The 62076-nt window shown below is 39.2% G+C and overlaps 1 protein-coding gene across 3 annotated transcripts; it reads right to left on the reverse strand.

Moving 5' to 3' along the window:
* Nucleotides 1–27375: 27375 nt before the first annotated feature.
* FAM199X (family with sequence similarity 199, X-linked) lies at nucleotides 27376–56749 on the reverse strand. Of its 3 annotated transcripts, none has more exons than XM_033200941.1 (6): nucleotides 56209–56749; nucleotides 47340–47559; nucleotides 37019–37168; nucleotides 36609–36770; nucleotides 35043–35180; nucleotides 27376–33611 (listed from the first exon to the last, which is right to left on the reverse strand). In XM_033200941.1, the coding sequence occupies exons 1-6, from the start codon at nucleotides 56403–56405 to the stop codon at nucleotides 33447–33449; spliced, it is 1032 nt and encodes a 343-aa protein (XP_033056832.1). In that variant the 5' UTR covers nucleotides 56406–56749; the 3' UTR covers nucleotides 27376–33446. The 3 variants fall into 3 exon arrangements, with proteins under 3 accessions (XP_033056832.1, XP_033056831.1, XP_033056833.1); XM_033200940.1 differs by having other exon boundaries at nucleotides 34914–35180; nucleotides 56209–56746; XM_033200942.1 differs by lacking the exon at nucleotides 56209–56749 and adding an exon at nucleotides 52040–53375 and having other exon boundaries at nucleotides 34914–35180.
* Between the last annotated feature and the right edge of the window lie 5327 nt (nucleotides 56750–62076).

Consider the following 62076-nt stretch of genomic DNA (forward strand, 5'->3'; position numbering starts at 1 on the left):
GCCATCAGAGAAATGCAAATCAAAACCACAATGAGATACCATCACACCAGTTAGAATGGCAATCATTAAGAAGTCAGGAAACAACAGGTGTTGGAGAGGATGTGGAGAAATAGGAACACTTTTACACTGTTGGTGGGATTGTAAACTAGTTCAACCATTATGGAAAACAGTATGGCAATTCCTCAAGGATCTAGAACTAGATGTACCATATGACCCAGCCATCCCACTACTGGGTATATACCCAAAGGATTATAAATTACTCTACTACAAAGACACATGCACACGTATGTTATTGCGGCACTATTCACAATAGCAAAGACTTGGAATCAACCCAAATGTCCATCAGTGACAGACTGGATTAAGAAAATGTGGCATATATACACCATGGAATACTATGCAGCCATAAAAAAGGATGAGTTTGCGTCCTTTGTAGGGACATGGATGCAGCTGGAAACCATCATTCTTAGCAAACTATCACAAGAAGAGAAAACCAAACACCGCATGTTCTCACTCATAGGTGGGAACTGAACAATGAGATCACTTGGACTCGGGAAGGGGAACATCACACACTGGGGCCTATCATGGGGAGGGGGGAGGAGGGAGGGATTGCATTGGGGAGTTATACATGATATAAATGATGAATTGATGGGTGCTGACGAGTTGATGGGTGCAGCACACCAACATGGCATAAGTATACATATGTAACAAACCTGCACGTTATGCACATGTACCCTAGAACTTAAAGTATAATAAAAAATAAAAAAATAAAAAAAAAAAGAACAGCCTCAGGCAAGGCGGAAGTTGAGGTAGTTGAAGCTAGAGTCTCAATTTTCTCTTTGAAGGCGGTAACATTCTCTGCCTATGCCCAGTCTTCAGTCTATCACTCTGATATTGTTCATAGATATTGCAGATCTAAGAAGGAAAAGAAAGCTAAGCACTTGACTTTGAATAAGTAATGTACAAACCAATCATTTATTAGAATTGTTTGAATTCACTAAGCAACACTGTGCCAAGCACTACACATGACATGACGTACACCTCAAAGTCTTAAATTGTGAAGCAGTAGTTCTCAAACTTTGATACGCATTCAATCACCTGCTAGCTTATTAAAATGCATGTGCCTAGGCCCCACTCCCAAAGAATCTAATTCAATGTATCTGGAGCAGAACATGGGAATCAGAGAATCGATGTTTCAAAAAAGCGTCATTCAAACCCTGATACTGATGCAGGTGGTTCCTAGACCCTGTTTGGAGAAATACTGGAGTAAGGGCTCCATCACAACTGTGACAATCACAACTATGGCAACCTAATTTTGGTAGAAGGGTACTGGATGACAAGCTGTTTTCCAGTGCTCAAACTGCCAAATTATCTGTTGAAATCGTTACAGGCCACAGAGACACTCTTTTTCACACTTTCTCTACCCTGCCTCCATGATACAATCTGATTCAAGGCTTCTACCCTTTTCTCTAACTGCCCGTTGGGCAATTTTGACAAGGACTGGCTCTATATTGACATGTGTGGAATTTCCAGAGGAAGGGGCATTTTGTGGTCCACCCTGCTGAAATCATATTTGTTTAATCTTCTCCACCTTCTTGGCCTATTCCTTCTCTGCTTAGCCTCTGAGGGAGTCTGACAGAGCTGTGCCTACCGTGGGGATCATTTCCCTTTTTCAGCAGAGCTGTATATGTAGAAAACCATGTGTCATGTGAACCTGAAAAACCCAGTCCTTCAAGATGCATCCCAAGTGGCTAATTAGGCCTAAATTTAAAATAGAGCCAAGTGGCCATTTGCTGACTAGAGGTCACACATTTACTCTGAGTTCCTCCAAAAACTCACCTCTGTTTAACTTTGGGACTTCCAGAGTTTACCTGAACCAACCAATGAGAGCTCACCTGAACCAACCAATCGGAACTCATCTGCCTTGACTAATCAGGGCTCAGCCATTGGAACTAAGAGAGTTTGAATCCTTTATTTGCAATAAATGGGCGTGATTAGGAACCTAGGTGGGAACTTATGCTATAAAACTTGAACCCTCCTTTTGTTCTCTGGAATGCATCTTCATTTTACACCAAAGGCTGCATCTCCCTGGCTTGCAAACTGTTCACTGCAAGAGAGTCTCTTTCCTCCAAATTCCTTTTCTTAGAACTTTTGTTCACACACAAATATATGTGTATTTAGAACCATTTACATCAAAACTGATTGTATGCAGTGAAAAGATACACTTGTAAACTGGCCAAAATTACAACTGTTTCTGTCCATATTGATTTGCTTTGTAAACTCAAAGTGCAGTTGAAAGAGCACCATGATGTCTGACAAGCTCTGAAAAGCGGCACTTGCTGTACGTAATTTAAATGGAGCACTATCATGGTTTACGGAATTTTTCTGTTTATAATCAGTAAGAAGCAAAGGCCTGAAAGTTTTAAGCTGATGCTTATCACTTTTTTTTCCATAACTCCTTGTGGTTATGTATTTTTTTTACTTTGTATCTTAGTCATTGAAGTTTCTTGGGCAGCAAAGTATCTTTACTGATCTTTAAATATTTTACATGTTCTCCCTGCCCACTCCCACTTCACCAAATTTTCACCTATAAATTGGTTGCAATAGAACATTTTGTTTGGAGACAATTGATCACAGGCACAAGAAGGGAAATGTAGCTAGCAAAGACACATCTTGAGAACAAAATAGGGTTGGTGTGTAATTTCAGATGGCAAGTTTATTATGCCTTACTGACATCTACTCCTATCAACACAGGTTTTAGAATAGTGGCCTCATGCTGGGGTTGGGAGACACTTATGGATCATCTACTGCTATCTCCCCTTTTCAAGATGGGCAAATTTAGGCCAAAGAGGGAAGTGATGTCCCTAGCTCCCAGAGAGTCAAGCTTTGCCTTCCTTCTTTCCTCCCTTTCTCCCTCCCTCTATCCTTCACATGCCTTGGGGCTAACCTGGAGTTTAAGGTTAACCATGTTATGTCTAGAACCCAGAAGACTGGGCTAGGTGCGGTGGCTCATGCCTGTAATCCTAGCACTTCGGGAGGCTGAGGCGGGTGGATCACCTGAGGTCAGGAGTTCGAGACTAGCCTGCCCAACATGGTGAAATCCCGCCTCTACTAAAAATGCAAAAAATTAGCCGGGCGTGGTGCTGGATGTCTGTAATCCCAGCTACTCGGGAGCCTGAGGCGGGAGAATCATTTGAACCCAGGAGACGGAGGTTACAGTGAGCCCAGATTGCGCCACTGCCCTCCAGCCTGGGCAACAAGAGCAAAACTCTGTGTCAAAAAAAAAAAAAAAAAAAAGAACCAAAAGAACCCAGAAGACCCTGACCCTCTTGACCTGCTTTGTCAGTCTCCAATCTGTGGAAACACCACTGTTTTGCATTTACTGAATTGTACCTGAGTTCCTCTCTGGGGCCTGCCCAATCTACTGCCAAATCTAGTGATTCTTCTTTGGCAGGACTTTCCAAATCACTCCATGCTTTCCTAATTTCTGCAGCCAACAGTCAAATTCAGGCACTCATTTCCTCTCCTCTGAGTTATTGGTACAGCTTTCTAACTATTCTCTACCACCAGTTTCTTTGTCCCCAGTCCCATCTCCACTACGACCCACCATAGAGCTGGAAGACTAACATCCCTAAAGTCAAGTCATCTTATGACTCTCTTGCTTGAAACCTGTCAATGGCTCCCTATAATGGAAAACAAAAGTCCAAACTCCTTAATCTGATATTCACGGCCTGCTAGGAATTGCTCTTCACTTATTTATACAGCCTCATCTTCAACTGTTCTTGATGTATCATATGCCCCAAACTTGACTTCTAGCATATTTCCAAATGTACCCCATATATTCCCTTATTCTTACCTTCACGATTAATCTAATACTCAGCTTAAAGATTCCCCTGCCACATAACATATTAGAAATTCTCTCTCCTTCCTCCTTCCTAGCACTTAATTATAATATCATTTTGGAGAGAAATATTTGATTCTTACATTCTTCCCACTCAGACTGTAAGTTTCTTGCCAGCATGAATAATCTGCTTAATCTCTGATTCAAGCAAAAGTCATGGTTACCATGCTGCCACTGGAGCAGCTGTGCAATGGAAAAATAATGCGAGTCAGATACGTAATTTTAAGTTTTCTAATAGCCTCATTTTAAAAATAAAAGATTCATGGAAAATTAAATGTAGTCCTATATTTTGACTTATATTAAACTATCATCTCGACATGTAATAATATTAAAATATTATTCAGATATTTTATATTCTTTTTTATATTCTATTTAATATTCTGTTTATATAGAATATTTTATATTCTATTTTATATTCTTTGAAACCAGGTGTATTTTTCAAGTGGACAGCACATATTAACTTGGACTAGCCAAATTTCAAGTGCTCGATAACCCCATGTGGCTGGTGGCTACCACATTAGACAGTGAAGATCGGGAGTCTTTCTGCCAGGGCTCAAATCCTAGCTCTGTAACTTACAGCTGTGTGATCTGGACTAATTGCTTAACCCCTCTGTGCCTTACAGTGAATATCTTTAAAATGGCAACAATAATAGTACTTACCTCATAGGGTTACAGTGAAGATTAAATGAGAAAATGTGGCCATGTGCAGTGGCTCACACCTGTAATCCTAACATTTTGGGAGGCCTGGACAAGAAGATCGCTTGAGCCCAGGAGTTTGAGACCAGCCTGGGCAACATAGGGGCACCCTGTCTCTATAAAAATTTTAAAAATTAGCTGGGTGTGGTGGCACACGCCTGTAGTCCCAGCTATTCAGGTGGCTGAGGTGGGAGGATCGCTTGAGCCTGGAGTTCAAGGCTGCAGTGAGCCGTGATGCACTCCATCACGACAGAGGGATGACACTTGCCAAAAAAAAAGAAAAAGAAAAAGAAAAAGATGGTGGAGAGAGGGGGGAGAGAGAAAATGGGAGCTGAGAGCTTTGCATGTGGTTAGCACACAAGAAATTGTAGCCACTATTTTTAATATGATTATTTTTGAAAGTACCAAAAGGTCTAGATACATCTATGGTCGGCAACTACTTCATGTTTATTGAATTAAAATGAGTTCTGCTGAGTTCCCCAAATCACGGAGGGATTAAAGTGATATTTATGAAAAATTAGCCTAAAAGTGTGAGGCTTATTAAAGTACAAAATCACAATGAAATATATTTGCCTTTTCAATGTACTGAATTCCCTTTGCAGCCTCTCAGGTTCTCTCCATGTCTCTGTGGTCCCAGGGGAAAGGATTTGCTACCACTCAGATCACTGGTTCTCAACCTTGACTGCATATTGGAATCATCTGGGAAGTCTTTAAAGCTACTGCTGCCCAGATCTACTCCCTCACCATTCTGATTTAATTGGTCTCGATGAGACTGGGACATTGTTAGTTTTTTTGTTTTGTTTTGTTTTTTGAGACAGAGTCTCACTCTGTCGCCCAGGCTAGGGTGCAGTGGCACAATCTTGGCTCACTGCCTCCACCTCCTGGGTTTAAGCAATTCTCCTGCACAGCCTCCTGAGTAGCTGAGACTACAGGCATGCACCACCACACCCGGCTAATTTTTGTATTTTTTGGTAGAGACGGGATTTCATCATGTTGGCCAGGGTAGTCTTGAACTCCTGACCTCCAGTGATCCACCCACCTCGGTCTCCCAAAGTGCTGGGATTATAGGTGTGAGCCACCACGCCCAGCTGGACATTGTTAGTTTTAAAAGCTCCCCAGACAATTTCTCTCTCTCTCCTCTCTCTCTCTCTCTCTCTCTCTCTCTCTCTCTCTCTCTCTCTCTCTCTCTCTGTCTCTCTGTCTGTCTCTCTTTCTCCTCCCCCTACTGGTATTTTTAATTGATGTATAATACTTGTACATGTTTATAGGGTGCAGTATGATATTTTCATATATGTATATAATGTATAATGATCAAGTCAGGCTAATTAGTATATCCATCACCTCAACATTATTATTTCTTTGTGTTGGGAGCATTCAAAGTCCACTCCGCAGCTATTTGAAAATATATGAAAATATATAAAATAAAATATAAGTTGTTTTAAATTATAGTTGAACTACACAGTGCTTTAGGACACTAGAATGTATTCCTCTTATCTAGCTGTAATTTTGTATCTGTCAACCAACCTCTTACCCCCTTTCCCCGCTACCCTTCCCAGCATTCAGTGACAACTACTCTACTCTCTGCTTCTATGATATCAACTTCTTAAACTTCCACATATAAGTGATGACATGTGGTATTTATTTTTCAGTGCCTAGCTTATTTCACTTAACATAATGGCCTCCAGTTCCATCTATGTTGCTGCAAATGACATGATTTTATTCTATTTTATGAATGAGTAGTATTCTATTGTGTATTTATACCATATTTTCTTCCCTTAGTCAAGATTACATTTCTTGGCTTTTTTTTTTTTTTTTTTTTTTGAGACAGAGTCTCGCTCTGTCGCCCAGGTTGGAGTGCAGTGGCCGGATCTCAGCTCACTGCAAGCTCCATCTCCCGGGTTTACGCCATTCCCCTGCCTCAGCCTCCCGAGTAGCTGGGACTACAGGCACCCGCCACCTCGCTCGGCTCATTTTTTGTATTTTTAGTAGAGACGGGGTTTCACCGTGTTAGCCAGGATGGTCTCGATCTCCTGACCTCGTGATCCGCCCGTCTTGGCCTCCCAAAGTGCTGGGATTACAGGCTTGAGCCACCGCGCCCGGCCTATTTCTTGGCTATTGTGAATAATGCTGCAATAAACATGGGGGTGCAGATATCGCTTTGACATACTGATTTCCTCTCCTTTGGACACATACCCAGTAGTGGGATTGCTGGATCATACGATATTTCTATTTTTAGTTTTCTGAGGAATATTCATACTGTTTTCTACAATGGTTGCACTAATTTCCATTCCCATCAACAGTGTATAAGAATTTCCCTTTCTCAGGCTGGGCATGGTGGCTCATGCCTGTAATCCTAGCACTTTGGGAGGGCAAGATGGGGGGATCACTTGAGGCCAGGAATTTGTGACCAGCCTGGCCAACATGGCGAAACCTCATTTCTACTGAAAGTACAAAAATTTGCCAGGTGTGGTGGTACGCACCTGTAGTCCCAGCTACTCGGGAGGCTGAGGCAGGAGAATCACTTGAACCAGGAGGTCGAGATTGCAGTGAGCCAATATCTTGCCATTGCACTCCAGCCTGGGCAACACAGTGAGATTCCGTCAAGAAAGAAAGAAAGAGAGAAAGAGAGGAAGGAAGGAAGGAAGGAAGGAAGGGAGGGAAGGAAGGAAGGAAGGAAGGAAGGAAGGAAGGAAGGAAGAAAGGGAAAAAAAGGAATCTCCCTTTCTCTGTGTACATGCCAGCATTTGTTATTTTGTCTATTTTTGTCTTTTTAAAAATAACTGTATTTTAGATTCAGGGGTACATGTGCAGGTTTGGTACCCTGGTATATTACATGATGCTGAGATTTGGGGTGTGAATAATCCCGAAACCCAGGTGGTGAACATAGTACCCACAGTTAGTTTTTCAACCCTGTATCCCTCTCTCCTCCTTCTACTAGTCCCCAGTGTCTATTGTTGCCATCTTTTTGTCCATGAGTACCCAATGTTTAGCTCCCACTTATACGTGAGGACACTTGGTATTTGGTTTTCTGTTCTTGCATTAATTCACTTAGGTCATTCTAACTGGAATGAGATATCTAATTATGGTTTTGATTTACATTTCCCTGATGAATACGGATGTCGAGCATTTTTTCATTTATCTGGTGGCCATTTGTATGTCTTCAGACATGTCTGTTCAGCTCACTTGCCCATTTTAATTGAATTATTTGTTTTTTGTTATTGACTTCATTGTATATTCTGATTATCAATCCCCTGTTGGCTGCATAGTTTGCAAATATTTCCTCCTATTCTGCAAGTTGTCACTGTCACTTCACTCTGTTGATTGTTTCCTTTGCTGTGCAGAGCTTTTTAGTTTGGTATAGCTCCATTTGTCTGTCTGCTTTTGTTGCCTGTGCTTTTTTTTTTAATGGAGTTTTGCTCTTGTTGCCCAGGCTGGAGTGCAATGGTGCGATCTCAGCTCACTGCAACCTCCGCCTCCCAGGTTCAAGCGATTCTCCTGCCTCAGCCTCCCGAGTAACAGATTACAGGCACACGCCACCACGCCCAGCTAATTTTTGTATTTTTGGTAGAGACGGGGTTTCACCATGTTGGCCAGGCTGGTCTCAAACTCCTGATCTCAAGTGATCTGCCCGCCTCAGCCTCCCAAAATGTTGGATTACAGGTGTGAGCCACTGCACCCAGCCTAGGACCATCCTGTTTCTGGGAAGTGGGTGCCCCTGTAAAGTGCTCTATGGATATGACTGTGCTTCCATGAATCCAGCTGGACCTTGGCAAGGCCACAAGGTTTACTTAGCCAATCCAATGGAAGTGGCTGGTGGCTGGCCAGATCTATCTGGTGGCCTTAGAGGTTCTCCCTTCTTTTCTCTCTGTGGATATTAAGTAAATTTAGTGTGATCAATGACAGTGTTTGGATGAGAAATATATATTTTTAAAATCATGAATGGTTTTGCCTACAGGAAGAATAATTACATTGTAACCTGAAAAGCAAGGTAATAGGCAGCCATCCTTATGTGTTCAACAAGAATCTACAAAGTGCCTGTTTTGTATGCAGTGCTGTGTTCTGTGCTGTCTCTCTGCCCTAGCAGGTCCCTTTGCCAGGAATGGATGACTGCCTCCTAATCTTGTCTTTCAAATCAAAGCTTAAATTTTCCCTCCTCAGTATTCCCCAGTCTTAAGTGACCCACTCTCCATCACATTATCTGATTTTATCTTCTTCATATTGCTTTTGAGTATCTGAAATTATCGTATTTGTTTTCTTTTTGTCTCACTCTTTTCCTCCCTCCCTCACCCTCTCTTCCGCACTCCCTAGAATGGAAGTTCCAGGAAAGAAAACTGGTCTTATCTGCCTTGCTCATTTCTATATCCCCAACGAGTAGCCACTCAATAAATATTCATGAATAAATGAATGAGACACTTGGAAGATAGGAATCTCCAGTCAGGTCTTAAAACGACATAGCCATGGGTCAGAAGAGAAATCGGCTTTCCAGATAAGGAGAATAGGGTAGAAGACTTAATGACCTCCATTTTCTGAGGGCCTGAGGGGAGCAGCCAGTGCACAGCCCAGGGGTTAGGTTAGGGAGCAATAAGTGCTGTCATCAGAGGCACAGTTCCCATGGAGGGGACTGTAAAGCATGGAAAACCACAGATGCTAAGATGAGGATGTACATGATCCAAAAAGTAGTTAAAAAAAATCAAGGGGGCCTGGTGTAGTGGCTCATGCCTGTAATCCCAGTACTTTGGGAGGCCAAGGTGGGTGGGTCACTTGAGGTCAGGAGTTCAAGACCAGCCTGGCCAACATGATGAAACCCCATCTCCACTAAAAATAAAATAAAATAAAATAAAACAAAATAAAATAAAATAAAATAAAAAGGTGGGTGTGGTGGCGGGCGCCTGTGGTCCCAGCTACTAGGGAGACTGAGGCAGGAGAATCACTTGAACCTGGGAGGCGGAGGTTGCAGTGAGCCGAGATTGTGCCACTGCACTCCAGCCTGGGAGACAGAGACAGACTTAAAAAAAAAAAAGAGAGAGAAAGAGAGAGAGAAACAATGGCTTATTGAGTAGGAAAATAATGAGAAAAACTGTATTTAGAGTTTATCCTAAAAGAACAACAAGAGTAAAATCCATTCATGTTCCTGAAGCACACTTGTTCCTCAAGTAAAACCTTGGAGAACACAACATAAAACAGTTAAGTGCCTTACTCCTTTCATTCTTCTCTTTCCCCTTCTGTAAAGCAGGAACAGAAACATCATTAACAATAATGATATGCTAACAGTTCTATTGTGAGGCACTAATTCATACAACATCATTGTGAGGTAGGTGGTGTTATTAGCTCTATTTTGCAGATCAAGTAACAGAGCCTCAGGGAGGAGGTTACATAAATCAAACCCAAATCTAGTCCAGAGTTTTATTAACCACCATCTATAACATGGAAGTTTCAAAGATAAAATCCCACTTGTAAATTTATTGGGAGAAGATGCCACCTTAAAAGAGACAAAGTACATAATGTTAGAATAGGAGATTTCCGGACACTAAAACCTGAGATGAAAACACTGTAGTCGTGCTCTGCTCTGCCAGAAGGCAATCTAAGTGTATATGCAGCCCTGTGATGTGGTGTTAAGAGTGAAGGCTTTGAAAATGAGATCAACCTGAATTTGAGTCATGGCTCAACTAGTTTCTCGGAGTGTGATCTCGAACCTCTCTGAGCCTCAGCTGCCTCATCTATAAAATGAAGATGATACTAATACTGAGGTCATTAAGATATAGTGAAGATTAAATAAGCTAACATATGTAATCTGCCACTGTAGAGAACAGAATCAACAGCTTTAGAATCAGACAAATCTAGATAAAATCCTAGCTCAACAGTTCAGTAGCCATGTGACCTTGGGCAGGATGCTTTACCTTTCTGAGTACTGATTTCCTTATATGTAAAATGATAAAAATAATACTCACAACTCATTCTTCCAACAAACATACATATATATAATATATGTAAAAATACATAATACACATGTAAAATATATATTATATATATATATAATTTAGAGACAGGATCTCTGTCTGTCACTCAGGCTGGGATGCAGCCTGATCATAGGTTACTGCAGCCTTGAACTCTTGGACTCAAGTGATCCTGCCACCTCAGTCACCCGAAGTGCTGGGATTATAGGCATAAGCCACTGCACCTGGCCCAACAAATATTTTTTCAATGCCTGTGATCCTAGGCAAAAATACCTTCTAAATGCCTCTGTTGCTTTTCTAGGTTTTTGTTCACAACATTTGGTTTTCTCTTGTACATAGTTAATTTTGAGTGAGTGATGAACACTATATATGACAATGCAAAAGATCATTTGAGGCCTAGAATGAAAGTGCCCTGCTCAGAGAGCATTCTTGCAAGTGACTAGAGTCCCTAGCAATCTGAAATTATCTTGATCCATTTCAATGACTGAGATTATCAGAAACTGGTCTTTAAATCCTGCAAGGGTCAATCTATTTCTGGTTTCCCATTATTCCTAGAGTTACAGCGTTTTGAAGTCCCAACCAAGAGTTGACTAGGGGGTGGAGTTGCCAGGCCCTACTGTCCTTGCTGAGCTCTGGACTGCAGATTTTGTACCCCCTTTCCCCTTGAAGCTATCATAGCACAGCTTGAATTCTCATTTAGATGTTTCTTCTGGAATCAAGAGAGGCCTTAGAGGAAAAGTTGTCCAAATGCCAGACTCACTTCTATGAGTTTCTGCCTTTTCTTAGACTTTTGAATCTCGATCCCCATGATTCTTCATTGCTTTGATACACTTACACACACACACACACACACACACACACACACACTTTTCATAATTGTCTTCAATGAGAGGGTTGCCTAAATCCCTAGTCCACCAATACCAGAGTGCAAATGTTGCTAGAAACGTTTTTAAAACATTACCTCCTGTAATACTCACAAATGTGCTCAGCATCACACAGGAGAAAAGTGGAAGAGACAGCTATGGTAGCCCATTCTTTCTGATTCCAAAGTCTAAGTAACAAAACAAACAAGGGCGATGTAGCAGCCTGCATGGTGTGCGGCTATAACTGGCGAATTAGTTTTATTAGTTTCATTCCATCTCTAACATTTAATGCTAATTTAAGTATTAGAGGAAAAGGAAAAAAACTCTATAAGTGAGTTATGTGTTTCAGAAAGAAACACCTCAGAGAAGGGTGACTAACATATATAAATCTCAGCAAAAATAAGTTGTGGTAACTGGCTTCTATACAGTGAAGAATGCCTCTGTTCCCCCCTTGCCATCCTCATTGCCATTGCCTTAGTTGAGACCCTAATCATCTCTCTTCTGGATCTGTCTCTGTAAGTTCTCTTCTGCAAAAGAAAGTAATGATGCTCAATCTTCTTCAAATGATAATGGGGTCACCACTCTACTTAAAAGCTTCAAAAAGACTCTAGGATTCCCCTTGACTTCACAGCCTCCTCCAGCTACCACCTTATTTCTTTGCTCCTTGTCACAGTAAAGTTTCTCAACAGAGTTGTCTCTATACTGGCTATCTTCACTTCCTTGCTTCTCATTCTCTCTTAAACCCACCACATTCTGGCCTCTGTCCCTCAGCATTCCACAAAAACTTTTTTTTTTTTTTAAATTTTGAGGTCACCACAATCTTCATATTGTCAAATGCAGTGGACCCTTTTCTTCCTCATCTTACTCTCAGCAGCATTCCACACTCCCTCTCTCTAGAAACACTAGCCTGGACTTTTTCTGACTTCTCCTCCTCTCTCCAACATCTGAAATTTGGTGTCACAAGTCTTGGTTGCGAGAAACACTTCTCCATCTGCATTCTCTCCTTATATGATCCCATCCAGTCCTACCTTGAAATACTACCTATATGCTGTTTCCCAAATTTACATCTTCAACCAGATCATTTCTCAGCTTCAGTCTCCTATGTCTGATGATCTGTCTGATATTTCCACTTGCATACCTCAAATTCAACATGTCAAAAATGAATCTTTGATTCCCACAATGCCCAATTTTTCTTACAGTTTTCCTCATCTCAGAAGATGTCATCTTTCCATTTCTACCATCATCCTAGTCCAAACTATCATCATTTCTTGCTTAGACTATACCAATGGCTTCCTAGCGGTTCTCCCTGCTTTTATCTTTGCCTTCCTATAATACTTTCTCCATAGAGCAGTCATAATAAATCTGAAAGCCTCAATCAGAACATAGAACTACCCTTCTTAAATACTTCCGTCTATACACACAAAGGGCTTACATGTAGTAGAAGGAATAAAAATTATAAGATAGCCCTAGCATTGTTAAGGATTTGTGCATATGTCTTACTCTTCCTAACAAATGTATAGCTTCATAGATTCCACAGTGCCTTACACATTAGGAATCTGCAACCTTTTTCTGTAAAGGGTGATATTTTAGGCTTTGAAGGCCATATTGTCTCTGTCACAACTACTTAACTTTGTTATTGTAGCACAGAAACAGCCATGGACAATAAATGAAGACGCATGGATGTGTCCCTACAAAACTTTATTTACAATAACATGCAGCAGGCTGGATTTGGCTCACAGGTCATAATTTGTCAAGCCCTGTTCTAAGTGTCCCAAGTCTTGTGTGATTATATCAAAGAAAAATGGCTACTACGGCAGACATGAAGGTGCACCATTCAGATCTCCCTTCAAGAGAGAAACTAGTCAAGGAGTGCAATTATCTGACAGCCTCCAGTTGCAGGTTGCTTCAGGATCTGTTCAGTTTTTGAGCCAAGGCCATGTGCTTTCCAGGTGGTTCTCAGCCTATGACTGAGCATAGTGGTGGTACAATGGCTCACCATTCATGGCCAGCACAGGACAGTCTTTACACATGGGTGAGCTTTGCACCAGAGCTCCCTACTTGGCTGGCTGAGGTTTTTTTCAGAGCTGTGCTGCAATGTGAGGCTGTTCCTCCCCAATCCTCCTTTCTTCCCACTTTCCTTTGTCAGGGGTTAAACCTGGATTACAGTCTAAAGGCAAGTAATGTGTTGGTGGCCTGGACTTCAGTGGTAACAACAGTAGTGGTAAGAAATGGTCAGATTCTGGACAAACTCTATAGGTAGGGCCAACAGGATTTGCTGACAGAATGGGTTTTGGGTGTGAGTTAGAGAAAGGAGTTAGGGGCCAGGTGTGGTGGTGTCCACCTGTAGTCCCAGCTGAGGCAGGAGGATGACTTGAGCCTCGGAGGCAGAGGTTGCAGTGAGCTGAGATCGCACCACTGCACCCTAGCCTGGGTGAAAGAACAAGACTCTCTCTCTCAAAAAAAAAAAAAAAAAAAAAAAGGGGAGTTGCCGAAGATGACTCTGTTTAGTATTTTCTGGTCCACTCATTTCTGCTCCTATTTTTCTTATTACCTGTCTTATATTTTCTTTAGTTTTATTCTGTTGTTCTGTCTCTGAATTCATTTATACAGTTAATGAATCAATTTGGAAGCCTTTTCTCGTTTTATAAGCACTTAAGACTACACATTTCCCATGAGATAATTTGGCTGCATACCACTTTGTTGCATAGTACTTTCATTTTTATTCAGCTGTATTTTTAAATTTGTTACTTCTTCATTGACCCATGAGTTATTTAGAAGTACATTTTCAAACTTTCAAAGATGTGTTTTTCTCTAATTATTATTTTCTATTGGTTCCAGTTTATATGCACTGTGGTCAGAAAATGTGCTCTGATGATATATATATATATTTTTTAAATGTTCAGACATGTTTTAAGGCCTGGTCTGTAGTCAAATTTTGTAAAAATGCTGTGTGGGCTTGTTGAGACTTCTGTAATGATTGGGATTATGTTCTATATATTCCATTAAATTAGGCTTGGTAATTGTGTTGTTTAAATCTATACCCTTATCGAACTTTTATCTGTTCAATCTAAAAATAGAGAAAAGTGCTTAAAACTCCCACCATAATGTAGATTTGTCAATTTCTCCTGGTAGTTCTGTAAATTTTGCTCTCTATATTTTTGAAACTACGTTGTTAGGCAAATTCAAGTTTAGAACTGCTATATTCTTCTAGTGACTTGAACCTTTTATCATTACATAGTGACAACCTTCTTTATTTTTAGTAATGCTTTTTGCCTTCAGGTCTATTTTGCTTGTTGTGAATGCAGTTTCATCACTTTTCTTTTGATTATTATTTGCCTGATATACCTTTCCCCGTTCTTTGACCTTCACCTTTTATGGGTCCTCATGTTTTAGATGTCTATTACAAAGAGATTACAAAGAGCATTTGCTTTTCTTCTCCCTTAACTTAATCATATAATCTTTTAACATTAGTTGTTTCACATATATTGTGATTTTAAAAAATATATTTGATTTTCTTTCAGTCATTTTGTGCATTCTATTCATCCAACTTTGTGGGTTTTTTTCTTTTCTTGCCTTTTTTAGATTTTAAAGATTCTTTTTTTCTTGCTCCATTTTTTCCTTTACAGATTTGGAAGTTAATTACTCTTTTATTTTCAGTAAACAACCCTTCGAATTCAAATTAAAATAAAAATTTTAAATATTCATTGAAATAAAATTAAAATTTAATGTAATTTAGGATCTTGTATAAGCCCTTAGAATATTTTGACTGCAATCATTGCCTTCTGGCTTAAATGCTCATTTTGAAGCATTTTATTGAAATATACATAGAGAATATTGCACATTAGTGTACAGCTGACTTTCTACAAGCAGACTACATTATTTAACTAACCAACAGCCATCTCAAGAAGTAGAAAATTACCAGTTTCCCAGAAGGGCCCCTCAAATACCCTTGTAGTCATTACAGGCATCCCAGACCCATAAAGGTAACCACTGTCCTAGTCCTAGCAACATAGTTTTAATTTTCTTTTATACCATGTACTATGTACTCCTTTGTATTGGTTTATTTTGCTCAACATCATGTTGGTGAGACAGATTTATATTGTTGGGTATAGTTGTAGATAATTCATGATCAAGATTGTGTAGTATTCCATTGTGTGAATATACCCTGATTAGTCTATCCATGCACCTGTTGGTCATTTGATTAGTTTCCAGTTTGGGGATATCATAGTGTTGCTATAAATATTCTAGCATATGTCTTTTGGCAAACATACACCTTTCTGAGGTAGGAGACTGTCAGCCCTTATTTTCTAGTCCTGACAGGATGAAAAGAAAAAACCATTAGAAACCAGCAGATGGTAACTAAAGTGATCCTGAGCTGCCCTCATTGCTCATTAGCACCATGACAGTTTACAAACACCATGGCAATAACCCAGAAGTTACCGTCTCTTTTTAGAAAGTTCTTTATAAGCCACCCCTCAATTTGCATTAATCCACCCCTTAATTTGCATGTAATTGAAAGTGGGAATAAGTGAGTATAAATACAGTCGCCAAGAGCCCATACATTGCTGACTGTGGGTGCACTGTCTACGATTTAGCCCTGCTCTGTGTAGGAGCTGTGCTGTTTAATACAAGATTGTTGTCTAACAAACCGGGTTATCTTAAGGTATTAATTTGCTGAGCTATGGGAAATTTTGCTTTTAATGGTATAACCAGTGTCTTTTGGAGCTTCTTGGATTCATGTATCAGAGTTTCAACTGTTGTCTCACTATTTTCTGCTCTCTCCTTTTAAAAATGCTGGGGATGATGGCTCTCTTTTTTAGCTTTTTTGTCAACTTCTGTGACTTTTTCTCCTCTTATTCTGACTTTTGTTGTGGCCTGATACTAAAGTGTTTTGTCTTAAAGGCCTGTGAGAGCAGTGGTTTCCCTCAGTATTGCTTGATTCTATGCTTTTAATTTTCCTAATATATAATTTTATTTTTGACTTTTAAGTATTGACTCTTATATTAAAAGAGCTTAAAAGGGGTTAAGGTTTAATAAGTGCCTGCCCACCTTCATTCCCGTTCAGCCCAAAACATACATTTATTTATTTATTTATGAGGCAGAGTCTCACTCTGTCGCCCAGGCTGGAGTGCAGTGGCACCATCTTGGCTCACTGCGACCTCCGCCTCCTGGGTTCAAGCGATTTTCCTGCCTCAGCCTCCCAAGTAGCTGGAATTACAGGTGCACACCACCATGCTTGGCTAATTTTTGTATTTTTAATAGAGGCGGGGTTTTGCCATGTTGGCCAGGCTGGTCTCGAACTCCTGACCTCAGGTGATCTGCCCTCCTCAGCCTCCCAAAGTGCTGGTATTACAGACATGAGCCCACATACCCAGCCCTTAGGATGTTTTTAAATGGCCATACTCCCAGTGGGAATAAATCTTTATTTATTTTTATTTTTATTTTTTATTTTTTGAGACGGAGTCTCGGTCTGTTGCCCAGGCTGGAGAGCAGTGGTGTGATCTCAGCTCACTGCAACCTCTGCCTCCCAGGTTCAAGCAATTCTCCTGCCTCAGGCTCCCAAGTAGCTGAGACTACAGGCGCCTGCCACCACACCCGGCTAATTTTTTTGTATTTTCAGTAGAGACGGGGTTTCGCCATGTTGGCCAGGCTGTTCTTGAACTCCTGACCTCAAGTGATCCTCCCGCCTCATCCTCCTAAAGTGCTGGGATTATAGGCATGAGCCACTGCGCCCAGCCGGAAATAAATCTTTTAATAACTATCTTATTTAGACATATTCATACTACACTGATGACAAGGCAGTTTTCTAAATGCGCATGAGATAAATGGAATTAACACTGCTAAGTGAATGTGACATTTTTGTTGTACTGTGATCATAGATGAATCAACTAAGTAAAACAATTAATCACAAATCAGTGTTACCAGGCTCACTGAGAGACTATTTCTCCCTCGCAAGGCAGTTAGAAGCTCTAAATTTATAAGCTAATGAGTTTATTCTAGCTATAAGCAGACATAAGTATCTGAGTATGCAGAAAATGTGTGGGCAATTAAGCTCAAATGATGATCCCCTTACATATATTTTGGCACATTTTTATCATACGGGTGTTGTGCAGATATATAAAATGACATACATTACAGATAAAATTTGGATAATATAATACTAAGATAACTAGTCTAGAATTTCAATACATGTCAATAAGATACTTAAGAATCACAAATTATCTTCATTTCATCAGCCTTTAAATAGCTTTGCTTTGTTTTGCAATGACTAGAACTTGTAACCTTAATAAGTATCATTATCATGACCAAAATCATTTGGAAAGGAAGAGGGATTTACAAAGCTTTCGGTAAGTATTCCCATAAAAACAGGAGAAAATGAAGAGTGATGGTGTTAGGGTTTTTAAAGTGACCTATTTGAATTGAAATCTCCATTAAGCTCAGATTGACAAAGTTATTAATAATATCAAATTAACAAGTTCTTTACACAGGCACAAGGAACCACAAGGATGTAAAAATGAAAACGTGGACTAGTGGGAAAGACAGACAAATAAACCTTCTTAACTGTAAGGCAGAATGACATACAAGCTGAATAAAGGTACATAAATATTTGAACAGTGCCTAGAAGCAGCAGCCTACATGTGGTCTGTGCCGGTCTATAATGAAGTTTTCACTGGTCTGTAGCAAAATGATCAATATAACAACGTACAAAAGTTTCCATACAGCTTCTTTAGATTATGTCCTTCCTACTTTCTTGGCATTAAAATTAGCTTTCTTTTAATGAAATGTATATTGGTTCCCTCTTCTAGGAAACTGAAAACCTATGCAAAATAATGTAAGCTCTGTAGGCCGGGTGCGGTGGCTCACGTCTGTAATCCCAGCACTTTGGGAGGCCAAGGTGGGCGGATCACCTGAGGTCAGGAGTTTGAGACCAGCCTGGCCAACATGGCAAAACCCCGTCTCTACTAAAAATACAAAAATTAGCCAGGCTTGGTGGCAGGTGCCTGTAATTCCAGCTACTTGGGAGGCTGAGGCAGGAGAATCACTTGAACCTGGGAAGTGGAGGTTGCAGTGAGCCGAGATCATGCCATTGCACTCCAGCCTGGGTGACAAGAGCGAAACTCTGTCTCCAAAAAGAAAAAAAAAGAGAAAAGAAAAGAATGTAAGCCGTGTGAAGGCAGAGACTGTATCTGTTTTTGTTTACCACTTATCTCATGGTGCTTAACATAGTGCCTAGTAGACATTCAGCAAATACTGCTGAATAAATGAATGAGGAAGCAGCATATGAGTTTTCCTTTGCATGATGAAAAGGATGCAAGAGGAAGTCATTTCATTGTATATTTTTAGTAAACGATGTACTAGTTACCTAGCACTGCATAACACATTACCCCAAAATTTAGCAGTTTAAAACAACACACATTATCTTGCCGTTTCTGTGGGTCAGGAATCAGACACTACTTAGATTGGGTGTTTAGCTCAGATCTCACAAGGCTGCAGTCTTCTCAAGAATCCACTGGGAAGGATCCACGTTCTAGCTCACTCACGTGACTGTTGGCAGGATTCAATTCCTCATAAGCTGTTGGCCAGAGGCTTCCTCCGTGATTCTTTTCCATGTGGCCCTCTCCACAGAGCATCTCATAGCATGGCAGCTTGCTTTATCAGAGCCAGCGACCAAGAGGACAGAAGAGAATGCCAGCAAATGATTGCATAAGCAAGACAACAGTTTTCTACACTGCCTCATTTGTGCTGTATTTTATTGATCAGAAGCAAGTCACACAGCCCACACCCAAGGGAAGGGAATTATACAGGGCACGAATTGCCACAATCATTAGAAGCCACATGAGAAGCTGCAGACCACAAACACTGAGTAGACTGGTTGGTTTGATTGTAGAGTAAATGAACAAATACACAAAGTAGATTGAGGCCAGGCAAACAGTGGAGGCTCTTGAAATGTCCTAAGTTGTCTGAACTTTGTTCTGACCCTTGCTGCCACTCAAAGTGTGGGTCATGGATCACCAGCATTCATATCACCTGGATACTTGCTGGAAACACAGAATCTTGGGGTCCTACCACAGACTTACTGAATCAGAATCTGCATTTTAACAAGTACCTATGTGTATTAAGGTTTAAGGAGTATTGCTGTAGATCCTGAGAAGGAGAAAACAGCTTTGGTGATAAGATTGAACATGAAGGTAAAGGCGGGGGAGGAATGAATCAAAGATGACTAAATTTTTTGAGGATACAAGATAAGAATTTGGTCTGATCAGGGCATTAGGAGGTCTACCGAAGAATATGACTCACCCTCAATCAGTGGCTTCCACACTTATTCTGCATTAAAATCACCTAAAGGCTTTTTAAAAATGGTGCTCAGGGTCAAGCATGGTGGCTCATGTCTGTAATCCCAGAATTTTGGGAAGCTGAGGCCAGAGGATCATTTGAGCCCAGGCGTTTGAGGCTAGGCTGGCCAATACAGCGAGGCACTGTCTCTAAAAAAAAAATGGAAAAATTAGCCAGGTATGGTGGCTTGCGCCTATAGTCCCAGCTACTCAGGGAGGCTGAAGTGGGAGAATTGCTTGGGCCCAGCAGATTGAGGCTGCAGTGAGCCATGATCATACCACTGCACTCCTGTCTGGGTGACAGAGTGTGATCCTATCTCAAAATAAAAGAATCAAATTGTGCTTAGCTCCTTAGAGAAATGGCTAATTCTAGGGCTGGGGCATCGTGTAGCGCCAGAAAGTAAAGAACTGCTCAAAATACAAAAGGATGAGGGCAGGTCAAAGGGACACTGGAGCCAAGCTTTAAGAATTTCTAACATCCAAAGCTGGAAAAATTTGAGTAACAAAATGATAGTACTTGGTTACAACCCAAAGTATAAAATAAACATCCATTAACCTGTCCTGACATGATTGAATAAATAAATAAGGGCCGGGCACGGTGGCTCACGCCTGCAATCCCAGCACTTTGGGAGGCCGAAGTGGGTGGATTACCTGAGGTCGGGAGTTCAAGACCAGCCTGGCCAACATGGTGAAACCCTATCTCTACTAAAAATACAAAAATTAGCCTGTCATGGTGGTGCATGCCTGTAATCCCAGCTACTTGGGAGGCTGAGGCAGGAGAATAGCTTGAACCCAGGAGGCAGAGGTTGCAGTGAGCCAAGATCATGCCACTGCACTTCATCTCGGGTAGGCAACAGAGCAAGACTCCGTCTCAAAAATAAAATAAAAATAAAAATAAAGCAGAAGAAACAAATCTTTCATATGGAAGAATTCCAAAAAATATATGTAGATATTCCATTCTTCAGGAGGTGGAGCCTCCCCTCCACTTTGAGTGTGGGCTGGACTGAATGACTTGCTTCTGGAGAACAGAGTACAGAAAGAGAAAAATAGTAACATTACAATGAAGAAGTCTGGCAAACACTATCTTAGCCAGGTGATCAAAGTTAGCATGACTAGTGTTAAGCCATGTTGACAGTATATATCTTTGAGGTGAAGAGAATGGCACTTCATTTTTATGGTAATCTTCCTTAAGTCCCCAAATCCCAGTCTAACCATGAGAAGAACATCAGACAAACCCAAATTGAGGGGTGATATTCCACAAAATATCTGACCAATTCTCCTATAGGTCAACATCATGAAAAGCAAGGAAAGGGCTGGGCATGGTGGCTCACACCTGTTATCCTAGCACTTTGGGAGGCTGAGGCGGGCGGATCACTTGAGGTCAGGAGTTTGAAACGAGCTTGGCCAACATGGTGAAACCCTGTCTCTATTGAAAACACAAAAAAGTTAGCTGGGCATGGTCGTGGGCACCTGTAATCTCAGCTACTTGGGAGGCTGAGGCAAGAGAATCACTTGAACTCGGGAGGCGGAGGTTGAAGTGAGCCGAGATCCCGCCATTGCACTCCAGCCTGGGCGACAGAGCAAGACTCCATCATCAGACCACAGGAGGATAAGGAGACATGACAATTAAATGCAAAGGGGATCCTGAATTGGATTCTGGGATATAAAGAGGAGATTAATGCAAAAACTAGTGAAATCTTAATAAAGTCTCTAGTTAACAGTAATGTACTAACATTAATTTCAAAGTTTTGGCAAATGTACTATAAGCACATCAATATATTAACATCTGGGTGAGAGGTACGCAGTTCATCTCAGTACTATCTGTAACAACTTTTCTTTAAATCTAAAATTATTCCAAAATAGAATGTTTATTATAAAACAATAAATACCAGGCCTCACCTTTGAGATTCTAATTGAATTTGTCTGGGTGAGGGACAGAGAACATCAGGCACCAGTATTTCCAGTATCTTCTTTTTGTTTTTTTCTTCCTTTTTTTTTTTTTTTTTTTGAGTCTTGCTCTTGCAGACCAGGCTGGAGTGCAATGGCATGATCTTGGCCCACTGCAACCTCTGCCCCCGGGGTTCAAGTGATTCTGCTGCCTCAGCCTCACAAGTAGCTGGGATTACAGGTGCCCGCCACCACGCCCGGCTAATTTTTTGTATTTTCAGTAGAGACAGGGTTTCACCATGTTGGCCAGGCTGGTCTCGAACTCCTGACCTCAGGTGATCTGCCTGCATTGGCCTCCCAAAGTGCTGGGATTACAGGCATGAGCCACTGTGCCTGGCCTGGCACCAATATTTTCTAAAAGTTCCCGGATGATTCTGATGTTCAGCCAAAGATACACTACTCTATACCAGTGTTTCTCAAACCTGAATGTCCATCAGAATACGCTGGAAGGCTTGTTGAAACATGGATTGCTGGCCAGGTGCGGTGGCTCATGCCTGTAGTCCCAGCACTTTGGGAGGATGAGGCAGGCAGATCGCTTGAGCTCAGGAGTTCCAGACAAGCCTGGGCAGCATGGGGAAACCCTGTCTCTATGAAAACACAAAAATTAGCTGGGCATGGTGACACATGCCTGTAGTCCTAGATAGTTGGGAGGCTGAGGGGGGAGGACTGTTTGAATCCAAGAGGTCGAGGCTGCAGTAAGTGGTGGTCGCCCCACTGCACTCCAGCCTGGGTGACAAAGTGAGACCCTGTCTCAAAAACCAAACAATAAAACACAGATTGCTGAGCCCCTCCCCGAGAATGTCTTACTCAGTAGGTCTAGGTTGGGGCCTGAGTGTTTGTACCTCCTACAAATTGCCAGGTGATGCTGATTTTGATGGTCCACACACTGGGACCACTGTTCTATACCAAAATCTTAAGGTGATTTCTCCCATTTCTTGGTGTGAGTTGTACAAGTGTGCAAACCACTGTGAAAAGTAACAGCATGACATATGCAGTGTGATACACCTCCAGAGACTTGGATTCTAGCCCTTAATCTGTCATCAACCAGCCATGTGACCTGGATGAAGCACTTTACCTCTCTGGGCCTCACGTTTCTCACCTGCAAAATAAAGAGACTGATTTAATGACCATTAAATCAAAAAGCCTACATCTCATTCAAGTTTTCAGATTATCAACTAGCTCTGTTATCTCAGATTTGATAAGTGATTATGTGAAATCTAACCCGATATTTCTAAAACATTAGTGAAAGATTTCTCTAGAGTACATTTTATGATTATAAAGCATTTTTGCACATTAATTTTGTATCCTGATAAAAACTCTTTTAAATCAATAAGCCAGAGCTAATACATCCAAATTAATATCACGCCATTCTATGTTACCCTGATACACCTAGTCCAATAATGCTGTCTTGCCCAAGATATTTCTGGAACTCTAGTATGTATCAACACCAGTTTTAAGGCCACATACACATAAAAACCAGTGTAATTACTTTAAAAATTATACCTCATTGACCAAATCCAGAAATTTCCAGCTTTCTCACTCCCATCAACCACCGGACAGCTTCCAAATGACCCTTGGTTATTTTCAAACACCAAAACTGCCCTAAAAACACAGTGTTAGTCATTAGGGGGAAGGAAATTCACTTGAGAACTTGATAGAAGATACAAAACCCTCTGTAGAAAAACATATCAGCAAACAAATTTTGCCAATAATTTTGATCACTAGACTCCAGGTTAGTAACTTCCGCCCTAGAAAGACAAAAGATTTACTACCACCAAGAAAATCCACACATGCAGAGGAGACTCGAAAGAAAGCTTCTGGAGCCAACTACTCTGAAGGGAAAAAACATATAATAGTAAAAGCACTGGATTGGGGGTAAGTCACCTCAAGATTTAGATTTAGATTTGGCTCTGTCACTAACCAGTTTTGGGCAAAGAAGTAACTTTCCTCCTAATGTAAATTTTCTCATTTGCAGGGAAGGAGAAAAAGGGACTGAGCTGCATCAATAGTTCCGTGTGTTCACTGGATGAGCAGCATCACATAGGACCTGTTTTAAAAATGCAAATTCCCAAGCCCCACCCCAGACCTATTCAATCAGAATCTCTGGGGGTGGAACTCGACCATCAGTGTTTTAACAAGCCCTCCTGGGGATTCTGATCCACTGCTCAAGTTCGAAAACCAAGACAGATGATCTCCAAAGTCCTTTCAAGTTCTCAAATTCTATAATTTATTTGAAAAGTATACTCTGATAAGTTAAAATGCAAAACAAAAACCAATAGTCTCTGTATATGTTAAAAAATATTTAATTTCTAATAAATAAAAGGTTAGAAATGTCTATTTTTCCTTATATTCCCCATGGGATCCTTACATTTTTTTTTTTAAATAAATACTAAGTATTTGAATCTGTGACATGTGGGCCAATTTCAGCTAAAAGAAGAAAATTCTTAAGCGCAGAAGTAAAGTGGGACAGAAAATACCTGGCTCAGCTTATTTTGAACAGTTACTTTCCTGCCTGCTACTCAAATTATCCTGTGGCTTTAATAACAAAGTAGAGAGGAAAACAACTGGAATTTGTTTTTATCTAAGAATAATAGATACCTCTCTTTCAATTAAAATGTGCTCAAGACACTATCAGGACCTATCAAGTAATAGTAAAAATAACTATTCTACCTTGGTGCTAGCAAAATGCAGAATGATTTTGAAATGAACACAAATGGTTATGATTTTGATTTCAAATAAGTAGACCAGATATTTGATATAACAGAACTATTTTTATTTATAAATAAACAAGGTATATTAAATAAATAATAAATAAAGAGATATGATGGCATAATAATCATATATAAAATGGGAAGGCCGGGTGTGGTGGTTTATGCTCATAATCCTGGCACTTTGGGAGGCCAAGGTAAGAAGATCACTTGAGCCCAGGAGTGCAAGCTCAGCCTGGGCAACACAGGGACTCCATCCCTTAAAAAAATTAAAACAATTAGCCAGGCATGGTTGTGCACACCCGTGGTCCCAGTACCTTGGGTGACTGAGGAAGGAGGATTGCTTGGGCCTGGGTCGAGGCTGCAGTGAACTGTGATTGTACCACTCTACTCCAGCCTGGATGACAGAGTGAGGCCCTGTCTCCAAAAAAATAAAAGTGTCCTTACCTTTTAAAAATCATATACTGACATATTAAAAAATGAAATATGCCACCTGGGGTTTGCTTTAGTATCACTGCGAGTTGAGGTAAGGTGAGTGGATAGGTGGGAGTAAAAGACACAAGATTGTCTGTGAGAAGAGTTGAAGTAGATATGGGTATGTGTGGATTCATCTTACTGTTCTCTCTACTTGAAATTCTTTGTGTGTTTTTGGAGACAGGGTCTTGCCTGTTGCCTAGGTTGGAGTGCAGTGGCATGATCTTGGCTCACTGCAACCTCCGCCTCCCAGGTTGAAGCAATTCTCCTGCCTCAGCTTCCCGAGCAGCTGGGATTACAGTGCACGCCACCACGTCCGGCTTTTTTTTTTTTTTTTTTTTTTTTTTTGTATTTTCAGTAGTAGAGACAGGGTTTCTCTGGTTGGCAGACTGGTCTTGAACTCCTGACCTCAAGTGATCTGCTCACCTTGGCCTCCCAAATTGCTGGGATTACAGTCATGAGTCATCGCGCCCAGCCGAAATTCTTTATAATACAAAGTTGAAAATATATAAATCCAATCTAAATACATACTTTTAAGATAAAAAAAGCATATAACAGGATCCTGGTAACCAAAGGAATAAACTAGAATGTTAAAATGTTTGCTCATTACAAAGAGAAGTAACACTGTACCTAAATCTAGTATCTTATCAACTTATTACTAAGAAACAAGGATACCATAATATAAACATCCCACTTACCATGAGATCCAAACTGATGGTAAGAGGGCAGAGGATTGTCTAACCCAAGTAACAGTGACTATGAAGGCTCTCACATCACACGAATTTAATAAAAAACACTTTGGGCCCGGTGCGGTGGCTCACTCCTGTAATCCCAATACTTTGGGAGGCCGAGGTGGGTGGATCACCTGAGGTCAGGAGCTCAAGAACAGCCTGGCCAACATGGTGAAACCCTGTCTCTACTAAAAATACGAAAATTAGCCAGGTGTGGTGGTGGATGCTTGTAGTTCCAGCTACTTGGGAGGCTGAGGCAGGAGAATCGCTTGAACCCAGGAGATGGAGGTTGTGGTGAGCAGAGATTGCACCACTGCACCCCAGCCTGGGCAACAGAATGAGACTCCATCACACTCCCCTGCACCCTCCCCTCCCCAACAAAAAAAGAAAAAACACTCTTGAGGGGATGATTCCGAAATTCACGTTCTACTTATTTGTTGTTTTTTTTTTTTTTTTTTTGAGACGGAGTCTCGCTCTATCGCCCAGGCTGGAGTGCAGTGGCCGGATCTCAGCTCACTGCAAGCTCCGCCTTCCGGGTTTACACCATTCTCCTGCCTCAGCCTCCCGAGTAGCTGGGACTACAGGCGCCCGCCACCTCGCCTGGCTAGTTTTTTTTGTATTTTTTAGTAGAGACGGGGTTTCACCGTGTTAGCCAGGATGGTCTCGATCTCCTGACCTCGTGATCCGCCCGTCTCAGCCTCCCAAAGTGCTGGGATTACAGGCTTGAGCCACCGCGCCCGGCCCATTTCTACTTATTTGTAAGCATAGTTTTAAACAACTGGAGTCTTCTAAAATGTATTCAGTTCTGTGTCCCAGCACTGTCATTTACAATTGCTTTTTTTTGCATCAAAGGACTAACTCACAGAGAAAGCTGCATGGCAGCACTCTGCAACAATAAAACCTGTGAAACTGGCCCAAACTTCTCATATTATTCAAACATTAAATCTTATTCATAGTCAAATGAAATGGTCACTGATAAATTTCTCCATTAAACCACCAAGTTCTCAAATTTGGTAGTAGCTTTAATGAAGCAGAAAGTGAAATACAGGCTGGGTACACTGGCTCACACCTATAATCCCAGAACTTTGGGAGGCCAAAGCAGGAGGATTGCTTGAGCCCAGGAGTTCGAGACCAGCCTAGGCAAAAAACACTTTTTGTAGAGACCTCATCTCTACAAAAAATTTAAAAATTAGCTGAGTGTGGTGACATGTACCCGTGGTCCTAGCTACTTGGGAGGCTGAGGTGGGAGGATTGTTTGAGCCTGGGAGGTTAAAGCTGTTGTGGGTTATGATCGCACCACCGCACACAAGCCTGAGTGACAGAGCAAGGCCCTGTCTCAAAAAAAAGAAAAACAGTTTAATCTCCCTCTCACACCAATCACCTACAACAGTTAACTGTGGGCAGCAGTTTTTTAGCCACTAATTACTGTTCACTGATAAAATGATAATGGTCACTACGTAAACCAGCAAATCTCTACAGCAGCACTGTCCAACAGAACTTTCTGTGATGATGGAAATGTTCTACATCTCATGCTTTTCAATACAGTAAATAGCATGTAGCCACATGGTAGCTACTGGATACTTGAAGTATTGCTAAGGAGACTAAAGAACTACATTTTAAATTTTACTTAACTTTAATTCACTTAAATAGCCATATGTGGCTAGTGACTACCATATGGGCATTACATAAATGTACTATCCATTATGGTAGTCACTAGCCACATATGGAGCTCTAGAGTACCTAAGAGAAGAAACACATACACGCACATTCACTTAATATCTAACTCACATTTATTAAAAATTGAAGACTACAGAAAAGCATAAGATTGGTGTCATTAAACAAGCTTAATTAACTTACCTTTGACTAATAAATGAAAGTACTTAATAACACTAAAGGAATTTTGAGAATAAGTTCTATTCCAACCTTAGAAATTAAAAACAAAAACAAAGCAGCTATTCTCCAAAGGAGAAAGCAACCACAGATCTCCCTCTAGTGGCAAAAGATAAAGTTGCTGCTGAAAAGCTGAATTGCTGCTCCATACATAGAACTGCTCAGACATTTCTTTTATAAAATTTTAACTTAAGATTCTAAATCAACATATAAGGAAAATAGATCTATTTTCTGTCGACAAAAATTAGACCTACTGCCCAGTAATAGCATGGATTAAAAAAATTAGACAATTTTCATTTACTATGAATGCTAATCTCTCTAGAAATCTGATCTCTCCAGAAAAAAATGTTTTGCCAATGACATTTGGGTATCTGGGACTTTCACCAAATAAAAGTTTATAAAGCCATAACCAAACTGTGAGCAACAGAAAAGAGAGCAGTTCTCCTCTGTTGGTAAATATTCTGGGATAGAGCATGAAAGGAGCTGACTCAGAAGTATAAAGTAGTAAGCAGCAGTGAGTGGGGTTTGTAAAACTCAGGGTACATCAAAAGAAACGATACATTATAAGAGTTCTTAACCAAAACAACACTTTTCATTCTGGTATTCAGTTTCAAAAGACAGCTCTGCCACATTGCCAGTTTTAATTACAACCATAAACACTCATTTAGATTTCACTATTGAACTACTTTCAAGTACAAGAAGGAACTCAAAATAGAAACGACTTATGATACAACTATTGTTATTCCCTCACAGCTTCAGGGAAAACAGGCTTTATATACACTGTAGTAAGTACAGAATGTACAGAGACAGTTATATATACAAAAGTGCATTAATAGTAATACATTTAGCAGTAATACAGGAAAAAAAAATCCTGGTTAACAATCTGATACATTACAGTATTTAAGACTACTTGAAGATTCTCCAACCAGTCAACTTTCTACTTGCTTTGGTTATGATATTGCTGCTACATAACTAATCTTTGAAACTAAAAAGCAAAAACAAAAACAAAAACCCACAATTTGAAATTTTATCCATCTGTGAATTGTTTTGCATATACTTGTTTATCATTAATAGACTTTGACAATAGTCCTTAAAATCCCAACACAAAGATTCAGAATAGATAATACTTGTTAAGTGAGAGTACTCAAATAGGAAATTAAATGGATCCACTACAGGGACATTATCTGCTCCATTGCTAAAAGACTCAGCTAGATAACCTAACCACAAATCTCAATTTCAGTCTCAGTTTAAATCCAACAGGTCAGCTACTGTTAAAAGAGCCAGCAGCTTCACAAAACAAGTCATGGCTTCAGGCCACTATTCCTTATTCAATTGTTCAATTCAGAATAGTAAGAGTTAACTTGTTATTTATACATATAGTCTACAACTACCTTTACATAGTCAAAATGTATATGCATAATTAGAGCAAGTCTCCCCTTTTCACTCCCATCCCTCACCACAAAAATGAACAGATTTCCACACAGGTTTTGTTGGACACAAAGATGCAACAAAGAAATCTGACAATTAAAAAAAAGTACTACATATAGAATTTAGAGAAGACCAACAAGTTTTTCTGAGTTCGGTATGAGGGTCAAATTAAAATCTAATTTGCCATTATATGCTCTAGGTTAAAACACTAATTACCTTAATTTTAAAAATAACTGGAGGGAGAGCCAGAAAGAAAGAATTTTAATGTTAAAAAAAATAAGAAAATAAAATGTCAGCGAGTCAACTCAGATCTTCAGCAGTACCATGTAACTTCCTCACTCTTAATGGCCAGTTAGAAGAATTTTCAGAGTTCCTTCTAAGCCTTTTGGAATAAGTAATTATTTTCCAAAGAAATAAGACTTAAGCATTATAAGTAGTTATCTTCCAGATACTATGCTAACAAAGATGCCTAGCTTAAAATATCTCAGATAGTTTTTATTCACTTAGCATAATTTTATTTTTAAGACAAAGTTTATCTTACTTTATCAGACTTAAAACGAATCCAAAGTTACCACAGTACATGTGTATACAAATACTTATTTCCTAACTAATAGTCCTTTCAGAATTAAATTTACTTCTAGTTCAGACATGTTGAATGAGTCAGTGCCCTCAACATCAACACTATTATTTGAATGCAACTGGGGATTTTCCTATTAATTGTCCCAAACTATAAAGGGACTGTGAGTACCCTCCACCAATTCCAAACAAATGTTTTTCTTGGAGATAGAAGTGCTAAAAGTTCATTTGTTAAAGGAAAGAAGAGGAGTATGTTCCAGCTATTACACAAATGAATTCAAAGAATTCATAAAGAATCAACTTGCTACATAATCTCTGTCCTTGAAGTGCTTTTGCTTGTACCTTGAAACTTATCTTTCCAGATATTAAAAGTGATCTGGTTTGAAGAAGTATCCTGGCATATGATCTTTTTAAGGGGAAAAAAAACTACATTAAGCCATACTTTAGATGACTTTCAAGCTCTTCATGATCTAGCTAGGCTGAAAATAAAGTTACGCAAACGAAATTTAAGATTTGAAGGTTTTTGTTTTTATACTCTATTAGCATTGATTGGTTCAATTAATGACTTTGCTTACTGATACCCAATTCCTGGGCATTATGCAAAACAAATTACAACATTTGGATTGTTTTTGAGTTTTGAAAAGCCTGATATTGACAAAAAGTACAGAGTTCACCACCTTTAAGGCACATGAGGCTATACAGAGTAAGCCACAAACAAAAAGTCTCTGCTGGAGAACCCAGAAACAAACAAGACTTCTATACAGGTTGTGTACTAACATTTCTAGCTAAATATGAAGACATTTGCTATATTTTATAATTTTTAAAGCTCATCAGAATCTGGATACCTCTATATAGTAGTTTCCTGTAATTTTCCTTTATGAGAGGATTTAGCACTTTTAAAAGTTAAACAGAATGAGAAGTTCACCCAATCTATAATGAGTCATTATTTTATAAGTCAGTTTCTGAGATTAATTCAGCAATATCTAATTCACTCAAGGGACAGAGGAACTGGACAAAACTGCCATAGCCTAACAAAAATGAGGTAAGTCTCATGAAAAAAAGTGTTGTTTTATTTTAAGTTCTTGTTGGGAGAGAATGAACTAGCCCTTTTACCTCACTACACATTATAATACATCACCTTCCTTTAATTCAGTTGCAAAACTATAGAAAATATTATATATGTCATTTTGTTAAATGCAAGTCTCATCCTTTAAAAAGCTGTGGTAGGAACTGAGATACTACTATAAGATCTCTAATAAAATGTTTCTGGATAAATCTGTGGGAAATTTATACGCCCTCAGTTAACAAGGCTTAGTTTCAAAGAGGAGACTTAAAATTTGCTCCGGTGTCAGTTCTCTACAGATGAGAACCAATACTACAGCAAGTAAGTCTTGCCTTTTTATTAATTGGTTAGTTTGGATTTGAATTTAAAAATAAATACTACTGAGTTGGATTGTTTTAAATTGAACTCAGAGATATACCATATTGAATAAATCATTACTTATTCCAAGAAAGAATAGTTCAAACTTTGAATTATCTACACAAGACATTACAATGGAAAACATACAGCACATGAGCAGAGACCTAAGAGCTTTTTATGTCTTTTTCTGCTAGTTTCTTTTTTGGGGGGACAGAGGACTATTAAATCTCCCTCTTCAATCACGAGCAAGCCCAAGTTATTCAATGATTTTCTTTTAATCAAACGAAATATTTTCAATCTCCTTCAACCCAACTTTATTACTATCTCTAACTTATAGTACTATAATGACAGTTTATCTGGATTTACACAAATTTCATTATGCACTTCTATAAACATTCAAACCTTTACAAACTTTAAAAATCAACTTTGTGGCACTTTGTAAACTTGTTTAACAGTGACTCAAGTTAAATTGAAAGTAATAAGACTGTGATTATTGGGAGAGTAGGGGAATTGTCTTAAATTACATCATGATCTTGTTTAGGGTTTTCTTTTACTGATCCCTGTTAAGTAAATAGTTTCCAAGTATTTGACAGATACATGGTGCTCTATGGTCTCCAAAAGTGGCCTTTTTCCTTGAAGAATAGGTAAAGATGGCAGGCAATCATTCTGTGGCATTTTGCTTTTGCTAAGATACAGTTACTATGCTCTCCATTTGCTCTTCCTATACTTGGAAGGGAAAACAGTGAGGTTAAGTTGTTCCACCTCCATAGAGTATTCTGGTGTCTATCCCCAAGCTCTCTTGGGTCCTCTAAGCTGGTTAGGAGAACCAAAGAGGGGAGGAGGGAAAAGAAAGAAAGACTACTCCAATTGAAAACCATAGACACTTATGTTTTATTTTAGTAAAATTTTCAAATTACGACTTTAGTAGTCTTTAAAAGGTTACAACCATACCATGGACTTTGGCAAAGCTGCAACGTATTAATTTTCATCCCCAGTTTCCATTCTTTAACCTTCAAGGAATCAAAATGAAATCAAAATTTTAAAACACATGATTAAAAGCCTTTGTATCAACTGAGAATTAAGAATTTAAGTCATGAATCTTTTTCTTAATAAGCTACTTGACATAACAAAAAGTAAAAAAAAAAAGAAATCTTACTAACCTCTGTACTCTAGAGTTTGAAAAATATTGATTACAGCTCTTCTACAGAATCACGGTCACCTTCAAAATGCTATCCACAATATAAAGAAAATTATGAAAGTCAGAAAGCAGCTTGATGTCAGTAGTATCAGTTTCCATCTTCTTTGACCATGTGAATGTTCAAGACATGTGTAGAAGAAAAGGAATCACGCTATTTCTAATGTTCATGATAACAAACTCTCTAGGAAAACATTTAAAGAAACTCCATGATTTCACAGTTAAAATTAGAGCTCTATTAATAACCAACAAGCTAAGTGTTTTCTATATCTCATTGCTCTGTATATTTCTAGCAATTTATAGATAAGTTTAGCAGATCTAGAAGGGTTTTCATCAGTTAATTTTCAACTTAACAAGGTCACATGCCAGAAGCTGTTATACCAAATATTTAAAAATTAGAGCTGTGCTGAAAAAAATATGACCTACATTAGAACTTGAGAGAGATATAGACTGACTTCCTGCCTGAGAACAATTTTACAGCCTAAAATTTCTGAAAGCAACAGAAAAGCAGAATTGCTTATTTTGTCTAATTACTTTCACCATTTAAATATTAATCAACATAGCATCAAGTCTAAAATTCAGCTACTAGTAACATTATTTCATCAGTAGTCATCACTTAACAAAAAAGGATTCTAAACTTATATAAAGTTAAAAACAAAAATAAATCTAATAGGAAAAAGATGAGGGCCTGTTGTTATACCTTTGAGTGAACAATGAATGAAAACAGAACTAAAACTAATGAAGGCACTATCGTAAACAGCAATCCACACCTTGCCCACCCCCACACCTCAGAAAAAATTTTACCAGGAATCAAGAATTATGCTATGGCCCTTTAGGAAAAGTAAACTAAGAAATTGTAACATTAAGAAGGGAACTAAATTATGATCTCTACACATGTATGTATACTGACATAATAAACTACTGTCAGCAGTACCTTGAAATCTTCTAAACTGTATAAGTACTAGTCTTTGAAGAAGCCCACTTCACCACCATAAACTTCAAACAGTCAAAACGTTTACCCAAAGTAGTGGTTCTTAAACTAGACTGTGCATCAGAATAACCCCGCACTTGCTAAGAAACATGTTAGGCGCCTCCCTGTTGGTTTCTGATTCACTACATCTGGGGGTGGGGCCCACAAGTATGCATTCCTAACAACTTCTCAGGTGATGCTGAAGCTGCAGGTCTTGGGACCACCTGTCAAGAACCACTGGCTTAAATTATTAATGGTACATCAGCACGCCCTAACCAAAATTTTGGTCAAGATGCATGTAAACAATAAGGATGTAGTATTTTAATGCTCACAAAGAATGCTGATAAATTCACCCTTATTACATCAAACATCAACATCTGCTTCATGGTCTTCCTCAGTCACTTTCAAGGACAGCACCTCTTCGTTAAGGAAGAGCCCACTGAGCCTCTCCTTCCGGGCCTGCCTCTGCTCCTTCAGCTGCCTCTTGCGGAAGGCTTTCTGCTGTAACTTCCGCTGCTTGGATCGCTTCTGTCAAAATAAAATTTCTGAATCAGTTTGGTTTAGTTTTTGGCATATCCACCCCAAAATGTTTTGTGGATCAAATTCTCTATTTTCTAACTTTAAGAGATGTTCAGATCCTTCTGTAGTATGATCCTCATTCCAGTAAGTGAGCCACTGGCTTAGGCATAAAAATGATTAAGATTCCAATTTTATGGTATTTGACCAGTGACTCTTCTGATTAGGAAGGGTTGAGACAATCATTTTGGCTAGTGATGGATAATGAGTCACTTCAAAGACTTCTTTTTTAAATTCCATTAAGGTACATTGGTATAAATGCATAGTGAACACACAATTAATACTAGGGGACAATACTGAATACAAATGTAGAGAACATTGCCCAAGTCTCTAATACTTATGATTCTCAGGTGCCTTTCATCCAAAAACACTAGCAATCTTATAATGGCAGGTAAAAAAAAAAATCATGCCTTTTTCGTAGTAGGCGAATACCATCTTAAAAACCCATCAGAAACTCAGTGGGTACTACCATCCTTGTCACTGGTGAACTGATACTAAAAAGGAATGACCGCATATCTAGAGAAATTCCTTAGCAACTAACAAAGCGGGCTATGTTTCTGCTACTTCCCTAAGAACCAGGGAAAGAATCACTGTGTATCTTCAAGTCACCACTTGGTCACCAAAGAGAGAGATTCTCTTATCATCTTTAAACTGGCTCCAGATTCTTGTCACTGCAAGGAATCAAACTCCCCTGCTAAGCCACAGGACCATTCTAAATATACTTATACCTTCTTTTTTTTTTTTTTAAGTGCCAACAATACTATACAGAACTTTCTCAACTGTGAAAAGAGTAGACAGAAATTAGAGAAAGTATTAGATTTTTAAATTAGCTAAGAAGAAACATTAAGATTAAAACATTAAGAAAAACATTTACACACACAAAAGACATACACAACATTCTTAGGAGCTAATAGACAGCAACATCAGCAACATAGTGAGATTCGCTCAGTAGTGAGTTGCAGTCAATATTGCAATCTTGAGAATAACTCATTATTTCCACCAATTTATCTTACTTAAAACATACACAAAAATCAGGTAAGATTGAATGCAATATGGTTGTGGGTCAAAACAGCATTTCAAAGCACTCAGCCAAGAGTGCTTTGTTCAACAGCAGAGCATCCTGCTTGTTCAATTAAGACCAAAACCCACAGGCATCTAGACAGCAGGATCATTTTAACTCTTCAAGAAATTTATATGAAGGAGTACTAATGTTAATATTGAAAGGTAAAGTTTTGTATTGATTAGACGTTTTACTTTTGAATCCCGAATCCGCTCTGCTGCACTTGCAGACAGGTTGCTGTCACTGTGTGCTCGACTCATGTTGGCACTGGAGTTTGAAGCAGAGTTTCCAACACTGGACCCACTGCTGCTTGCAGAACTGACCATGCTGGCACTGCTGCTGCTGGCGCTGGCACTGGCACCGCTCACTCCACTGGTGCTTGCACAACTAAAGTTGCTTCTCTTCCAGGCCTCTCTTGCAGGCCGTTGGCGAGGGCTATGCTCCTTGATATAGTTTCTGACCTTGGGAAGCACAACCACAAACTGGTTAGTGTTGCACCTTGATGTTCTACCTTCAAAATGCTGGGGGGAAAATAATATTGTACTTAATCTAAAAGATTGTCAAAAGTGCTGCAGATGCATATATAAGCTGGAATAGAAAGGCTAAATTTAGAAATAAGTACTAGAAAAATGAACAATGTTCAAAATTCTAGAAAACATGTTATAGAGCTGGATTTTAAAAGCACATAAAATATAATCAGTAAATGGAAGGCTACTCACCTTCAGAAATTTAGGACTACAAAAAAACAGCACTCAAAATACAAACTAACAATAAAATAAAATAGATGAGATTAGGCAGTTGTTAAAGGTCTCCACTTAAGATAATTTAAGTAAGCTGCTGATTTTATACAAGATTAGGGTGTTTCCTAAATCTTAGCTAGGGGCCAACGATACCTGTCTTCAAATGCAAGACATCAATTTATCATACTAATGAAAAATTTGCTGGAATGTAGAAAATTAGAGTATGTCTGCTGGGAGAAATACTGAAATGAGAGAAATTTTTCATAAATAATGATAAATGCAAAACAAAGAAACAAATCCAAAGTAGAAACTAAGAACATTAAGTATTCATTCAACTACATACCAGAAAAAGAACAGCAAAAATTGTATTTAGAAGATACCAGAGGCCAGGTGCAGTGGCTCACACCTGTAATCCCAGCACTTTGGGAGGCTGAGGCAGGTGGATCACGAGGTCAGGAGTTCAAGACCAGCCTGGTCAAGATGGTGAAACCCCATCTCTACTAAAAATACAAAAATTAGCCGGGTACGGTGGCAGGTGCCTGTAATCCCAGCTACTTGGGAGGCTGAGGCAGAAGAATCGCTTGAACCTGGGCAGTGGAGGTTGCAGTGAGCCGAGATATCGCCACTGCACTCCAGAGTGAGACTCCGTCTCAAAAAAAAAAAAGGGTGGGGGGAGAAGAAGAAGATACCAGAGATGTAGATTTCAGAACAGCAGAGGGAAAATTCACTAGGTTTCACCCTAGCCTGGCTCAATTATTACAGCATAAAACTACTCAAATCCCTCAGCTCAGATATTTACCAAAGAATAGCTCTCATTAATTAGTATTTTGTCAATTAGTCTCCTGTAAACTGAGTTAGAATAAATCTATACCTTAACCTAACCACCTCGTAAGTGGTAACATTACATTTCAAATCCTATACAACTGAAAAGCAGGTTCTAGATTCACACTGATCCCAGAAAGGTACTGGCAGGTGAGATGTACATAAAACCTCTTAAATCAATGTGCCATCATTTTTTCTAATATTACCTTTCACAGCAGTGATTTTTGGCCTTAATTATCTATGTATTTACATATGATTATTTTAGTCTACATTTTATAAGATGGTGGTATTTTTAATAGGTAAATAATCTGTATTTTCTTTACATACCTGCTTCAGTTTTTCATCTGTGAGACAGTTAAGTTCAATAATAAACTCACTGTCTGTAGGGGAGATTTGAGCAGAAGGATCAATGATCTTAATAATATCAAGTTGCTCCCGAAGACCCATTTCAGTACTCACTTTCCGACTCAGATACTCAATATATTCCACCTATGTGATGAAAAAATTACAACAAATAAGATCATTGCTAAAACTTCTGATCCTTCATTATGTCAATTATAATGTGTTCACATATCAGAAGCACTTAAGGTTTTATTTGTTCCCTGAAAAACAGTTAAAGCTCAAATTCAGATTTACTAAGCAACCCACATTTCCCCAGTAGCTTTAAACAGGCAATAAACTGAGCTTTACCTAGTCTCCACATAAAAGCTTTTAATTAAGAATGTCAAGATCTTTACCTGCTCATCATTTGTCATTGCACTCCAAGGGAGTTCATCTAAATTCCGGTGCTTGTTTTTCTTTTTAGGAAGCAGGCAAGGTGAACTTGGAATACTGGGTATGACATCAGAAAGTACATCACTCCCACTGGCAATGTCACTGCCTGGTAACTTTATAAAAATAAGGAGGGTGTGAGGAGGGAAAGCAAAATTGTTTCAGACTACATTTTAAATACTACAGTATATTTTCCACATCAATTAAAAGTTACTTTATGAGATTGACATGCTGCGGGCTGTGCTAAGAGGGCTTCCTTAAAAGTTCCTTTAATATAAGACTAATAGCAGCTGGGTGTGGTGGCTCATGCCTGTAATCCCAGCACTTTGGGAGGCTGAGGCAGGGGGATGACCTGAGGTCAGGAGTTCGACACCAGCCTGTCCAACATAGTGAAACCCGGTCTCTACTAAAAATACAAAGATTAGTCGGGTATGGTGGCATGTGCCTGTAGTCCCAGCTACTCGGGACACTGAGGCAGGAGAATCCCTTGAACCGGGAGGTGGAAGTTGCAGTGAGCCGAGATCGTGCCACTGTACTACTCCAGCTGGGAGATAGTCAGACTCCGTCGTGAAAAAAAAAAAAAAAAAAAGACTAATGGCAAATACAGAATCACAGGACATTAATTCTGATCCATGCCTATTTTATACAAAGCAGCAACATAAGTATATAAATATATATTCTTTGCATATAGTTATTCATGAAAGATGTTTTTGAAAAGCTTAGACTCGTAATCAAGACTTATTAAAATGGTAACCGAAGAGTCAATCATCATTAAAGTTTTTAATGTATAATGAGAATATGACTAGGGCCTCCACACTGTAATGAATAGAAGCACTGGTCTCCATCTGGGGAGACCTGAATGATGTGCCACTAACTGGCTTTTGCCAGAGACTGTGCTAAACATACTGTCAATATAAAGACAAATACATCTTGGTCCTTGTCCTCAAGTCTGTATCAGTGACCTCAAGACAATTAAAATAAATTAAGGCTGGGCAAAGTAGCTCATGCCTGTAATCTCAGCACTTTGTGAGGCAGAGGCAGGAGGACTGCTTGAGCCAGGAGTTCAAGACCAGCCTACGCAATGTGGCAAGACTTCGTCTCTCTAAAAAAAAATAATAATAATAATAATCATGTCTGTAATTCCAGCACTTGCAAGGCTGAGGCAGGAGGATTGCTTGGGCCAGGAGTTGAGAGCAGCCTGTCCAACATCGCGAGACCTCATCTCTATTAAAAAAAAAAAAAAAAAAAAAAGGAAAGGAAAAAAAATAGCTGGGTGTGGTGGCACATGCCTGTAGTCGGAGGTGGAAGGATCGCTTGAACATGGGAGGTTGAGGCTGCAATGAGACATGTTTGTGCCACTGCATACCAGCCTGGACGACAGAGTGAGACTCAGTCTCAAAAAATAAATAATAAAATAGTTTTAAATATGCTATTAATATAAAGCAAAACACTTTAAGAACAGAAGTATTAAGAGAAAAATTAGAAAACATCATAGAAGACAAAGTGTAGACAAAGGAGAAATAAAAGCAAGCCTAACATACAGAAAATAAAATCAATTTAAGAAAAACAGCAAAAATATGTGCTATAATTTTACATATATTTATGTATATTTTTGCACACGTGCATATACTCATGTAACCACCACCATGACCAAGGTAATAAATATATCCATTACCTCCAAAAGTTAGAATGGATTTAATTTTAAATAAATGTATTTAAGTCATTCAACAAAAAGGTAAAGTCTTTTCTTCTACAAGGAGCACATGACAATTTTCAAACATACTGGCTTCATTTTTACAAGGTATAAAACAGCACCTTTTTGCTGTGTTTTGGTTCTATAGAGCTTGCAACTGTATCCGAACTCTCGATGATTTCTAGGCTTATGCAGTTACCAAAAAAGCGAAGTGCTACTTTAGTCATGAAGACTATTGCGATCACATGTATTTGAACTCCTACTTTGTACACAGCCAGTATAATAGGTACAGGGGATTCAAAGGAGTGTTAAGTCCCTACACAAAATTTTACTTGGGAAAGTAATACAATAACACAGACATACAATTATACAACACAGCACATGATGAATGCTAGGTTCAGACCACAGATCATCAATGGAAATATCTAGCAGTGGGTTGAAGCTGCAGGATTAAAGTTTGGGAGAGTTGCAATGGACTGCAGGCAGGCACTGGGGAATCAATCACAAAGAAATAAATGAAACCACAAAGATAGGAGTCAATCACTATGCAAAAGATGACTATGATGTTTACAATGAAATTGTCTAAGAGAGAGGCCATTCTTTCTCATCCCCATAAGTAGCTACTACTCTTAAAAACCACATTTTCACTATGACAGTTATTGACAAGTCCAAGTACATAAGTGACTACCAACAATCTGTATAACTTATTTGAAAATCTCATTAACGGCTGGGTGCATGGCTTATGCCGTAATCCAGCACTTTGAGAGGCGGAGGTGGGTGGAACGCCTGAGGTCAGGAGTTCGAGACCAGCCTGGTCAGCATGGCAAAACTCCATCTCTACTAAAAATACAAAAATTAGCTGGGTGTGGTGGTGTGCACCTGTTATCCCAGCTACTCAGGAGGCTGAAGTAGGAGTATCATTTGAACCTGGGAGGCAGAGGTTGCAGTGAGCCAAGATCGTGCCATCGCACTCCAGTGTGGGAGACGGAGCGATCATCTCAAAAAAACAAAAGAAAACAAAACATAAAATCTCATTAACTAACACTGCTTGAACTGTTCACCCTTCACCCTAATTGTTATCTAGGTGGTGTTATGAAAGGATGATTGCTGAATGCACATATGAATGCCATCTCTTTTTCAGCCCATAATTGCAAAAAAGAAAATGCTTTGCTATTTTCCCTTTGACTTCAAGGCTCCCTGTGGCCCCTAAAAAAGAAAAAATTAGACACTTATCAGACAAAAGGCCTCCCCTCCCCTACATCAAGCTCCTTTGATAAATGAGGTAAATTAAATAACTCTTGAAACACCTATATTTTCAAAATATAAGAAAAAAATTCACCTAAATCTTGGAGAATATCTGCTAAGCACTTAAATTGTACCTTTACTTCTGTCTATGCATTTGTTGGGGAGGCAGGAGTGTAAAAAAGGTAATTAGTGGTACCTTGGCCATTTTTTTTTCAGGGATAAGTAAAAAGATCCCAGAGTTCAAATCCCAGCTCCACTGCTCACTAGCAGTGTGACCTTGTGTAGGTTAGTTTATTTCTTTGAGCCTCAGAGTTAGCAGTAAAATGTGGTCAATATCATCAATCTCAAAGGATTGTTGAGTGGTTTAAATGTGGTAACATGCCTGGCATACAGGCAACACTCAATAAAGAGATGTACTTTTCTTTTTCCATCCCTTGCCATGGTTTTGGACCCTTAAAAAAGTAGCACAATCTCTCAGAGAATGTCACATGTTGCTAAAGTGCTTGGGTTAATTTCACATGGTAGTGCTTCAGAATGATAGGGGAAAAAGGAAAAGACATTCAGGTAAGGAGAATAATTTAGCAAAGTCATAGATGGAAAAAAACATAGTATGAGGTGACATATATCCTAGATATCATGTAATCATATGTCAGTATGATTAACACAGAAAATCAGTGCTAGGGATTTAAAAGTTCAACAGAAGAACAGAAACTGTCATATGATATGTAGAAGTAGGCCGATAACATTTCTAAGAAGTAACTTGATGAAACTGGTCTTTAGGAAGATCAGCTAGAAAGCACTATGGGGATAAAATAGAGTGAGGAAAGACTAGAATTAGATAGGAAGCTCTTGTAATCTAGGCGTGGATGAAAATAAGCAAAAATGGAAAGAAAAATGGGAATAGATAGGAAAAATGTAACATGAAAATTTACAAGGCTGGGTGCAGTGGCTCACACCTGTAATCCCAGCACTCTGGGAGGCCGAGGCGGACAGATCACGAGGTCAGGAGTTCGAGACCAGTCTGGCCAATATAGTGAAACTCCGTCTCAATCAAAAATACAAAAATTAGCCAGGTGTGGTGGCATGCACCTGTAGTCCAAGCTACTCGGGAGGCTGAGGCAGCAGCATCGCTTGAACCCAGGAGGCAGAGGTTGCAGTGAGCCAAGATCGCACCACTGCACTCCAGTGAGGGCGACAGAGTAAGATTACATCTCAAAAAAAAAGAAAGAAAGAAAAACAATTTACAAAGCTGTTTGATAACTGAATGGATAAGGTAATAAAGTGTCTCATGTTGAGACCAGAAAAAAATTGGTGACATTTCAGGTCACACAACCCACCCAGAGTGATACACTTAAGGACCTCAATTTTCATAGCAAGGTAACTGAAAGGATGTTACAGATCTTCTAGTCCAACATCCTCATTTTACATAAAGAAAAACATAATGTCTGGGGAGGGTCATACAACTAGTGGCAGAATCCAAAGTAGGACACCAATCTAATGCTTTCAACTATGCTAAACAGTTTTGCCTGTCTGGCAAGTTTGTAATAAGAGAGGAATAAATTTGGGATATAAAGGGTTTGAAGTAATAATGGGAGAAGCAAGCACAAGTGTCCTTTGGACAGACAATAGTAATTTTTTACTAAGTTGTAAGACAATGTCACTAAGCAGAGTCTATTTTTTCCATGGAAATATTGTAATTGGAAGTTGCAACACTGCATCAAGGACTCAGCATCAAATAATGGGTTAGTATTAAATATTAAGGTCATCTAAGTGGAAATGTCAAGTAGACAACTGGAGATATGGGATTAGACTAGCGGTGGTACCGGAGAATTGTATGGGCTCCTATATATTTATTAGACCAGCAATTTCCCATTTTATAACTGATACTATATTTCAGAATAAATGCTTACTAACTCCCAGCCCATATTTTTCATGGGCAATATTTGGCATATTTATATTATGATCAGTAATTGTGAAACACAGGGAGACTTAAATCTCTGCCATATTCTCTGCAGATGCAGCAGAATTTTATGAGTAAGCTCATTCTGTAATAGCTGATGTTTAATTTCAGATTGCACCTCTAGGTTTCAAGTGTGACAGCTGATTACTCACTGTTTAAATTTTCTAAGCTTTCCTGCTCAACAATAGAAATAATTTCTCAGACTCTAAGACTAGTCAAATATATCCTTAATAACAAAAGGACTGAAAGCAAAGAAAATTATCAGCAAAGCAAAATGCAAAGATGCTAATTCATTCTAAGGTTAAAATCTCATCTTACTAAGTAGTGAGCTTTTTCTTCCAGAGAATCCATAAATCATTTATATTTACTTTAGTAGTAACTGAAACATCTGTTAAAAAGAAAGATTTAAACAGATGTAGTTTTTTATCATAACAGAAGTAATACAAATTTTTTAACTATAGTAAATGATTTTTAATCCATATTAATCCTAACATGTAATTTGTAATTATCTTCTTGGATAATTTACTGCTCATCATTATGAAATCCCACAAATACAAGACAGCACTTTAAATCTTTCAGCATACTTAAATAGCAGATATCTATGGTAACAGAGTATCCATACTCCAATTTCACAAGTGGGAAAACACATTACTAAGGCAGGTATGATTTTTGTTCCGACATCATAGTCACTCATGTACATTAACGGTGAATGGCTGGGGACGGTTTTCCACTCTAACTACTCGCAACATAAGTGAAGGAGCCAGCAATTAAAATTTAAAAATGTCTGCCACCTTGTAACATTATGGATGATAACTCTAAATAAATCACAGAAAATAAGCAGAAAAAATATTTCTTAGAATTATCAGGACTCCAACTGATTTATGCTTTACTAAGAATTGTTGCAGTCTGATTTTAAACACAAAGTCTGCACTAAAAAAAAAAAAAAAGGAGAGAGAGAGTGAGAGAGAGACACTGGCTGAGCATGGTGGCTCACCACTTTGGGAGGCCAAAGTGGAAGGATCACTTGAGCCCAGGAATTCAAGACCAGCCTAGGCACCAAAGTGAGACCCTGTCTCTACAAAACAAACAAACAAAAAAAAATTAGCTGGTTGTTGTGGTGCCCACCTGTGGTCCCAGCTACTGAGGAGGCTGAGGCAGGAGGACTGCTTGAGCCCAAGAGGTCAATTCTGCAGTGACCCATTTTTGCATCACTGCACTCCAGCCTGGGGAGAGAGCGAGGCCTTGTCTCAAAAAAAAAAAAAAAAAAAAAAACACTGAAAAATCATTATGAATATCATGAAAAAGTTTATATCTTAAATGAGAAAATCTTATTAAAAAATTTTAACCAGAAGAGGAAAAACTTCCTATCTCCTTATGAGGACAGTATTACCTGGACACCAAAGCTAGACAAAGACACAACTGAGAAAGAAAACTGCAGACCAATATCCCTTATGAATACAGATGCAAAATTTCTTAACAAAATACTAAAAAACCACATCGAGAAGCAGACTGAACTTCTCCCCTAAGATTAGGAAAAAGACAAGGATGCTCACTTTCACCATTTCTATTAAACACTGTACAGGAGATCTAGTTAGGGCAACTAAGCAAGAATTAAAAAGCATCCAGATGAGGAAAAAAGAAGGAAAACTATCTATATTCATAGATGACATGATCTTAAATATAGAAAATGATAAATAATTCACACAGGGGAAAAGATTATTAAAGCTAACAGATGACTTCAGCAAAGTTGGCACGATACAAAATCAATATACAAACACCAATTGTATTTCTATATATACACTAGCAATGAACAATCTGAAAATAAAATTAAGAAAATAATGCCATTTTAACAGCATCAAAAAGAATATTTAGGAATAAATTAAACCAAGAGAGTGTAAGACTTAGACATTGAAAACTACAAAACATCATTGAAATAAAGAAGCCCTAAATAAATAAGATATCCCATCCCATATTAATTGGAATATTTAATATGTTAAGATGGCAATACTCCCCAAAGCAATCTACAGATTCAATGTGATCTCTATCAAAATTCCAACTACACTTTTTTGAAAAATGGGCAACCTGATCCTAAAACTCATATGGAATTGCAAGGACCCCAAATAGCTCTGTTGCCCAGGCTAGAGTGCAATGGCGCAATCTCAGCTCACTGCAACCTCCACCTTCAGGGCTCAAGCGATCCTCCAACCTCAGCCTCCTGAGTAGCTGAGACCACATGTGCACACCACCAGGCCTGGCAAATTTTTGCATTTTTTTTTAAAAGACACGGGGTTTTGCCATGTTGCCCAGGCTCGTTTTGAACTCCTGGGCTCAAGCTATCTACCTACCTCAGTTTATCAAAGTGCTAGGATTACAGATGTGAGCCTAAACAATTTTTATAATGAACAACAAAGTGGGAGAACTAACACATCTCAATTTCAAAAGTTACTGAAAAGCTATAATAACTAAAACAGTGTGGTACTAGCATAAGGATAGACACATACATCAATGGAATAGAATTTAGAGTCCAAAAATAAACCCACACATCTATGATTAATTCATTTTCAAAAGGTGCCAAGATGATTCAATGAGGAAAGAATAATTTTTGCAATAAATGGTGCTGGGACAACTGGATACCCCCATACAAAATAAAAAATTTGGGAGCCAGGTGCAATGGTGCACGCCTGTAGTCCCAGATACTCAGGAGGATGAGGTGAGAGGATTGTTTGAGCCCAAAAATTCGAGACCAGCATGGACAACATAGTGAGACTCCGTTGTTAAAAAAAGAAAGAATGCGCCTGTAATCCCAGCACTTTGGGAGGCCAAGGCAGGTGGATCGACTGAGGTCAGGAGTTCAAGACGAGCCCGGCCAACATGGTGAAACCCTGTCTCTACTAACAATACAAAAATTAGCCGGGCTTGGTGGCGGGCGCCTGTAATCACAGCTACTAGGGAGGCTGAGGCAGGAGAATGGCTTTAGCCCAGGAGGCGGAGGGTGCAGTGAGCTGAGATTGCGTCACTGCACTCCAGCCTGGGCAACTGAGATGAGCAGGACTCTATCTCAAAAAACAAAACACACACATACAAAAAGAAAGAATGAATCTGGACTCCTATCTTACACATCATATACAAAAAATAACTCAAAATGGATCAAAGACCTACATGTAAGAACTAAAACTCTAAAAGTCTGGGAAGGAAACAGGTGAAAATCTTCCTCATCTTGGATTACACAATGGTTTTTAAAATATGATATTATAAGTACAGCAAAAAAAGATAAATTAGACTTCATTAAAATTAAAAACTTTGGTGTCAAAGGACACTATCAAGTGAATAAATACTAACAAGCAAAAAGACAACCCGCAGAATAAAAACATTTTCGCAAATCATGTATCTGATAGGGGTCTAGTAGCCAGCATATAGAAATAACTCTTACAATGCAACCATAAAAAGTAAAATAACACAATTTTAAAAGGGGCAAGGTATCTGAATAGATATTTCTCCAAAGAGGACACACAAATGGCCAAAAAGCACATGAAAAGATGCTCAAAACCATAATGAAACACCAATTTATACCCAGCAGGATGCCTATAAACAAAAAGACAAAGCCAAGTGTGGACAAGGACGTGGTGAAATGGGAACTTTCATACGTTGCTGGTGGAAAAGTAAAATGGTGTAGTCACTCTGGAAAACATGTTGGCAGTTCCTCAAAAAGTTAAATATCAAGTGATCCAGCAATTCCACTCCTAGGGGTATATCCAAGAGAATTAAAAATATAAATCCACATAGAAACTTGTACCTGAATGTTCACAGCAGTATTATTTATAACAGCCAAAAAGTAGAAACAACCCAAAGTTCATCAGCTAATGAATGAACAAAATGTGGTAGTGTACATCTACAAAATGGAATATTAGTCATAGAAAGGAATGAAGTGCTGTTATATGGGACAACATGGATGAACCTTGAAAACATTATGCCAAATGAAAGATTAGCCAGGCACAAAAGGCCACATATTCATCCATTTATATGAAATATCTACAAAAGCAAATCCATACAGAAATTAGATTAGTAGTTGCCAGGTGATAAGGGGGAGGGGAGAATTGGGACTATGTGCTAATGGGTATAGGATTTCTTTTGGGGGTGACAGAAATGCCCTGGAATTAGATAGTGGTGATGGCTGCACAACACTGTGAGTATATTAATAACTACTGAACTATACATTTCAAAATGATGAAAATGGTGAATTTCACCTCAAATTTTTAAAAAGTTTAAAAAATTTTTAACCCAAATAATATGAAAAACAAAAATGGAAGGGTTGTGAATTACTTTTTTTCTTAAAAAAAAAAAATCTCATCTTTTCAGTGTAGCATCGTTTATAACAACAAAAAACTGAAACAAACTGAAATAGCCATAATTAGGAAATGGATTAAGTAAATTATGATCCAGTTATGGAAAAGAATGAGATGTGTTAGCTGAAAAAAAAGCACAGGGCCAAACAGTGGATGAAGTATAATCCCATGTGTTTTTAATAGTATGCAAACATACTTGAATCTGCATAAGCTCCTAACAGTGGTAACCATAGTAGAGTGGGACTTGGAGACTTTTTAAATTTGGTGCCATTCTGTATTATTTGAAAGCTGTTTGAAATTATAATATTCAATACCTCTTTTGGAATAAAACTTCAAGTATTCAGATAGCTTTCAAACGTAGCAGGCATTCGAATTTATCTAGCGAATAAAATCTTTGCTGTAGGCAGGGAAAACATCTTTAAATGTTGTATTGTTTTTACAATCAGAATATGGATGTTGTAATAACACAATCTAAATTTTCTGACTAACTGCACTCATTATAAGGTAGCATTTTCAAACAATTTACCACAAAGCCGTTTTACATGGTATATATGCCACAAGAAAAAAGTGTCAGGCGAAAAACATGCCTACATACAAACAGAATACAAAATGAGAAATTATATATTTCTGATGACAGAACCAAAAATCATGTATTTATGGTAATAACAGTTATGATATTAGATATATAATGTGACTGATATGTGTCCTATAAGGACACAAAACCTATTTATTATAGGGTAGGAAGCATAAATTTGCTTGGATTCATGCATAGAAAGGTACTGATGATATATAATAATGGTAATATTACACAAGTATTAAATAACATAAAAATCTACAAAAGGATATCTATAGCATCTAAAAGGTACATTAGCAAAAATAAAGATATCCCATCAAATTCTTAACTTTAAAACACGCTGTAAGAGAATCTCCAGGACTGGATAAACATTAGAGAAATTTACTTTGAAGCAGAGATGAAAATATCAAAAGAGAAGTTTATAGTTCTACTTCTGTAGTAATGAGGTCAAGAAAAGGACAAAAAAACTTACCTGCCATTCAAACTCGCTATCTGACCAATCCCAGTAAGTGCTAATAGAAGAAGAGACATCGCTGCAGACACTCCCCTCAGGAAATAAATCAAAAGAAGTGAAGTCCTGATCATCTAATAGGGAATAGCAATCATCTTGATCTCCAACAGACACAGATGAAAACAGCTCCTCACTGCCTTCTGAGCTGGCAACACTTGTTCCACAAGAAGTTAGGTTCCACCTTCAAAAACACAACATGAAAGAAATCACAAGAACTACAGAATCCACACAATGTTAAGATATAATTAACAGGACATATTTATAACATTTATAAGGAATGTGAGGGTTTTTTTTTGTATTTTTAAAAGAACCCTTACCTTTTAAGGAAATATACTAAAATATTTATGAATGATATATGTCTAGGAATTGCCTCAATATAAGGCAAGGGTTGGGGAGTGGATAGAGGTACAGATGAAGCATGATGCCATATATGAATAAATGTTGAAGCTGGGTGACAGGAACATGGGGTACATTACACTTTTCTCTCTACTTTTGTAGCTGCCTGAAAATTTTTGTAGTACACTATTTTAAAAGAAAGTAGTATTTAAATTAGGACTAAAGTAAAATCTTCATCCACAAACAAAACATACAGCATAGTGGTTATGAGTAAGCTCTAGAATCAGACAGCTCAAATTCTTGCTCTGTCACTTCCTAGCTAATTGATTTTAAGCAAATAACACACTCTCCAAGTCTGTGTCCCAATGGAGGTACTGTGATGATCACATGAGAATGAATACAGAGCACTTGCAGCACACATAAAAAGTGCCCAATATATGACAGCTTTTATTATTGTTAAAGGAAGAGTGGGGCCATTGCAGGGCAGAGAAAAGCACCAACAAGCATTTACACAGGTAGATGTTCAAGAAGTGTTTGTTATATTTAAGTAACTTTTCCATATTAATGCTGTACAGGCTCATTGCAAAGATGTTGGAAAGAAAGGAATGAATAATAAAATGATCAATAATTCCGTTATCCAGCAGCAACTAATCTATAATATTTGGGTAGTTTATTTTTATGTGCATACATATTTTTTACAGAATCAGCAACCATTCTGTATATATATATTTTAGTATATTGCTTTTTTCATTAACATTAATATGTTAAACATTTTCCGAAGTATATTACTTAAAACATTGTAATGCCTATATAATATTCCATTGTACTAAATGTATCATAATTTATTTAACTTTATTCCCCCAATAATAGATACATAAGTTGTTTCTAATTTTTTAATATTAGAAATAATACTGAGAGGAGCCTTGTTTATAATTATTTATCAAAATATATTATCTCAGGACACAGTTGCTTGAAAGCTAAGTACTGAGTCAAAGAATATGAACACTTCTGAGGATCAATTTAGTCAACACCTTTCTGAAAGGCTGCATCAATTTATACTCCCCAAGGCAGTATATAAAAGTGCTCATTTCACCACAATCTTAACAGCACTAAAATTGCTAAAAATTTTTTTTACCTATCTTATAGGACAGAAACTTTTTGTTTTTATGAGACAGGGACTCACTTTTGTCATTAAGGCTGGAGTGCAGTGGCACAACACAGCTCACTGCAGCCTCAAACTCCCAGGCTCAAGCGATTCTCCCATCTCAGCCTTCCAAGTAGCGGGGACCACAGGTGCAACACACCTGTCTAATTTTTGTATTTTTTGTAGAGATGGGGTTTTGCCATGTTGCCCAGGCTTGTCTCAAACTCCTGAGCTCAAGCCATCCGTCCACCCCAGCCTCCCAAAGTGCTGGAATTACAGGCGTGAGCCACTGCACTGGCACAGAAACATTTTTATATCAAGTTTTATTTATTTAATTACTAGCAAGATCAAATTTTAAAATATTTTAGCTATTCTGCTATGGTGTTTTCCTATGTGTTAATATTTTCATTACTAATTTTGTAAGAGTTATTTATGCATTAAGGATATTAACATTTTGTCTACAGTATTTATTGCAGGGTTTTTTGGTTGGATTTGGTTTTTTTTGGTCTTGAAATCTATCAATCTGTTTTCTTTTGTAAATTTCCACTAGTTTTATACTATTAAAAGACAATTTTCATTGCTTTGCCAGTAGCATAGGGAATTAATCCTTAAGGTAATGATTTAGTATTTCCAGTACTAACAAGCTTCCGAAGTAACGACTTCCTTATGAAAAGTCTGTTATTTACCTATTATTAGGTTGTGTCTCATCTTTCATTAAATCTACTGTTTCTCAAATTACACACTTCATTTTTTTTTAACTTCCTCCATTTTGTATGGCTAATCTTTTAGAAGTTCTTGATTTACATACAAAATTTGGACAATCTGAAAAACTTTATGGTACCTTTTCTTTGAATTGAAGGTACAGCATTTTAAAACACTGAAACACACATACACACAAACTATTATAATTCAGTAAATAGAAAGTAGATGTCAATAAATTTTTATAGATAGTAAAAAAAATAAAATTCATCTAAGAATCCTAGAATACCTTGTAATATTACTTTCATCACATGCTTGCTAGGTGAACAGTATCCTCATTTTAGAAAAATTTTTTATTAACCAAATTATCCCAGGTCTTGCAATAAAAGTTATGAAGAGGAATCACACCCTGGTTTGAGACCAGTCTGGGTAATAAAGCGAGACACTGTCTCTACAAAAAATTTTAAAATGAGCTGAGCAAGGTGACACATGTCTGTATTCCCAGCTACTCTCAGGAGGCTGAAGCAGGAGGTTCCCCGGAGCCCAGGAGTCTGTGGTTACAGCAAGCTGATTCTGCCACTGTACTCTAATCTGAGCGACAGAGCAAGGCCTTGTCTCAAAACAAAACAAAAATACATTCTGGACACAGTAAACCCTATCTACATTATGTCCTGAGCAAACTATTTTTCTCTTGTGTCTTCAAATTACATGTGATTTTTTTCCCTTTATTCATTCACTCATTCAACAAACATTTAGTCAGTATCTTCTATGTACCAAATAATATGTTCTGTGCTAGGAAAAACTGTTAGATAATTGTTTTAATTAGAATTTCTTTTTAGCTTCTAAAAATTCTGTAGAAATGTGTTTCTCTCCATGAGTAATAATGATATTCCTTTAAAAAAAAAGATGCCATATTTAGTAATCTAACCATTAGATCACTGCCAAAGGAGTCAGGAATTTGCTTCATTTTTTGCTCCTACCTTTGGGCAAAGTCAGTGTGCTTCTCAGTTTTTCAGATTTGTAACCATTACAAGGTTCTGAATGTTCTCAGAAGTCTTTGTCTTTTGTTTTTAATTATCTGGGGCAAGTAAACTGGGCTCATAATTGAACAAACCATTCATAAAATATAATATTTTTTACTAGTAAAGACTGTAACATTTTTTATATCTTCTTCTTCTTCTTCTTCTTCTTTTTTCTTTTTTGAGTCAGGGTCTTGGTCTGTCAACCAGGCTGGAGTGCAGTGGTGCAATCATGGCTCACTGCAGGCTTGACCTCCTGGGCTTGATGCATCCTCTCACCTCGGCCTTCCCAGCAGCTGGGACTATAGGCACATACCACCACGCCTGGCTAATTTTTGCATTTTTTTTTTTTTTGGTAGAAAAAGGGTTTCATCATGTTGTCCGAGCTGGTTTCAAATGCCTGAGCTCAAACAATCCTCCCACCTTGGCCTCCCAAAGCGCTGGGATTATAGGTGTGAACCAATGCACCTGGCAAAATTTTTGTATCTTCTAATTTGCAAATTTTTAAAATCATAATTTTAAGGCAATATAGATAAAAACAAAGTAGGAAGTACTTTCATCCGTTGCTAGTGACAGTGTAAGTTGACATAATCTTTCTTAAAAGCAATTTGGCAGTACTATGTACATCTAGAGGTTTAAAAAGGTTCATTCATTTGGAATTACTAATTCCCCTTCTAGGAATGTGTTCCCTTCCCCAAATAGAAATTTGGAAAAAAGATGTGTATAGAAATACATTCAAACAATACTATTTGTAATAGTCCAAAAGGGAAAACAAATGCCCCTAAAATATAGGGATTAAATGATATATCTGAATGGTATTTTTATAATCACTAAAAATCATATTTTCAGACTATTCAAAAGGAAAACACCCAACAATGTAAGTGCAAATATGCAGGTCACAAACTGTATATACAGCCTGATCCTGATTTTTAAAAATTATATATGTACATAGAAACATTAAAAGAAACATCATTAAAATGTTGATAGTTGTTACCTTTGGGGAAAAGGATCATGAGTGGTCTAGTTTTTTATCTGGCCTCAGTTTTCTATAATAAGTTTTTAAATAAAAATTTAAGTATGATTCTTTTAGACTGTTCTGTCAGTTTCAAACTTGTAATGAATGTCCATTGTGTGCTCAGCACTAAACTATTCAAATTTACAAGCCCTTACACTTTATTCCACTAAGAGAAAGTTACTTAACACTTCGATTCTAGCTATAACCATAATATTACTCTCAAAGGAGACTTTCTCCAAAATCTTGAAAGATGTTGAAAAGAATTCCAGTGAAACACAGTGTTTAACTCAATTAACTAGGCTTGCTGCCCAAATTTTAATTTACAAAAAAATAAAGCCAAGAACATTTCTCTGCAAGGTGTTTCAGCAAGAATATACAGACTAAGGACTTTCAATAGTATTTTGGTAAATAGCCATTTAAATGTTAAAATTAAGAAAAGCATGTGTACCATGTATACATTCCTCTGCAGTCCCCTTTTCTCTCAGGTGGACCTGATAGCCACTTCTGAAGATAAGAATCCAGCCAATGAGCACTGTTGAATAAAGTCCTGTCAAGCTGATGAAGGTCATTTGAAGTCTATGCTATACATTCATTCTTAGGGGACAATGCCCTATCAGTACTTGTATTCACCACTGACTCTCTGTCAGAATCCCCATATAGCCAGCCTGACCTCTGCTGCTATTCTGGAGTCTACAGACCACCAAGGTTCCAAGTTAGAGAATATACAACCCCTTCTACCCACTTAAGTTCCCTACTTTCCTCCTCGCTATCTCAATCATGTTGGGTTCATTATCCATCTTTCCTACCCTCTTTATTGCCTTGGAAGTAAAAAACACTCTGTGTCATTTCTAAGGCTAATGATCCCATTGCACTTCTGAGTTCATAATCTCTATCTCTCATCCCATCTTCTTTTATATTTTCAATTTCTCCCTTTCCTGTGGCCTGCTTCTAAGGAGGTAACATCTCTATTCTTGGAAAAGAAAAACTAAATGAGGTTAAAAAAAAAAAAAAGAAAAAAAGAAACCTTTACTTCCCTTTCAAATTCTCACAACATCTCCCCTTCTCCTTTCCTTCCCTGCTAAATTTATTGAAAAGCTTCCACTTCTCAACCTTTGTAACCTGTAGCTCCACTTCTATCACGTCACGGATTTCTACTGATTACTCCCAAATCTGTATTTCTAGCCTGGATATTTCTCCAAATCCTAACCCCCATTTTCGACTTGTCTCAGCAAGTCCCCAAACCAAATTCCTCCAACATGGTTCTCCACCTGCAACCCACAGCTCTTTTGCACCTCTAATTCTGTATCTAGATAGGAAAACTATGGGTGTTACCAAAGGCACACAATAGTCTTTAGGTTTTTCTGGTTAATGGTGATTGAAAATGGAGCTCTAAAATCACATAACTGAGTAACTGATTTATGCCACAGTTTGGAAGTGCTAAGAGAAAGGCCCCATTTACATCAGAAAATCACTGCCCCCCAAACGAAAGAAAATGTCTTAAACACTACACATATTCCACACTGACATTTCACATTTTTTAAAAATTCATTCACGTTTTTGGCTTACTGAAATTTATTCTATTTTCCTAAAATTCTAGACCAATCCATGTAGGTCTTAAGGTATGAATGATTAGGAAACTGGCTGTGTCCCCGTAATGTATTTTCTACTGAACCTAGACCAGTGACATACCAACCTACGTCACAAATGACTTTAATCTGAATATTGGGCCGGGCGCGGTGGCTCACACCTGTAATCCCAGCACTTTGGGAGGCCGACGTGGGTGGACCACCTGAGGTTTGGAGTTCAAGATCAGCCTGGCCAACATGGTGAAACCCTGTCCCTACTAAAAATACAAAAATTAGCCAGGCATAGTGGTACACGCCTACAGTCCCAGCTACTTGGGAGGCTGAGGCAGGAGAATCGCTTGAACCCAGGAGGCAGAGGTTGCCCTAAGCCAAGATTGTGCAACTGCACTCTAGCCTGGGTGACAGAGTGAGACTCTGTCTTAAAAAAAAAAAAAATCTGAATATTGCATCCATTCAACCTCAGTGCTGTGACTGTCTTTGTTAATGAAAATTGCAAATATAGCCCAGAATCCAGTAAATGAGTAGGCACAAAACTGTCATAATCATAAGGTCCTTATCAAGGGCATTATTTTTTAAATCTACACATTTTTCTTATCAGGTACCAAGAAGGAAGCAAAATAAAGGTTAAGTCAAATATCTACCAATTAACAAGCTTCCTACTTCCAATGAAATTTGTTTTACAATAACTAAACCCAGGGCAGAATTTCAGCACACAACTATTTGAAATCTGATTTTTGGGTGTTGCCTGAATTGGCAAATGATGTGATGTGAAGGGAAAAAGTGACACATACAACTCCAAAATAAAATAACTCCCTAAACTTTGCCCAATATATGATTTAGCTGTGTGCTTCTTCCTGAAAAGAAATGGCTGGAAGCCTATGGTCCTCTCAAGCACCATCTTGAGGAGGGGTAAGAAGGCAAAACATTCCAGAAGGATGACAGATTTAAAAGGCAAGGCAGCCCAGGGCAGAAACATCATGTGCTGTGAATATTGCTAATTTTGCTTCCCCTACTCTCTGCTGAAAAGGATACAGAGCATTAGAACCCCTGCCACCATGCCAAGCCTTGTGAAAAGTAGGGTAGGAGAGGGACATTTAAAAAAAAAAAAAAAAAAAAAAAGCAGGCAGTAACCAGGAAAAATGCTTGACTTGGAAAAACTGGGGCTTGCAAAGAACCTCCTTCTCCCCTCCTCACTGCCCCATTGAAAAAAAGTCCTGACCTCACCACAGTCTTTAAGGGGAAGAAAACATAGGGAGAAAATAGGGAGGAGGAGGAGGAACAGAACAAGTTGTAAGAAACATATTATTCTCATAACTTCACTCCCCATCACCTCCACCCAGTTTTGGCAGTACTTACCCACAGCCTCTGCCCTCACTCCCTTGCCCTCATCATCCAGCAGGATCATTCTGAAATCATTTAACTTTCCTGGGTATGTGACTTGCTCCAAGGCTGCAAAACTTAAATGCCAAATATGTACAAAGGTATTCTTTTATATTATTTTCCAACATAAATAACCCTAAGCACACTTGATTTCATGAATACGTTACATTCACATTACAGTGACATCAGGGGTTAAATAGGGTTCTGTGAGTTGGTCCAGGAAACCATAAGTTCTATTTGTAACACGGGATCGATTAGTTCTGTTCCAGGTTTAATCATTGGCTTCAAAGGAATAGTCTTGGATTTGCTTGACTAGGTTTTACGACCTTGAACTCAATCTTTTCCTTCTGGGCCTGTTTCTTCATTTTTTGCAATGACGATTTAGAGTATCATAATAAATTTACTGCCACTTCCTTTTGAGATGTGTTATGCTGATATTCTGATTATTTAACTATAACACCTTGTTCCCATAGACTATAACTTTGGTTTATGTAAGAAACATCTTTTACACATTCCTTGTACCTGGTAGAAGCTCATTCAATCTACAGACTGATTTAAGGGAAGGGAGGGGAGAAATATGCTAAAGACATAAAATATGAAAGAATTTGATCAAACTCACATCATAAATTTGAATCAGAAGTCAGAACTAAATTTCTTAATTTATCTCCAGTATTTTCCATAGCTGAACCCCTCTCCTAGAGCCTTATCCACACACACCCCCAGTCCTTTGTATACGTATCTCAAATATCCACCTATATTAAAAGTTCAGGCTATATCTAGAACGTCTTCAAACCCCCCCACCCCCAAGATTTGATCTAACATGTAAATGCTTGCATGAGAGAAGTCTCCAGAACACTACCTTCTACTGAAATCAGTTAGGAGGAAATACACCCTCTGAACAAATTTGTGTAAGTCAGTCCATCCTAAGCCTTACTCTGTCCCTTCAAAGGGGAAGCAAACCAAGGGATATGTCATATGAAGGAATCTTCCAGATTTAAGCTTACCCAGTTTGGCAGAGCCTAAAGCGCTAAGGCAGTTAATAAAGGAGGGGGCAAAAAAAAAAAAAAGAAATAATCGACTAGTTTCCCAGCGCTCAACTAAAAAAAAAAAAAAAATGGGGTAGGGGTGGTGGCAGCGGGGGGGGGAACAGGACTGTGAGACAGGTTAAAAATAGGGAAAATTAAGCTTCTAGCTTTAAACGTGCCACCTTTCAACGTCACTTTTCAAAAGATCTATGGATTGATCTTGAGTCATCCAAATTCCTCTACAGTGTACCGGAAATGGAAGGGGTTAAACTTTTGCAGATGGATGGAAACAGGGGCGTATCTAAAAATCAAGGGTGGGGGTTTGGGATTCGTAGGGTACAGATGGGGGGAGGGAAGGGAAGCGAGGGAGGGAGAAGGTAGGGAAGGGAGGAGTCGCTATAGCCAGAATATGAATGAGGAAAAGAGAGTAAAACGCCGGTCGAAAGGAAAATCTGAGGGCAGGGGTGAAAATAGGGAAGGGGGGCAGGGAAGGAGCCCGGGAATGAGTGCTGGTCAAAGGCAGGTGGGGGAGGGTGCGACTGAAGCGCAGCCCGGGACGAAGGACCAGGAGCAGGGGGGCGACCAGAGGTGGAAAATCCACCCCTGCCCTCAGGTGCAGTTCGTACCTGTTGGTGTGGAAGCGGTGGAGCGGGTCGGTGCGATGGCAGGAGGACAGCTGGCAGCCGAAGTCGCTGATGTCCAGGCAGCCCGGCTCCTCGCTGGGGCAGGTGCCCACCCCGCGAGGAGGTCCCAGGAGTGGGAAGGGTTCCTCGGGGGTTAGAAACTTCTCGTAGGAAGTGATGGCCGAGGCCTCGTCGGACATGGTTGGAGATTGCCTGGCTCGGGCTCCCTCTCTGGCCCTGGGCTGCTCCCGCGCCGGCCCCTGCCCCCACTCTAACCTGTCCGCAGTCGCCGCCGCTCCGGGGTGTGCCCGCCGCAGCTCACTGTCAGGCTGGGCGTCGCGGCCCGCTGCTGCTTGCGGGGTGCGGGGCAGCGCGAAGAGGCTGCTCGAGGCCACAGCAGCCCACCGGCCACCCAGTTAGCGCCTAGGTGGCTTCTGCAGCTGCCGCCGCCGCCCGACTCAGCCCGTCAGCGCAGCGCCGCCGCCCGGCCCGGCCAGGCCCGCCCCGCCCACTGCGCTCGCTGCTAGTGACTGCAGCAGTCTGCCCGGCGCCCGCCAGGAGGGGAAGGGCGGCGGGAAGCCACTCCCCGTGCCCCCTGCTGGAACGGAGGAGGAACTGAACCTCCGCCTGCCGCGGCCCCGAGAGGCCCGCCCCGCCCTCTACTCATCGAATCAGGGATTCAGGCCGCTAGAAGGGCTCGGCGCCTCTGGCCAACCTCCTCCTCCGCTTTCTCACTCGCACTTGATTACTAAGCAGGAACCGCAGTCCAGAAAAGGGACTTGGCCAAGGTCACACTGCGGGTGCGTGAGAAAGCATCCAGATGCCCTGGTTCCCAGCGCATTCGATCACCCTGTACCAATTCAACAAGTATTTATTGAGCTCCTGCAATGTGTGCCCAGCACCGTGCAATGAGCTGTAGGAGAAATCTTCCAAACAGGAAAAAATAGTCCCTTCGTCACCCTTGATCACCTAACTCCAAGAACCCTACGCTGCAGCCCCTCGTCTACTCAGAGCTGCTTGACACGTTGTACTCTTTTGTGCTTTGCGCCTTTTGCTCGTAGGCACTCTGCTTGGAATGCCCTGCCATTTCTCCCCTGCTAATCCTTCAAACTCCAGCTCAAACGTTATCTCCTCTGTGAAGCCTTCCCTGACTCCCAAAGGAGACTTAGGCACTGCTGCTAATTTGCCCCCTCTCTCCCGTAGAAAATATATTATGGAGCTTAACTTGTTCAACTTGAATCAACTTGTTAGGTGTCATATACTGTACTTTGCTCTTTATCTCATCTCTCTTCTCTGTATTCTGGACAAGTGGTTCGTGTTCTTGGATGCGTAAAATTTAAAAAATATATATTCAGAGGAAACTCCAAGATTGCTAATTTCTTACTTTGCCCAAAGAAGACAATCTTTAAAACTACCTAATACTATTTTATAAAAGGAACCACATTTTCATATAAGCATAATTTTTCAGTAAAAGCAATTTTTTGCATTAACTGTATTTATGAAAAAACTACATTGATCCTTCAGGAAAGCATAGAACTAAAATAGGTGGAAAGGAGGGGAAAGATGAAAGAAGGCAGGAGGAAGAAGAGAAAGAGGGCAGGAGAAGTGGGGGTTGTCACTAAAACAAGCCCCATTCGGTATTAAACTCTGTGCCTTGCCCTACCAATGCAACTTATAGTGAAAACAGCTCCGCTTTTCCAACGTGCCTTTAAAATGTATACATTATCTTGCTTCAGTTACTTGTTTGACTGTTGAGCATGCCTGCTTTCTTTCATTGAGATTGCAAGAAGGTATGTTGCATTGTGTATGTGGCTTTCAAAATTTAATTATTCATTAATATCTAATGAGGCTGACCAATTTAAACTTGTGGAAGTGAGGCTGACGATGGTTTGTTCTATGGTCCCTAATGCACCAATCCCCAGGGGTCTGAGGCCAATGAGGCTGATTGGGCCATGGCTTGGTCCCCACAAACAAGAGACTTGATTAGCCAAATGAAACAAGAGTCAAGTGCTGCATGACAATGTAGGCACTCAGGTTAATAAGTACTGTTAATAAGAGCTGTTAATAAGAAGCTAACGAAATAGTGTAATTTATTTTATTTTATTTTATATATTTTTTGAGACGGAGTCTTGCTCTGTCGCTCAGACTGGAGTGCATTGGGGCGATCTTGGCTAACTGCAACCTCCACCTCCCAGGTTCAAGCCATTCTCCTGCCTCAGCCTCCTGAGTAACTGGGATTATAGGCGTGTGCCACGACACCTGGCTAATTTTTGTATTTTTAGTAAAGATGGGGTTTTGCCATGTTTGCCAGCCTGGTCTCAAACTCCTGACCTCAAGTGATCCACCCGCCTCAGCCTCCTAAAGTGCTGGGATTACAGGTGGAGCCACTGCGCCTGGCGGTCTAATTTAAATATATATACCTTTTACACATACTATAAGAGGTGGGTGTTTTTTAAACTGGAGTCTAATGATAGAGTATGTGAGGTTTCTACAAGTATGTGTTTTACTTTTGTGTTTGATTTTAAGCATATTCTGAAATATCTGTATGACCACATAACTAACTGCTGCCACATGATTACGACATGTATTTGAGTTTATTTTCACAATGAATTAGCATAAGGTAATACTACTTTAATTGTCATGATCTAGTGAGAAGACAAATGAGGTGAACCTCATACTTGGCATCTTCCTATACAAATGAAAGGTTGCAGTAGTCTGAAAACAAGAAAGTGATGGGAAAGTGGAGTCAACCCCAAGATGTACTTACAAGCATTCTGAAGGCCAAGAGCATATACTTGCCAGTCAGTAGTACGTTCACGTTTCTAGGGCAGTTTTGTTTCATCATATATACCACATTACACTGATTTTGTAAAAAAGTTTGTGCACAATTTGTAAATTTCCTTTGGTGTTACATTTGTACAAGAGCTTTATGAACATGCAGAGTTTATATTTAGTTTTTGTTTACATTTAAGAAATATTATAGGCCGGGCGCGGTGGCTCAAGCCTGTAATCCCAGCACTTTGGGAGGCCGAGACGGGCGGATCACGAGGTCAGGAGATTGAGACCATCCTGGTTAACACGGTGAAACCCCGTCTTTACTAAAAAATACAAAAAACTAGCCGGGCGAGGTGGCGGGCGCCTGTAGTCCCAGCTACTCGGGAGGCTGAGGCAGGAGAATGGCGTAAACCCGGGAGGCGGAGTTTGCAGTGAGCTGAGATCCGGCCACTGCACTCCAGCCTGGGAGACAGAGCGAGACTCCGTCTCAAAAAAAAAAAAAAAAAAAAAAGAAAGAAAGAAATATTATAAAAAGAATTTACAGAAATGTTTGGGTGTGAAATAATAAAAAAAAAAAAAAGAGGTCCTAGGCCGGGTATGGTGGCTCATGCCTGTAATCCCAGCACTTTGGGAAGTCGAGGCAGGCAGATCACCTGAGGTCAGGAGTTCGAGACCAGCCTGGCCAACATGGTGCAACCCCATCTTTACTAAAAATACAAAAATTACCTGGGTGCAGTGGTGCATGCCTGTAGTCCCAGCTACTTTGGAGGCTGAGACAGGAGTGTCGCTTGAACCTGGCAGGTGGAGGTTGCAGTGAGTCTGGGCAACAGAGCGAGACCCTGTCTCAGGAAAAAAAAAAAAAAAAGAAGAGGTCCCTGCATATATTTATCAGTGAGAAATACTGACACAGATATGGACAGCAGTACATAGAGTTTGTGCACTGTATGTATGTTTACTTAAATATATGGTAATAATGTATTAATACATCTAAACCAAGTTTGTAATCATTGGAGTTGATGACTGTTGGGCATCCTGCCTTCTTGTCTCACTTCGATTTGGTTTGTCCCTTGGGTGTACTTCACCTCAATGAATTTACCCAATTCATCTCTCCCTTCCATTCTCCAACATCCTTCCTAATTTCTGTTTCTCTGAAAATGTGGGTGGGTATAGTAGTTCCTTATTTTCTCTGAAGATCTGAGCCTGAGCGCAAACCCTGGGGTAATCTGCCTTGAAGTCTTCAGATGCATGATTTACCTATCAGAGAGATGATGGCTGCAGGAGAGACTGAGTGGTATTGAGAATTGTCAACTAACTTTTATCATTTTGTTTACCATTGGATAGAAATACACTGGACTTGACCCAATAATCGGTAATCTAACCCTTATAATTTTTTTCATGTGATTGATGAGCTCAAAGTGTGTGTGTGTGTGTGTGTGTGTGTGTGTGTGTGTATTTAGCTGAGTCAAATATCACCAACAAAACCTGCTGATAAAACAAAGCTTGAATTTCTTATGTATTTTGGCAAGGAAAACCTCAGCTTCCACAAAGCCTTGGCAATGTTTCAGAGGGGAATGTCTGGGCAGAATTTATTAAGAATTGGAAGTTTGATTTAAGGTGGGTATTTCAATGTGGGATCTGATTAAGATTGGGTAAGAATCATTTTACAGTAATCAGGATTGGTGGAAGAAGCAAGATGAGATTTTGAGGTGAGGAATTCAGAAAATTGTAGGGGGCAAACTGTTGATGCTTTCCATTGAAGAGGTGGTAGGTCTTTCAGGAAGTTCTGTGAAGGATGTAAGAATTAGATCAATTCCTTTTGCACGTGGATGTCCAGAAGCTCTTACATTATTTATTGAAAAGACTATCTTTCCTCCATTGTGTTGCCCTTGCTCTTTTGTCAAAGATCAGTGGACATTTAAGGAAAGAATGAGTTTGGCTTGGGAGAAAGAAGATTAGTGAGGGCTTTACAGTGAGTGACATTTGGCCTGGGCTTTTAGAAGAGTAGGCCAGCAAAAGATGGGCATTTTAGATGAAACATTTTACACTGAAATTGTGGATCATTTCTGTGGTGAAACTGGTGAATTCTGAAAGATACATGATAGACTTAGAAAACGTTTTTGATAATAAATGGTGTGATATCAATCATATACAATCATAGAAACTCTTGTGAGCAAATGTGAACCTGAAAGAGCCAATCCTTCAAGATGAATCCCGAAATGCTAATGGCCTAAATTTAAAATAGAGAGCCAAACAGCCATTTGCTGACTAGAGGTCATACACCCACTCTGAGTTCCCAAAAAACCTCCACCTTTTTAACTGGGACTTTTAGAACTCAGCTGTATCAACCAATCAGAGTTCAGCCATATCAACCAATTGGGGCTCAGCTGCTTCCACCTATCAGAACTAAGCAAGTTTGTATCCTTCATTTGCATAAATGGATGTGATTGGGAACCTGGGTGTGAACTTTTGCAATTAAACCTAAACACTCTTTTTGTTGTCTGGAACACACCTTCATCTTAAACCTGTTTGCAAACTGTTCAGTGGAATAAAGTGTCTTTCCTCCAAATTCTTTTTCAGAGAACTTTTGTTCACACCCTTAAGGGTTGATGGCAAAAAAAATTTTGAGAAATAACAACCAGGGGGACGATTATAACATTTTTACATTTGTCCTCATATAACTTTCTTCTTCTTCTTTTTTTCTTTTCTTTTCTTTTCTTTCTTTTTTTTTTTTTTTTTTTTTTTTTGAGACAGAGTCACGCTCTGTTGCCCAGGCTGGAGTGCAGTGCCACGATCTTGGCTCACTGCAACCTGCAACCTCCACCCCGGGTTCAAGCGACTATCCTGCCTCAGCCTCCTGAGTAGCTGGGATTACAGGCGTGCAACACCACGCCTGGCTAATTTTTGTATTCTTAGTAGAGATGGGGTTTCACCATGTTGATCAGGCTTGTCTCAAACTCCTAACCTCGTGATCCGCTCACCTCAGCCTCCCAATTGTACAGGGGTGAGCCACCGCGCCCAGCCTCTTTCTTCTTCTTTTTTTAAAAAAAATATGATAGATTGATCCCCTGGAAAATTCTATCCAGCTTAATTTAATAC

Source organism: Trachypithecus francoisi, unplaced genomic scaffold (genome assembly GCF_009764315.1).
Source record: "Trachypithecus francoisi isolate TF-2019V2 unplaced genomic scaffold, Tfra_2.0 Lachesis_group6, whole genome shotgun sequence".
Lineage (NCBI taxonomy): Eukaryota > Metazoa > Chordata > Mammalia > Primates > Cercopithecidae > Trachypithecus > Trachypithecus francoisi.

What these genes read in the sequence shown, in the direction of transcription:
- FAM199X (XM_033200940.1), bottom strand. Translation starts at nt 56,405, where the DNA reads ATGTCCGACGAGGCCTCGGCCATCACTTCCTACGAGAAGTTTCTAACC. An exon ending in CACCGCTTCCACACCAACAG is followed by an intron (nt 47,560 to 56,208) that starts GTACGAACTGCA and finishes GTGTTTTTGAAG; the next exon opens with GTGGAACCTAACTTCTTGTG. An exon ending in ATAGCGAGTTTGAATGGCAG is followed by an intron (nt 37,169 to 47,339) that starts GTAAGTTTTTTT and finishes ATTTTTATAAAG; the next exon opens with TTACCAGGCAGTGACATTGC.